We start from the raw sequence: 71,560 nt of genomic DNA, 5'->3' as shown, positions 1-71,560 counted from the left end.
TGCTATGGCTCAAGGCTATTAAATCTGGGGAGTTGTAGTTCGACATGGTCTTGACCTACAAAGCCCTAAACGGTTCTGGTCCAATTTACCTGTCCGAACGCATCTCCTCCTATGAGCCCACGAGAACCTTAAGATCATCCGGGGAGGCCCTGCTCTCGATCCCACCGGCCTCACAAGCACGGCTGGTGGGGACGAGAGACAGGGCCTTCTCGGTGGCGGCCCCTCGGCTGTGGAACTCCCTCCCCAGTGACATCCGGCAGGCTCCATCCCTTTTGGGGTTCAGGAAGAAGCTGAAGACCTGGCTATGCGCGCAAGCGTTTAATGAATGAACTCAGTTAGCATTGACATGGATCGGATTAAGGCTTTTGCACAAGGTCTGATGGATGATTGGTATATATATTTGGTGTTGCATTGTTTTAAATTTTTATATATTGTATTTTATTATGTTATTTAATTATTTTAACTGTTTTAATCTTATTTTATTGTATTATGATGTACTGGTAGTGATCCTACCAGTTGTGTAAGCCGCCCTGAGTCCCCTCGGGGAGAAGGGCGGGGTAGAAATATTGGAAATAAATAAATAAATAAATTGAGCCTTCTCTGCCAAAATTTGCTGGCATTTCATCAAACTTCAAATCCCATGATTCCATAGCACTCCCTAGGTGTCTTTAGACTGCAATTCCCATTATCCCTGGGCTGACAAATCCAACAGTGAGAAGTAGTTCAGCATGGAAAGAATACCTTATAAAACTACAACACCAGGAATTCATAGCACTGAGCCATGGCAACTCAAGCAGGGTCATGCAACATTAATACAATATAGGTGGTAGAGCCTATATCTCTGAAACCCTACATGGCCATTAAAAGTTCTGGGACTTGTAGTCCAAAAAGTAACTTTCCCAACTTTCCCAGGGGTCCCCAAATTAAGGCCCGTGGGCTGGATGCAGCCCTCCAAGGCCATTTTCTTGGCCCCTGTCCTAAACTTCAGACTTAGGGTTGACCTACGTCTACATGGTCTTTGGAGGTCTCTTTGCTTAGCTACGGCCTTATGAGACCATCTAGATGGCTTTTGGAGGTCACTTTCCTTACCTACGGTCCTATGAGATTGTCTAGATGGCCTTTGGGGGCCCCTTTCCTTACCTATGGTCTTATGAAACAATCTGGATGGTCTTTGAGGGTCCCTTTCCTTATCTATGGTCTTCTGATGGCCTGATGAGATCATCTAGATGGCCTTTGAGGGTCCCTTTTCTTACCGATGGTCTTATGAGACCATCTAGATGGTCTTTGGTCTCTTTGTTTACCTATGGTCTTATGAGATCGTCTAGATGTTCTTTGAAGGTCTCTTTGCTTAGCTACAGCCTTATGAGACCATCTAGATGGCCTTTGAGGGTCCCTTACCTATGGTTTTATGAGATTGTCTAGATGGCCTTTGAGGGCCCCTTTCCTTACCGATGGTCTTATGAGACCATCTAGATGGTCTTTGGAGGTCTCTTTGCTTACCTATAGTCTTATGAGATCGTCTAGAATCTAACCTATCCCACGGTTGGTAGGCTTCTCCTGGAAATGTGACATGCTTTATGAATGATCCCTCCCCTCCCTCCCCACAGGTGTCCCTTCCTCCCTCCGCTCGATCCCAGAACTCATCAAATTCCTGACCATGGCGATCTTCACGTGCTCTGCTTATCACGCTGCGGTCAACAGTGGCCAGGTAGGCCGGCTGGTTCTTTCCTTGCTGCAAGGGAAGAGGTGCGCCACGAATTGCATCACCTCTTACCCCCTGGGGATGGGGAGTGGGTCTCTTGGGGAATTATTGAACAGGGAAGTCTTTGTAAGCTGAGCATGCCATGCGAGTCAGTCCTTCCCTTGAAGCAGGAACTGATAAGGCTGTTGCGCAATGGGAACCAATCTGCCATGGGCACCGAACAATATCAGCACATCTGATGTGTCTCCAAAAATAGCAGCTAGGAAGTGTAGAAAGAATGCCTAACATGTAACAGGCATGCCCAAGACATATTAGAAGCATCCACAGTGTCCATCAGAAGTGCCCAGTGTGCATCAGACACATCCAATCTTCATTAGAGAAATCCAATGTGTGCATATCAATGCACATCAGAAGGGCCTGGTGTGCACCAGAAGCATCCAATGCACATTAGAAGTGTCCAATGTAGTACCCAATGTGCATTCATTATGCATCACAAATACCCAGGGCACACCAAAAGTGCCCAGTATGCATTGGAAGCATCCAATGTGTACATCACAAGTACCCAATGCAGCTACTGCCATCCTGCTGTATTGGGCAGCAGATACAGCAAGCTATGGAGGTTTCTCCTCCTGTCGATACTGATGTTTCCCCAGTTTCCTCCAGCAATCTCTGATGTGACAATTAGAAGAAGGATCCCTTTCAATTGATTGTCACCTTATGGTGTGGGGGCTTGCGTGTTCCAATGAACCTGCGGGCACAATGATCAGAGTCATGAACTCCCAGGATGAGCTGCAGGGGAGGTTCCAGACCAAACACAATCTGAAGAACTGAAGACCTCAACGGCGGATCAGGCAGAAGACAACATGGTACAAGATACAGTGGGAGAAGGCTGCAACAGACTGAGAAGCCACCGTTATGTTAACCATGCCCCTTGTTGGGACCTTCACTCTGTGAAGACTGTATGTTGATCGTCTGTGCACTGACCTCCACACATTAAAAAAAACCCACGCGCAGGCATCTTCCAAGAAAAATAAAATAAAACCCTCTCACAATTTCTCCTCACATTTGGAGATCCCAACAAAGGGCAGAAATGCCCAGTGTACATCAGAAGTCTCTAACGTGCTCAGCATTAATACCCAATGAACATCAACAGTGCACTCTGCACATCAGAAGTGTCTAATGTGCACCACATGTATCCAATGCACATCACAAATGCCTGGTGTGCAACAACGTGTGCATCACAATTACCCAGTGCACATCAGAAATGCCCAGTGTGCATCTCAATTATCCTATGTGTGCAACAGAAGTGCCAAATGCACATCAAAAGTGCCCAGTGCCCAATGTGTGCATTACAATTATCCAATGCACATCAGAAGTGCCCAGTTTGCATTAGAAGCATTCATTGTGTGCATCAGAAGTGTCCAGTGTGCATCAGATGTGCCCAGAGAGTGCATCAAAAGTACCCAACATCATAAATGCCTAGTGCACATCAGAAGTGTCAATGTGTACATCACATGTACCCAATGTACATCAGAAGTGCCTGACACTCATCAGAAGTATCTGATGTGCATTACAAGTGCCCAGTGCGTATTGCAGCACTCTTTCCAATGTGTTGTCGAAGGCTTTCATGGCCAGGATCACAGGGTTGTTGTATGTTTTCCGGGCTGTATGGCCATGTTGTAGAAGTATTCTCTCCTGACGTTTTACCATAGATGTGGGCGAAACGTTAGGAGAGAATACTTCTACAACATGGCCATACTGCCCAGAAAACATACAACAACTCTTTCCAATGTCTGGGTGCGCAACTTTGCAAGGCACTAATGTGGTTTCTGTCAGGGGGTTAAAGTGGCTTCGAACCACCCTGATTTATTGGTGAGTCAGGCCTTTCACCAATTCATCCTCCGTCAGACTGCTTAAGCATCCAGCTAAGCAGCACCAACAAACGACACCACAGTTGTAATTCAGCTGATCACAGCGGTTCCAAGGCTTTATTATATACAAATTATATACAACTACAAAATCCATTGCTCATAGGACACATGCCTCCCAAACAAGGTGAAGCATGTGCTCTCTTTTTGCTGATCATCAGCGAAGCTCTTCTGCCGGCAACTCCCACATTCCATAGCAGAATGACGAATGTCCCGTCTGCACTTCTGAGACCGGAAGGCTTGACCTATTGGCTAGGCAGGCTATCATTCAAGCTGGCCTGCCATTAACCTGTGTGCTGCTGGAAAGCATGCCGGAATACACAGTTGCAAAAACCCAATAGCAGAAACACATGATTCAACATTTCACCCTTACACCAAAATACACCAACAGTTTCATTACAGTTCTGCCCCATAGCTACAGATTCGCAAAGTGAGTGTGATGTAGAATATCGAGAACATGGAACAATGTCTAATATTAATGAAATTTCTCTCTCCTCCACATGGCAGTTTGAACTGGGGGCTTTCATGCCCAACCTGCCGTCATCCATGCGGAAGCCCCCGCCCCAAATGAAAGCCCCTGTGACCCTGAACGAGTTCTTGGACATCATCCCCGAGATGAACACCACCAGCCAGGTCCTCTCGGTCCTGTGGGTCTTGAGGAATGAGGACTTCGACATGGTGAGAAGAAGGGGGGTATTCCATCCCTGGAGGTGGGGGAATCGAACAAGGATCGAAATATGGAGTCCGGATGTCCTCTTGGCTCTCGACTTCTTAAGGTGCATCCACATTGCAGAATGAATGCAGTTTGGCACCACTTTAACCACCATGGCTCGGTGCTATGGAATCCAAGGGAACTGTATTTTGGTCAGGAACCAGCACTCTTTGGCAGAGAAAGCGAAAGACCTTGTCAAACTACAACTCCTCAGATTCCATAGCATTGAGTCCTGGGCAGTTCATTCTTCAATGTAGACATATCCTTAAAGTATCAAAGGGAAGTCAGGCTTTATGTGACCTCTCCTGTTTGGTCTTCTTGCCTGAATAATGAGCTTTGGAACTTGGAAAAGTTTCTTTTTTGAACTCTTATCACCCAGTATTCTGAGAACTAGAGTGTAAATAGGGATTTTAAAAATATGTTTTGCACCTTCCACACTTTAGTTCCATCATCCCAAGTTACTCATTGGTCTTTAGCCTTCTCTGCCATGGCAGGCTGGTGTCTCACCAAACTACAACTCCCAAGATTCCATAGCATTAAGCTGTGACAGTGACTGCATTCATTCTACATTGTAGATGCACCCCCATCGGGTGGGGGTAACATAACTCTGTACATGAGCAGAGGCATTCTCACCTTTTGGAGTGCTTCGCAGTCTCCAAAGTTGAACTCTGAGCAATCTGAATTAAACATTACAAAATGGGTTCCAGGCTGTCTGGCCATGTTCCAGAAGCATTCTCTCCTAACGTTTCACCCACATCTATGGCAGGGCATCCTCATAGATTGTGAGATCTGATGGAAACTAGGCAAGTGGGGTTTATAGACCTGTGGAATAATGTCCAGGGTGGGAGAAAGAACTCTTGTCTGTTGGAGGCAAGTGTGAATGTTGCCATTGGCCAGCCTGATTAGCATTGAATAGCCTTGCAGCTTCAAGGTCTGGCTGCTTCCTGCCTGGAGGAATCCTTTGTTGGGAGGTGTTTCAAGCTGGCCCTGATTGCTTTTTTGTAATTCTAATATGTTTTCTCTGTCTCCACTTTGCAGAAAATGCTAGGAGAATACGACGAGGAGCACTTTGTGGAAGAGGAGCCAAAGCAGCTCATCACAGCCTTCCAGCAGCGCTTGGCTCACATTTCTGAGGAAATTAAAAGGAGGAATGCCTCACTGAAATTGCCTTACACTTACCTCTATCCACCCAACATAGAGAACAGCACCACAATATAGGACTGGGTTACAGCTCCAAAAATATCCCCGCCGGACCCTCTTTGTGGAGCTCAGCAATCTTATCCCCAAGATACATGGCAAACGCTGTTAATTTCTGCTTTGTCTCCATTTTCCTGCATGCAAAAGGGAGAGACCCGTTGCTCCTATCGCACTTGGCTTTGGGCCATTCTGTTCCGGTAAGGGGTTGGACTAGATGACTTTGGGGTCCCCTTTCAATGCTCTGATCTTTGGCACTGTTTAGCAAAGGGAGGGAGTCCATTTCCATCCATGCCCAGATCCCACTATATAATGTCGCAAACAATGTCTGAAATAAAATATATCATTTTGTTGTTATTTTCTTTTTCCTGGCATGTTTTTATATCTTGTCGACCAGATGGAGGAAAACAGCCACTCCTATGACATCTCTAGGGATCAGTCTGTGGAAAGTAACTTAGAAAAGTAACTCAAAAACACGACTCATTACACAGTGGCAGCTGATGGGCTCGTCAGAATGGCAGTGATTTGATCTGGAATATAGTTTGAACTTAAAATATTTTATTATTTATTTATTTATTTCCAACATTTATATCCCGCCCTTCTCACCCGAAGGGACTCAGGGCGGCGTACAAAATTGGCAACAATTCGATGCCTACACATAATTAAAACAGCAATGAAAATCCAATAAAACAATTAAAACAATATAAAGATATAAAACATATGCATTATCTGAGTTCTAGAGTGCATCTACACTGTAGAATCAATGCAGTCTGGCATCACTTTAACTGCCATGGCTCAATGCTATGAAATCCTGTAGTTTTACAAGGTCTTTAGCCATTAGGTTGCTGTGAGTTTTCCAGGCTGTATGGCTATGTTCCAGAAGCATTCTCTCCTGACGTTTCGCCCACATCTATGGCAGGCATCCTCAGAGGTTGTGAGCCATCTCTTGCAAAAAGTGTTGCTGCCTTGCCTTACTACAATTCTTGGGATTCCACAGCACTGAGCACTCCAAAGTGGTGTCAAACTGAATTAATTCTACAGTGTGGATGCACCAATAAAGTCTGGATGCACCACCTTGCTGACATAAGAAGTACCTATCAGTCAATGCAGCAATATCTGGCTTTAGGTAACATTACCTTGCGAAATGCAAAATCGGGGATCTAGCCAGGCGGGTTCCTATGCAAATGCTTGGGCGCTGATTCAGAGCGAGAGCAGCTTTTGTTAGCCTGATCTGTGTTGCTCCACCACTGATCTTTGAAAACAGAAATAAGAAGTTGGAAAACAGAGAGAGCTTCCTGAAAGCCGGGCTACTTATTACACTTACCACTTCTTGGAAGACCTGTTTGCTGAGAAAACAAAAATAGCACTTCCTGGCAGAGAAAGCTGGAAGAGAACGATCCATAGACCAAAAACAGAAGTTGGATGTCTTGCTCCATTCCATGCTTATCTCCCTTTCTTGCTTTTCATGGTCACTCACATTGACTCATGTTCATCTTGTGGTCCATTACACTAAAGAATAGTTTGACATCCCTTTCAGATATGGCATTTAAAGAGGTGTCAAACTGCATCAGTTCTACAGTGTAGATGCCCGCTAAGAACTCTTTGATTTGGCTGGACAATAAGTTAACAAGGGATCATATCTAATAGTTCCCAGAGTTTACTGAAATCAGCTTTCTGACCATCTCAATTTTGAATCTGTGTTTGGCTTCCCTCCATGACAAAACTCCAGAAAAACATGGTCACTCCCACCTAAGGATCTTGCCACATCTATAGTCTTGTTATGAATGCAAATTTATTGGAACAGGGAACTGTCTGAATATTGGGATTGCTGTGTTTTCCGGGCTGTATGGTCATGTTCCAGAAGCATTCTCTCCTGATGTGTTGGGCACTTGCGATGCATACATTGAATGCTTCTACTGCAAACTGGGCACTTCCGATGTGCACTGAATAATTGTGAGGCACAGAATGGACACTGGGTGCTTTTTATGTGCATTGGGCACTTCTGTTGCACACCTAGGAGAATTGAGATATGCACTGGGCATTTTTGATGTGCACTGGGTAATTGTGATGCACACGTTGGAAGCTTTTGTTGCACACCAGACAGATAAACCCCACTTGCCTAGTTTCCAACAGACCTCACAACCTCTGAGGATGCCTGCCATAGATGTGGGTGAAACATCAGGAGAGAATGCTTCTGGAACATGGCCATACAGCCCGGAAACTCATAGCAACCCAATGATTCTGGCCATAAAAGCCTTCGACAACACATATCTGAATACTCTGAGTCTCATTTGAGAGAAGAAAGTGGGATCCAAACAAATATAAAAGTAATAGTAATAATATAACAATGAGATATATATATATATATATATATATATATATATATATATATATATAGTGTCAGGAGCAACCGGAGTTGCTTCTGGAGTGAGAGAATTGGCAGTCTGCAAGGACGTTGCCCAAGGGATGCCCAGATGTTTTGATGTTTTACCATCCTTGTGGGAGGATTCTCTCATGTCCCCGCATGGAGCTAGAGCTGATAGAGGGAGCTCATCCGCTCTCTCCCCGGGTGGGATTCGAACCTGGCAGCCTTCAGGTCAGCAACCCAACCTTCAAGTCACAAGGCTTTTATCCCCTAGGCCACTGGAGGCCTATTAATAATAATAATATTAATAATAATATATTATTATTATTATATTATATTATTATATAATAATATAATATATAATTATATATTATACTATATTAATAATATTATATTATTATTAATGATAACAATAATAATTCTTTTCTTCCGTCACATTCAACTCCATTATATGGTAACTGTAGGACCATATAATGCAGTTCAATGCAGTTTAAACTGCGTTATGTGGCCTGTGTAGAACTAGCCATGGATGCAACTTTATAATACACACATCTAAAAACTCTTCCACATAACCCAGTTATAGGACTCTGATACCATCCTAAGGTATCAAGGAAGAACTCTGAGGGTGCCTCTAAACTGTAGAATGAATGCGGGTTGACGCCACTTGAGCTGTCATGGCTCAATGCGATGGACTCCTGGGAGTTATAGTTTGGGGAGGCACCAGCACTCTTTGGAAGAGAAGGCTATTTATCATGTCAGAAGGAAATTGAGAATACAGCTACATTGTATAAAAAAACCACAAACAAAATAAAAACTTGGCATTATACTAAATTTCCTTTGACCAGAAGCTGGCCACTTGGAGTGCCTCTAGTGTTGCTGTGAGAAGGTCCTCCCTTGTGCATGTGGCAGGGCTTAGATTGCATTGTAGTCAGTGGTCTGTGGTTTGCTCTTCTACACACTCGCATGTCGTAGACTCCACTTTGTAGACCCATTTCCTAAGATAGGCATCTCATGGTGCCAAAGCACAGTCTGTTCAGCACCTTCCAAGCCGCCCAGTCTTCTGTGCTCAAGAGGAAGTCTCTCATCTGGTGTCAGCCATGGATTGAGGTTCCAGGTTTTAGCCTGCCACTTTTGGACTCTCGCTTGCTGTGGTGTTCCTGCGAGTATCTCTGTAGATCTTAGGAAGCTGTCTCTTGATCTAAGTCACTGGCATTGCTGGCTGATATCCAAAGGATGGGCTGGAAATGTCACTGCCTTGGTCCTTTCATTGCTGGCTGCTACATCCCGGAGGATATCAGGTGGTGCAATACTGGCTAAACAGTATAATTTCCCCAGAGAGAAGGCTAAAAGCATTGTAAAACTCCTATTACTCCATATCAGTTCAAGTGTTGTCAAAAGTGCATTAATTCCACCATGTAGATGCATCCCCTGCCTCATCCGATTTCTTTGAAAAGAGGATTTCCTGTGCCTGGAAGGGAACTTTTATTAACCTCTCTGACTTTCATGAGAAAATGAAGTAAAGGCCTTGCTCAGCATGTCGCTGATACCTCTTTGCCGCAAAGGAGAAGTGAAACTGGAAAACCGGATGGGTCATTGAAGATCTCAACTGTTATGCAGCCTCAGATTTGCCTAGTTCCTCAACTCTTTTGGGGGTTACAAAGTTTACGAACATTGGCCAAAGTCTCCAGGAACTGCTGCACTTGGCTACCAGTTGGCTGGCATCTCCGAGAAGCTTTAAGTTATTTAATTTACTCTTTCAGAAACCTCTTGGTGTCTGATAGAGGCATAACTTCCTTCCCTGGGTATTACCGTATATACTCGAGGATAAGCTGAGTTTTTCTGCCTTTTTTTAGGACTGAAAAAGCTCCCCTCAGTTTATACTCAGGTGAGGGTCCTGGTTGGCTTATATTCGGGTCGGCTTATACTCGAGTATATATGGTACATTTATTATTTTTCTCTATTATTATTGGTATTATTACATTTATTATTCTACTCTATGATTATCATTACATTTATTATTATATTTGGGTCGGCTTATACTCGGATATCTATGGTACATTCATTATTTTTCTCTACTATTATTGATATTATTACATTTATTATTCTACTCTATTACTATCATTACATTTATTATTTTACTCTATTATTATTGTTAGTATTACATTTATTTTATTCTATTTTTATTATTACTGATACATTTATTATTTCACTGATATTATTGTTATTATTACATTTATTATTTTACTGTATTTATTATTATTCTTACATTTATTATTTTACTCTATTATTATTAAAAGACTACATAAGCACATTTACATTGAAGAAGATGAGATTTACTGTATATACTAGAGTATAAGCCTAGTTTTTCAGCCCTTTTTTTAAGACTGAAAAAGCCCCCCTCAGCTTACACTCAGGTGGTTGGCTTATATTTGGGTCAGCTTATACTCAAGAATATATGGTACATTTATTATTTTTATTATTGTTGCTTCTATTACATTTATTTTACTCTATTTTTATTATTATTACTAATACATTTATTATTTCACTCTGATCTTATTATTATTATTGCATTTATCATTTTACTCTATTTATTATTACATGTATTGTTTTCCTGTATTTATTATTATTATTATTATTATTACATGTATTAGTTTACTCTATTGTTATTAAAAGGATACATAAGCACATTTACATTGGAGAAGATGAGAATAATGATTTGATCAGAGTTGGACAGTCTTACCTTAAATTTGAGCTTTATGTAAATATTCAAAAACATTTAACCTACTGATGCCTCAATTAATGTAATTTTTGGTATCTATTTTTATTTCTGAAATTTACCACCCTCAACTTATACTGGAGTCAATGTTTTCCCAGTTTTTTTGTGGTAAAATAAGATGCCTCAGCTTATATTCGGGTTGGCTTATATTCGGGTATATACGGTAATTTAATTTTATTGGTTTCTATTTTTATTTCTGAAATTTACCACCCTCGGCTTATATTTGAGTCAACGATTTCCCAGTTTTTTTTGTGGTAAAATTAGATGCCTCGGCTTATATTCAGGTCAGCTTATACTCGAGTATATACGGTAATTTAATTTTATTGGTTTCTATTTTTATTTCTGAAAATTCCCACCCTCTGCTTATATTTCAGTCAATGATTTCCCAGTTTTTTTGTGGTAAAATTAGATGCCTCGGCTTATATTTCGGTCGGCTTATATTTGAGTATATACGGTAATTTAATTTTATTGGTTTCTATTTTTATTTCTGAAATTTCCCACTCTCAGCTTATATTTGAGTCAAAATGCATTCATTCCACAGTGTAGAGATACGCCCTTAATGTCCACGCTATGGGCCTCCAAGCACTCTTTGGCTGGTTCAGTGAAAGAAACAACTGGCTGGATGGACCTTTGAGCAGATCGTTATGTCTGAAAGGGAACTGGATTTTTAAAAGCCAGGACTAGGGAACGTTGCTCAACTGGTGTGTCGCTTTTGCTTGTCGGAGCAGGTCAAATAAATAAAATAGAAAAACATTACTCACTGGAACCTCCTCCGTGTTTTTGTCTCGAGTGTGGGAAAAACAATTCAGCTGGGATTTGGATGCTCTAGATGTTTGCTTTCCCTTCCTTTTCCTTTTCTGAACTTTCGCTAAACCAGGCCTGGGCAAACTTTGTCCCTCCAGGTGTTTTGGACTTCAGGGCAAGGGGACTCAGGGCGGCTTAGAACAATCGGCAAAATTGAATGCCTAAAACACACTTATAAATCAAAACAGTACATACAATCAATACAATGCACATATGCATGGTATACATACATTTGCACTTTTCCTGGTTAATATGATATGAATTCAGGGCCTCTCCCATCCCAAATTGATCTCCAATGAATCTGCAGCACTTTATCTGTTATCTTGAGTTTACAACTTTTATAATGTGCACTTTACCTAGTCTATTATCATAACCTTGCTGTTTTAATTCCATGTTTTATTAAGGGTGTTTTTTTAGTTCTATAGGTTAATGTTTAAAATTTTATAATTTGTGTATGTTTTTGTTTATTGATGTATTGTATATTGTTATTGCTTTTATCTGGTATTATCTGTAAGCTGCTCCGAGTCCCCTTCAGGGGAGATGGAGGTGGGGTATAAATAAACAACTTCTTCTTCTTCTTCTTCTTCTTCTTCTTCTTCTTATTATTATTATTATTATTATTATTATTATTATTATTATTATATTGTATGACACAGCAAACAAGATAGATATGCTGGATTTTGTATCACAAAATCACAAGTTGAACCCTTCCCAAGTGTCTAGGATTGTGTGATGTATTTTCGGATGATGCGTACAGATCCCAGTAAGGTGGCCTTTTGCAGTTGGCAGATTGTAATTTTGTCAATGTCTGTTGTTTCCAAATGCTGGCTGAAATCTTTTGGCATGGCACCCAGTGTGCCCAGCACCACCGGGACCACCTGCACTGGTTTCTGCCAGAGTCTTTGAAGTTCAATCTTGAGGTCCTGATAGCGGCTGAGTTTTGGTGAAGCAACCTGGGCACAGAATATTATTAGGGAACACAGAAATGCTGGACCAATCTGACAACTATCATGTCAGACTACAAATAGAAGCTATTGAAATCCACAAGCATGTGGACAATTTTGACGAAAAGAAGGAAACCATGAAAATGAACAAAATTTAGCTACCAGTATTTGAAAAACTCTAAAATCAGGACAATAAATAAAGAACAACACTCAGAAAACAGGGGAATTAAAGACAGCAAACAATCGGGGGCAGCTAACACCTCTAGGCAGGAAGCAGCCAGGCTTTGAATCTGCAAGGCTAATTCAATGCTAATCAAGGTGATCAATTGCACCATTCATACAGTAGAGTCTCACTTATCCAACACTCGCTTATCCAACGTTCTGGATTATCCAACGCATTTTTGTAGTCAATGTGTTCAATATATTGTGAGATTTTGGTGCTAAATTCATAAATACAGTAATTACTACATAGCATTATTGCGTATTGAACTACTTTTTCTGCCAAATTTGTTGTCTAACATGATGTTTTGGTGCTTCATTTGTAAAATCATAACCTAATTTGATGTTTAATAGGCTTTTCCTTAATGCCTCCTTATTATCCAACATATTCGCTTATCCAACATTCTGCCGGCCCGTTTATGTTGGATAAGTGAGACTCTACTGTACTTGCCTCAAACAGACAAGAGTTCTTTCTCCCACCTTAGACATTCCACAGATATATAAACCGCACTTGCCTAGTTTCCAACACTCACAACCTCTGAGGATGCTTGCCATAGATGTGGGTGAAACGTCAGGAGAGAATGCTTCTGGAACATGGCCAGACAGCCTGGAAGACTCACAGCAACCCAGACCCAATTCACTTTCCATGCCATCCAAATCAACAACCATCACGACATCTTGTGGCAGTGATTTCCTCTGCTTATCTAGCCAGTGGGTGATGAAACCCCTTCTTTTGAGGAGAAGGACACTGGGTTCAATGCTCAGCAACATCACGGGTTTGGAAAACGTTTCAGCTTCCTCCTTTTCTTATCTCGATTATCAGCCAGTCAATCTTCACAATGCTGCCTTTTAACTTTAGAATGTTATCAGCATGAACTGCTAGATTTTGTCTCAACGGACATTTCGGAATTGCTTTCAGCCTTTGGAGCATGAATCTACGTAACACGGTTTTCCTACCTGGGTTATAAACTGCATTTTCTAATATCATAAAAACATACAACTGCAAAAACTCCAGGAGGGACATCCTGCAGCACATTTTGCTCTACTTTCTCAATTAATATCTCATAGAGTCTCAACCAATTCAACCAAGTTTGTGGCAGCCACAAAAACAAAGTGTCTGGAGTAGGACAACGACTTTAAAATAAGGACCACACAATTAAACAGGAAATTACACTTTCAAATCAGGAAGATAATGTTTTCAAATTTTGTGACGTAGTGTTACGGTTGGAGCCGTAATCACTGGGAGGGTGCATCTACACTACAGAATGACTGCAATTTGATGTCACTTGAACTGCCATGGCTTGGCTCAATGCTACGGTATGGAACCATGGGAACTGTAGTTTCACGAGGTCTTTATGCTTTTCTGCCCAAGTGAGGGTGCCTCACCTAACTATAACACCCATGTTTCAATAGTGATGTTGGATTACAGTCATTCTGCAATGTATGAGACACGTCCTATGAAGACCTTGCAAAACTACAACTCCCAGGACTCTAGGTCATTAAGGCTTTTACGGTGGATCTGCACTGGATAGTTAATGCAGCATGAAGACCGTGTAAAACTACAACTCCCAGGACTCTATGTCATCAAGCCTTTTACGATAGATCTGCACTGGATGATTAATGCGGCATGAAGACCTTGTCAAACTACAACTCCCAGGACTCTATATCATTAAGCCTTTTCAGAGCTTTATTATGGTCACTGACCAGCACATGAGGGATCTGCACTGGATAAGTAATGCAGCATGAAGACCTTGTAAAACTACAACTCCCAGGACTCTAGGTCATTAAGGCTTTTATGGTGGATGTGCACTGGATAGTTAATGCAGAATGACCTTGTAGAAATACAACTCCCAGGACTCTATGTCATTAAGCCTTTTACGGTGGATCTGCATTGAATTAATGCAGCATAAAGACCTTGTAAAACTACAACTCCCAGGACTCTATGTCATCAAGCCTTTTAGGATGGATCTGCACTGGATAATTAAGGAAGTATGAAGACCTTGTAAAACTACAACTCCCAGAACTCTAGGTTATTAAGCCTTTTGGATCTGCACTGGATGATTAATGCAGCTTGAGGGCTACTTGAACTGCCATGGCTCAATGTGATGGAATCCTGGGATTTGTAGTTTTACAAGCACTCTCTGCTTCGCCAAACTACAAATCCCAAGAGTCCATGGCATGGAGTCAACGGCAGTTCACGTGGTGCCCAGGTGCCCTGGTTCTACAATGTAAGTGCCAGTGCATGCAGCCCAAGCGGTGTCAAACTGCGTTACCTTTACCGTGTGTATCCACCCTTAGTTCCTCCAGAGGCAAAAGGAAGAGACTGAAGGAGCTCCTCCGGAAAACTCACAGCAGCCCAGAGTGAACTCTCTTTGGCAGCAGGGCAGCCACTCCCTCGCCTTGGGTGGGCTCCTCCCAAGAGGAAGGAAAGGGAAAGAGAAGCCGAGAGAAAGCCGAGCGGAGTGGAGCCAGGCTGGAAAGGAAGAAGAGCTCCTTGGGCGCGTTTCGGACCCGTCCGAGCCAGCCCGGCTTCTGCCTCGGGATTTCTCGTTTCTCGCGCCCGCCCGCCCGCCCGCCGCCTCTTTCGGGGGAAGAGAGGTAAGCAAGCCTAAGCCAACCACAGGTGAGCTGGCAAGCCATTCTGCGGGGAGGGAAGCCCAAGGAGCACAGCTAGAGCTCGGCTTGCCAACCTCGGTCCTTTAGGGATTTCGGATTTCATCTCTCAGAAGCTTCCTTGATCTTCTGAGTCATCCGTCGGGGATGCTGGGAGTTGTAGTCCAAAACACTGGGTGACCAAACTTGGGGAAATCCCTGTTCAAGGGGTGGATCTACACTGTAGAATGAATGCAGTTTAATACCACTCGAACTGTCATTGCTCAGTGCTGTGGAATTCTGGGAGTTGTAGTTTCACAAGATCCTTGGGTTGAATGCAGTTTGATGCCACAGGAACTGCCACTGATCAATGCTATGGAGTCCTGGGAGTTGTAGTTTCACAAGGCCTTTAGAATGAATACCACTTGAACCACCACTGCTCGATGCTATGGAGTCCTGGGAGTTGTAGTTTCACAAGGCCTTTAGACTGAATACCACTCAAACCGCCACTGCTCAATTCTATGGAGTCTTGGAAGTTGCAGTTTCACAAGGCCTTTAAATTGAATGCCACTCAAACTGCCACTGCTCAATGCTATGAAGTCCTGGGAGTTGCAGTTTCACAAGGCCCCTGGATTGAATGCATTTTGATGCCACTCGAACTGCCAGTGCTCAATGCTATGGAGTCCTTAGAGTTGTAGTCTCACAAGGTCTTTAGAATGAATACTGCTTGAAATGCCTCTACACAATGCGATGGAGTCCTGGGAGTTGTAGAGTTGTAGTTTCACAAGGCCTTTAGATTGAATACCACTTGAACCGCCACTGCTCAATGCTATGGAGTCTTGGGAGTTGCAGTTTCACAAGGCCCCTGGATTGAATGCATTTTGATGCCACTCGAACTGCCAGTGCTCAATGCTATGGAGTCCTGAGAGTTGTAGTTTCACAAGACCTTTAGAATGAATACTACTTGAACTGTCGCTGCTCGATGCTATGGAGTCCTGGAAGTTGTCATTTCCGAGGGTCTTTAGATTAATACCACTTGAACTGCCACTGCTCAATGCTATGGAGTCCCGGGAGGTGTAGTTTCACAAGGGCATGAGAATGAATGTGGTTTGATGCCACTTGAACCGCTAGGGCCAAATACTATGTAATCCTGGGAGTTGTTGTAGTTTGTTGAGGCCCTGGCACTCTTTGGCAGAGAAGGCTCAAGACCTTGTGAAACTACAACTTCCAGGATCCTGTAGCATTCAAACATATCAATTCAAGGGGCATTAAATGTCAAACAGCATCGATTCTACAGTATAGGTGCAATCTACACTCTAGAATTAATGCAGTTTGACACTGCTTTAAGTGCCATGCTAGGGACTCATGGGAGTTCTGGTGTGACAAGGTTGCTCACCTTCTCTGCCAAAGAGTGCTGGTCCCTTGGCAAATTAGAACTCCCAGCCTTCTCTAGCATTAAATCATGGCAGTTAACATTTGGTCAAAGTCCATTAATTTTACAGTGTAAATACACCATAAATTCTTAATTTTCTCCCTTGTTTTAAAGGGCCAACGAAATGAGGCTGAAGGCCTTCTGGCGGCTGCAGGAACGCTGGAAGATCTTGAACGGAGCCTCCAGAGATGTCAACAAGACTTTGAAAACAGGTGACGATCCCTAACCTTTTCCATTCAGAAAATAAGAAAAAGGGGGCAAATGTATGGGGAGGGTGCTACAAGTTGCAATATCTATCATTATAGGTTTTTTTTTTTTCGTGTCAGGAGCAACCGAAGTTGCTTCTGGAGTGAGAGAATTGGCCGTCTGCAAGGACGTTGCCCAGGGGACGCCCGGATGTTTTGATGTTTTTACCATCCTTGTGGGAGGCTTCTCTCATGTCCCCGCATGGAGCTGGAGCTGATAGAGGGAGCTCATCCGCACTCTCCCCAGGTGGGATTCGAACCTGGCAACTTTCAGGTCAGCAACCCAACCTTCAAGTCACTTAGTCCACTACGCCATCTGGGGGCTCCATTATATCATTATATATATTATATCATTATATATATTATATCATTATATCATTATATCATTATATCATTATAGGTAAAGGTAAAGTTTTTCCTTTGACATTAAGTCCAGTCGTGTCCAACTCTGGGGGTTGGTGCTCATCTCCATTTCTAAGCCAAAGAACCGGCGTTGTCCATAGACACCTCCAAGGTCATGTGGCCAGCATGACTGCATGGAACACCGTTACCTTCCCGCTGGAGCAGTACCTATTGATCTACTCACATTTGCATGTTTTTGAACTGCTAGGTTGGCAGGAGCTGGGGCTAACAGCGGGTGCTCATTCCGCTCCTGGGATTTGAACCTGGGACCTTTCAGTCCGCAAGTTCAGCAGCTCAGTGCTTTAACTCACTGTGCCATCGTGGACTCTAGATCTATCATTATACTGCTCAGATTTTTAAATACCAGTAATATATTTTTCTCTTGTCCTGGGGTGCATCTACACTGTAGAATGAATACAGTTTGACACCAGTTTAACTGCCATGGCTCAATGCTATAGAATCCTGTAGTTTGACAAGCTCCAGAGTCTCTGGGAAGGCAGTATTTTTTGCAAGAGAAAGTTAAAGAAGACCTTGTCAAACTGCAGTGTCAGAGGGCTGGATTGTATTAACTTTGGGTTCCCCTTTGGTTTCATGATTTCAGAAAATGGAACATCCATGGAAGTTGTAGTTTTACAAAGCCTTCTCTGCCAAAGAGTGCTAGCACCCCACCCAAGTACACATCACATTATTCCATAGCATTGGGCCATAGCAGTTAAAGTGGTGCCAAACTGCATTAATTTTACAGTGTAGACCCACCTCTAGTTCAAACCGTTGTGCAGTGCTGCGTCTCCCACTAGCTCAAAGGTTTGCAGTTTTAAAGCAAACCGAATTCCGATTGCTGAAATGTTGCAGGAAGAAGGGTGATTGTTCTTATGCTGGGTTTTCAGAGGTTTTCGAAAGTTCATTCGGCAGAATATTGGGGGAAAAACAGGAAACCGGGAGATGTCGGTCTTGAGTTGGTCCAGAATGTTTCATTTTTTGATATAAGAGCCGTCATTGTGTGAAAGAAAGGGAAATATTGATTTTGGATGGCCTCTTGGGTTCATTCCTAGACGGTAGAATGAATACAGTTTGACACCACTTTCATTGCCATGGCTCAATGCTATGGAATCCTGGGAGTTGTAGTTTTGCAAGGTCTTTAAGCTTCTCTTGCAAAAACTGCAGCTGCCTTACCGGACGACAACTCTTGGGATTCCACAGCATCGAGCACATAAAGTCGTAATTCTAGGAGTTGTAGTTTACTGGGAGTTATAGGTTACTGAGTCCCCAGCACTTACAGGCAGAGAAAGCTGAAGACCTTGAAAAACTACAACTCTCCAGATTCCATGACAGTTCAAGTGGTATCAAACTGCATTCATTCTGGGAGTTGTAGTTTACAGAGAGTTGTAGTTTACTGAGGCCCCAATACTTATTGTCAGAGAAAGCTGAAGACCTTGTAAAATTACAACTCTCCAGATTCTATAGCAGTTCAAGTGGTATCAAACTGCATTCATTCTACAGTGTAAACACTCCTTCTGCCAAGAGTAAAAAAAAGACAAACCCAACCAAGCTATCAAGTGACACAATACATATTTGATATACTAATTATATCAAGCAGTTCAACACAAAGCTGTTCCAATTTAATCCATAACCAAATAAGATAAGATAAAACAATAGTGAACTCTTTGTAATCCAGGACTAAGGACTGTTTACATCGCTATTGCCTGCAATTTCCTGCAGATAATGCTATCGTATAGCTCAGGCATGGGCAAACTTTGGCCCTCCTGGTGTTTTGGAGTGTGGTGGAGGCTTCTTTTTTGGAGGCTTTGAAGCAGAGGCTGGATGGCCATCTGTTGGGGGTGCTTTGAATGCTGTTTTCCTGCTTCTTGTCAGAATGGGGTTGGACTGGATGGCCCACGAGGTCTCCTCCAACTCTTGGATTCTATGATTCGATGCAAGATCTTCAATCCTGAATGCAACCAAAGCAACACTTTTGCTTTCTCAAAGAACTCTTAACTATCTTCCCCTAGAAAACCCAAAAGTCTATAAATTCTCTGCAAATGTGACATTTAAAGGTAGCATTGGCTGAGGTTTTTTGTTGCAATTCATTCTGACAAACATGTTTGCGTTTTAATAGCTACTGTATCTTTGCTCCCATCTGGGTCGCCTTCCAACCAAGCTTGAATCAATAAAACCAGTCTTTTCCTGAACCAGGAAATATTTGCCAAAAGAAGGTGCTTTTCTTTCATTTCTGAACAGCGTACAGTTTGGAGCATTGGAAAAAGGGAGCTTTATTCAGGAGTCGGTATCCCAACCAAGTCAACTCCATCGCAATCCAGAAATGCACCAAGACGACTGTCAGTTTCCCAGGAGAAGGAAGCCCATCTGTGCCTCTCCAGGATGACCTACAAGTAAGTTTCTACATTAAGAATGGGCAAACTTGGGCCATCCAGGTGTTTTGGACTCCAACTCCCACCATTCCTAACAGCTTCAGGCCCTTTCCTTTTGCCCCGCAGCCGCTTAAGCAAAAGGAAAGGGCCTGAGGCTGTTAGGAATGGTGGGAGTTGGAGTCCAAAACACCTGGATGGCCCAAGTTTGCCCATGCTTGATCTACACCCGAGTCCTGGGAGCTGTAGTTTTACAACATCTTTCATCTTCTCTGCCAGTGAGAGTAAGTGTCCCACCAAACTACAACTCCCAGGATTCCATAGAATCGAGACATGGCCATTAAAGCGTTGTCAAACTGCATTACTTGTACAGTGCAGATGCACCCAAAGTTTCCAAGGTCTTATAGAAAACAGATGGAATAAATCCAAAATAGAAAGAGATGAATGAGAGTGCATTTACACTGAGGAATTTGGATAGTCTTTTAACAGTCATGGCTCCATGCTTTGGAATCATGGGAGTTTTAGTTTGACGGGATCCTTAGAAATATAGTATTATTATTTTTATTGTTATTATATTATTGCTCAGGAATGATAGGAACATTGTATGTTATGGACTGGAGTAGAGTGCAAAATATGTCTCAATATGATGCCTCATGAACTTGAATTATATACAGTCTGTAGTTGTTTTTCTTAACCTGTTTATCCTATTATACTTATATTATTGATGTACTCTGATTGTTTTCTGTGTGATTTTAATGTGCTGTGAGCCGCTTTGAGTCCTGTGAGGGAGAAAAGTTGGATATAAATAAAGATTTTATTATTATTATTATTGATACAAAGACATAGTATGATGCAGCAAATGAGATATATATGCTGGAGATAAAGCTAAAGCAGCTAAAGATTATTATTCTTCTTCTTATTATTATTATTGATACAAAGACATAGCATGATGCAGCAAACGAGATATATATGCTGGAGATAAAGCTAAAGCAGCTAAAGATTTTTTTATTATTATTATTATTATTATTATTATTATTGATACAAAGACATAGCATGATGCAGCAAACGAGATATATATGCTGGAGATAAAGCTAAAGCAGCTAAAAACATTATAAAACTACAACTCTCCAGATATATACACTGGATTTTGTGAAAGCAGGATATAAATAAAGTTTTATTATTATTATTATTATTATTATTATTATTATTATTATTATTATTGATACAAAGATATAGCATGATGTAGCAAACGAGATATATCTGCTGGATTTTGTAAAAGTGGGATATAAATAAAGATTTATTATTATTATTATTATTATTATTATTATTGATACAAATACATAGTATAATGCAGCAAATGAGATATATATATGCTGGATTTCGTAAAAGCGGGATATAAATAAAAAATTATTATTATCATTATTATTATTGATACAAAAACATAGTATGACACAGCAAATGAAATATATCTTCTGGATTTTGTAAAAGCGGGATATAAATAAAGATATATTATTATTATTATTGTTATTATTATTATTATTTATTTTCTCTGCCATAGAATGCTAGTGCTTCATCAGACTATAAATCTCATGATTCCATAACATGGAGCCGTGGCAGTTCAAGCGGTATCAAAGTGCATTGACTTCACAGTGTAGATGCCCTCTTGGTGAGGTGTCCATTGGCCGTTGTTCAGCTCTTGCAAAGGTGCCCTTTTCTGCAAGTGGAAAGTATGCAAGAGAATCGTCTATCTTAAAAGAGAGGAGATAAGATTTCACGTTCTGACCCCAGGCACCCCGATGTCCCTGTGCAGTTGGGAACTGAACATAAACCAGTTTGACTTGCCTGTTCTTCTTTCCTGCATGATATTAATCACTGGGTCAGTGCTTCTAATAGTTGACCCCAAGGATGAACCTCCGGTACATCGATATTTGGGGATTGCTTTTTTGACGTGGACAAAACAACTGGTTAGGCAAGTTTCTTGTATTTCACTTGACATTTTTGTGCTCTGATCTTAGACCCTGAAGAACCCAGGAGGAGAACCCAGGAGGAGCCACCTGGCGAATACCAAACGTGGGCAAATCTTCAAAGGGGTCTACAAAGTCCACGTGGCCACTGGGGCCTTTTTGGGTTCGGGGACCTTCGACACCATCTCCATCTCTCTGGTGGGCTCCAAGGGGGAGAGCCCCAAGATGCTCTTGAACAACACGGGAAAAGACTTCATCCCTGGAGCGGTGAGACATGAGAGAGTTATAGAATCACAAACTTGGAAGAGGCCATCCAGTCCAACCCTTTCTACCATGCAGGAATACACAATCAAAACACTCCCGACAGATGGCTGTCAGAGTCCAGCCTCTGCTTGAAAACCTCCAAAGAAGGAGACTCCACTGGACTCCCAGGAAGAAAATTATATTGTCACAAAGTTCTTTCTAATCCTTAGGTGTAATCTCTTTTCCTGCAGTTTGAATCCTTTGCTCCATTGTGTCCTAGTCTCTGGAGTAGGTGAAAACATGATATCCTCTCAAATATCTAAACATGGCTCTTGTCATCATCCATTTATTACACTGGACACAGTCTTATTCCAGCTGAATAGAGTTGGACTATGGCTTCCCTTGATCTAGACACTAAACTATTGATGCAGCCTAGAACCAGCTTGGCCAACTTGATTAGCATTCAATAGCTTTGCAGGGGACAGGGAAGTCCAGACAAGAAACAATCAGGGCCAGCTAATACCTCCCAACAAAGGATGCCCCCAGGCAGACTTTGAAGCTGCAAGGCTATTCAATGCTCATCAAGCTGGCTAATTGCAGTATTCACACTGGCCTCAAACAGTTCTTTCTCCCATCCTGGACATTACACAAACAGTAGAGTCTCACTTATCCAACCTTCGCTCATCCAACGTTCTGTATTATGCAACGCAGTCTGCTTCCCACCTGGATCCACAGATGTTTCTCTAGGCTAACACACCCATCAACAACACAAGTGCAACCACGCTGCCAAACAAGTGGCAGACTTGTTGTAAAACATGATGTTTTGGTTCTTAATTTGTAAAATCATAATGTAATTTGATGTTTAATAGGCTTTTCCTTAATGCCTCCTTATTATCCAACATTTTTGCTTATCCAATGTTCTGCCGGCCCATTTATGTTGGATGAGCGAGACTCTACTGTATATATAAACCCCACTTGTTTAGTTTCTACCAGACCTCACAACCTCTGAGGATGCCTGCCATAAATGTGAGTGAAACGTCAGGAGAGAATGCTTCTGGAACATAGCCATACAGCCCGGGAAACTCACAGCAATAATTTGTTGACTCATGCTCTGTTTGTGGTCTACTGAAACTCCTAGATGCCATTCCCATGGACTGTTTTCTAGCCACGTGTGCCCCATCTATATCTGTGCATTTCATTTTTATTTCCTAAGTGCAGTACAGTACATTTCTCCCTGTTGATATTCATATTGTTCATTTTGGCCCAGGTGTCTTATCTGTTAAGTCCATTTTGGATTCTGATCCTGTCCTCCTCTTCTGAACCAATCTTGCCAAGTTGCCTTATGGTCACGGTAGGTCAGACATAACTGAAAGGCACACAATGACAACAACCAAGAGAGCCTTGCTCCTCCCAAATCAATATGCATGTATTCATTCATTAGAAGTATTCTCATGCTACTCACGCACTTCAGAGGGTTTTCCTAAGCAAGGGCTACACAGGGATAGATTAGCTAGCCCGTTCCTCTAGAATATAGCCAACAGCCCTAAGTATTTGTTGGCAGTTTTTTTAAACTTGGGAAGGTCTTTCTATTTTGGACTCCCATGACTAGAGGGGGGATTCTGGGAGTCAAAGTAAAAAAAACAACAACAACTTTCCCCTATGTTCTATAATTTCATGCCTGCAGCCCTTGGAGAAAAGGCATAAAGGTTAAATATTGTGTGCTTGTTTGTCTTTATGTTATCTTCACGTTGGCAACACCATGGATTTCAGAGTCTTAACGGGCAAGGAATGAGTAGTAGTTGGCCAGTTCTGTCCTGTGAAACAGAGCCAAAGGCACCTGGTATTGATTGATGGTCTCCATCCAAGTATTAACCAGGACTGGCCCTGCTTAGTTTCCAGGATCAGGTGAAATTTGATGCCGGGAGCGGAGTGAGCGCTTGCTGTTAGCTCCAGCTTCTAGCAGTTCGAAAACATGCCAATGTGAGTAGATCAATAGGTGCCGCTCTGGCGGGAAGGTAACGGCGCTCCATGCAGTCATGCCGGCCACATGCCCTTGGGGGTGTCTAACGACAACGCCAGCTCTTCGGCTTAGAAATGGAGATGAGCACCAACCCCCCGACACGACTGGACTTAATGTCAGGGGAAACCTTTACCTTTTGAGGCATTTAGACTGATTGGCTTCCCATTATCCCCAGTGTGTTGATTTTCCATTTGGATCCTTGTTCTATAACAGTTGTCTGACAGGCTGAAATCCATAGAATCATGGAGTTGAAAAGGACCCCCAGTGCCGGGCAGGGAGACACAATGAAAGCCCTCCTGATAGATGGCCATCCAGCCTTTGCTTCAAAGCCTCCAGAGAAGAAGGCTCCATTCAGCAGGTGCTGCTTTGTGCCAGGATGAACATATAGAGCAAATGGGCCCTTTCTTTTCTGTTTTGCAGGTGGATGAGTATGACATCTCCAATGAGGAAGACCTGGGCGACTTCTTGATGGTCCGCCTCCACAAAGACCCCTACCTCTTTTTCCCCGAAGACAGCTGGTATTGCAGTTTTGTCCAGATCACGACGCCCCAAGGAGAGACCTACCATTTCCCATGCTACCAATGGATGGAGGGGTACCGGACCCTGGAATTGAGGGAAGGGACAGGTGAGAAGCCAACAAACCCATCATTTTCCATTTTCCCAGCTTGTGTTGTGCAGAAACCGTTCCCCATGCGATGCAAGAAAACCTTTTTCCAATCAAAGCCTATACAGGTTGAGCATCCCTTATCTGAAATGCTTAGGAGAAGAAGTGGTTTGGATTTTGGAATGTGTTTATTTGCATTTTTAAATTTTCCTTTTCGTCCTGCCTTTCTCCTGATATTAGGACTCAAGGGGTGGTACTTGAGGCATAAGTTCCAATGAATCATTTGGGCCACATAGTTATGCCTCTGTTTGTAGTCTGTGTGATTTTGTTACAGCAGCTGAGGATATGATCCATGGTTTCGTCATCTTCCTTGCACAGTCTGCATTTTGGGTCATCAGCTGATTTTTCGATCTTGGCCTGAATGGCCTTTGTCCTGATGTCTTGCTCCTGGGCTGCAAGGATCAGGCCTTCTGTCTCCTTCTTCAGGGTCCCATTCGTGAGCCAGAGCCAGGTCTTCTCCTTATCAGCTTTTCCTTCAATTTTGTCAAGGAACTTTCCATGCAATGTTTTGTTGTGCCAGCTGTCAGCTCTGGTTTGTAGTGCGGTTTTCTTGTACTGGTTTTCTGTCTGCTGTGCTTTGAGGAGTTATTATTTATATTTATATTATTATTTATATTTCTTTCTTTTTTTGGAAACATTTCCACACACATTCTGTCTTGACACCAGCAGCATATTTGACTATTTCCATGCAAACTTGTAAAACCCCATATTTCCATTTTTTTTTGTTCCATGCAGCGAAACTGATCTGCGACGATGCCGGCTCTCCTCTGCTTCTCCAGCATCGGTCGGAGGAGCTGAAATCAAGGCAGGAGGCTTACAGGTGGGGAAGGGGACTCTGGACTCCAAGAGGCACACCTCCGCTCCTGGCGCTCCCTGCTCCTTTCCCCACATTCTTCCCGGACTCCTTCCTTCTTTCTCTCTCCAGTGATCGGCAAGGTTTTTCCTAAGTAAACATTCATAGGCAAACACAGCCTGGTGAAAGATGTTTGCTTTGCATTCCACTTTATATTTTTTCTTGTGTGTGTGTTTCGGTAGTTGTCACTCTGCATTCAGAACAAAACGAACTGTTCGGATGCAAGGGTTTTGTAAGAACCGCACCTTTCAGAACACGCCCAGTTTATTGGTTTTCATCTGGCGCTCTCCCAGTTGAGGTCCATTAAAAGACCCATAAAAGTTTTTAAATACCCAGTAGAAGAATAAAAGAGCACTAAAAGACCCTTCTTCCTTGAGGCAGGGGTCAGGATTTGGCCCCGAGTCTCCAGTTTTTATGCATCATTCCCAGGCATAAGATGTAAGTTCAAATTCCCCAGTTTTGGGGTGCTTTCTTTCAAGTCAGCTTGGAAGGCTTCATTGATCTGTTGCTAGAACTTGCAAAAACTCTTTGGGGGGAATTGTTTAGTAAGCTTCTTCTGTGCCATTCATTGCAGTGCAAGGACTCACCCTCCACTCTGCTCTGCACCCCCTTCTAGCTAGAACAGGCATGGGCAAACTTCAGCCCTCCGGGTGTTTTGGACTTACACAATTCCCAATAGCCAGTAATTTCCCCTGAAATTACTGTATATACTCGAGTATAAGCCTAGTTTTTCAGCCCTATTTTTAAGACTGAAAAAGCCCCCCCCCCCCTTGGCTTATACTCGGGTGAGGGTACTGGTTGGCTTATATTTGGGTCAGCTTATACTCGAGAATATATGGTACATTTATTATTTTTCTCTATTATTATTGGTATTATTACATTTATTATTTTTCTGTATTATTGTTGCTACTATTACATTTATTTTACTCTATTTTTATTATTATTAATACATTATTATTTCACTCTGATCTTATTATTATTATTGCATTTTTTATTTTACTCTATTTTTATTACTTGTATTCTTTTCCTGTATTATTTATTATTATTATTATTATTATTATTATTATTATTATTTTACTCTATTATTATTAAAAGGATACATAAGCACATTTACATTGAAGAAGATGAGAATAATGATTTGATCAGAGTTATCTTAAATTTGAGCTTTGTGTAAATATTCAAAAACATTTAACCTACTGATGCCTCAATTAATGTAATTTTATTGGTATCTATTTTTATTTTTGAAATTTACCACCCTCAGCTTATACTGGAGTCAATGTTTTCCCAGTTTTTTTGTGGGAAAATTAGGTGCCTCGGCTTATATTCGGGTCGGCTTATACTTGAGTATATACGGTATATATGCAAATCTTGGCAAAGTTTGTTCAGAGGAGGGTTTTATTTACCTTTCTCTGAGGCTGAGAGAGTGTGATTTGCTCAAGGTCACCTACTGAGGAACCCAGCATTCAGGTCGAACAATTGCTTAACATTTTTGCAACCCGTTTTCCTCTCCAACTCAGCTGCGTTTTTCATTAAATTTGCATATTGTGTCCTGCCTATTAAATAGATTCCACATATTGTCTATTTAAGTTAAGGGTTTAAAATCTTGACTATTTCAACATTTTCACAATTTCAAAAGGACGGGGGATACCTGAACTTTACAGCTGTTATTTTTTAGGGGAAACTCCCAAAACTGCAGCAGAGCATTCAAAATACAAACAGGATACTTATAGTTGAGCATTCAGCTCACAGCAAGCAGAGCGTGAAGTGTGGTGGTCAGAGAAGAATTTAGAGCCTAGGAGGCAAAGATGCAGAGTTCAATCTTTAAAGTTACAAAAGGTTTATGTATAAAAGCAATAACAAATTGATACATTTCAACTGTCATTCAGGAGTTAGGGGGAAAGAGTTCCCTCAGCCTATTCCTAAGCTAACTAATGTTCCTCATTGAGGACTGCAGACCTGGGCAGTGTGCAGTTGCATTCCAACATTATTAACCTGTTTCACAGGCCCTGGAGGGCTGCAATATCCTCACAATAAGTCTGCAAAGGCTTGATGAAACGTCATAGGCTTTTATAGTTTGAATGGAAGGAAGGAAGGAATGAAACATAAGAAGAAAGGCAAACAGAGAGATGGCCATACATTGATCTCAAAGGAAAGGAGCCTTTTGCTGTTGATGGAAATCATTTGTGTGAAATTTCATGAAAATATCTCACTGCTTTCCAGAATTCTATAATTGCATCAAGAGTCCTAAAGTTTAGGGTTTTAAATCTTGCATTCTATGGCCAATTTTTTTTTAAAATATTTATGAGTTCAATGGTGAGGTTTTATTTATTTGTTTATTTATTTACAGTATTTATATTCTGCCCTTCTCACCCCAAAGGGGATTCAGAGTGGATCACAGATCATACATATGTGGCAATATTCAATGCTGTTTATATACTGATAAGACAGACAATTGTACATAGATAGGTTTTCCCCATCTTCGGTATCTTGGAGGCTTGTGCTAGGTTCCAACCACTGGGGGGTGCTGTCGCTCCATCTCCCTGCCGAAGAGCTTTATTCATAAACTTCCTCCTTGATCGAATCGCTGGCATTTTTCTGGCATTTCCTTATAGGTGCCTTAAAGATCCTCCCTGCTTTTAAGCAGTACCTATTTATCTACTCACATTTTGCTTTCAATCCGCTAGGTAGGTGGAAGCTGGGCTAAAGGCCAGGAGCTCACCCTGACCTGGGCTTCGAACTGTCAACCTTTTGATTGACAAGATTTACTGCCACTGGTGGTTTGACCTGCTGTGCTAAAGCTCGGCCATTGATTCAACCAATAAACCCAGTAGCTTTTTCTAGTGGGAAGGCTGTTGCGAAAAGTTGTGGTTTGAGTATAAGTTACCTTCAAAGCTTACTCTTTATTTTAAAAAATAACAACAGGTGGGATGTATTTGCTCCTGGGATGCCTCGGTGCCTGGAGGTGGAAAGCCTGGAAGAGATGGACACCAACTCAAAGTTCAACTTCACCAAAATCAGCGGCTTCCTGCTGAAGTCCAAGCTCACGTGAGTCGGGTTGAGGAGGGCACCATTATGTTGTAAAATCATTGATTCAAAGCATCACAAAGTTGAAAAAGACCTCAAGGACCATACAGTCCATCCTTCCTGCCAGGCAGGAAAACACAAAGCATCCCCACTAGATGGCTATCCATTCTCTGCTTTAAAACCTCTCCAAATGACCTCTGTTACCAGCTGTTAGGATTTCAAGTCCAACGCCTTAACCACTTGGCTATCACAGCCAACTTTGAGGAGGACCTTTGCTGTGTTCCCAAAACTCTGCTCCTCCCAAAGATCCCTACCTTTGGCTCAAAAGGACTTGATCCATGTCACCGCATATTCCGTCACCCACAGCCAGAGAGCTTCCCAAAACAGACCATATTTCTGGAAGCGATTTGTTCCTTTGCCAATTTTTTGTAAATATGAATTGCGTATTTACCTCTTTGCATCCCATTCGCCTGTTGTATAATGTGTGATCCTTTTCTGTCCTTAGCACGCTGGAATTGAAATTAAAGGGATTCATGAACCGCACAGAGTCTTGGAAAAAGTTGTCAGACATGAGGAACATCTTCTGGTTCAACAAGACGCCCGTTTCAGGTATCGGAAGAAGCGGAAGAATTGTTTCAGAAGGCCTAAACACTTCGGGTTCATCTACATTGCCAAATAATCCAGATAATCAAAGCAGATAATCTACGTTATCTGCTTTGAGGTGGGTTATCCACACTGCCATATAATCCAGTTTGAAGCAGATAATCTGGATTTTACATGGCAGTGTAGAAAGGCGCACAGACACTACAGAATGAATGCTGTTTGACCCACTTTAACCACCACAGCTCAATGTCATGGAATATTGGAAGTTGCGGCAACTCCCAGGATTCTGTAGTTTTGAGACATAGGAGTTCAAGTGGTGTTAAATTGCATTAATTCCATAGTGTAGATGCACCACTGTCTTGAACAGCTTTGCTCAGGTTCTGCAACTCAAGGAGCATCTAAACGGAAGACTTAATGCAGTTTGACTCCACTTGAACTGGTATGGCCCTATGCTATGGGACCCTGGGAGCTGTAGTTTGGTGAGGCAGTGACACTCTTGGGCAGAGTTGGAAGACGTTGTGAGACTACAATTATCCAGATAAATGGTATGTCTTCCCTCTCTAGAATATGTTGCTGAACACTGGGAGGAAGATACTTTCTTTGGCTACCAGTATCTGAATGGTGTCAACCCCGTGGTCATTGAGAAATGCAAGGAGATCCCATCCAATTTTCCGGTCACCCAGGAGATGGTCGCTGGGTCCCTTGCAGAGTCTACAACGCTCCAGGAAGAAGTGCAGGTAACTTGTATTCCGTCTTTCCCTTTCCCTAGTGAACAGGTTTTTCGTTGTACCTCTATGGGTGCATCTACACTGCAGAATGAATGCAGTTGAACTGCCATGGCTTAATGTTATGGAGTCCTGGGAGCTGTAGTTTTATTAGGTCCTTAGCCTTCTCTGCCAAATAACGCTGGTGCCTCATCAAATTACAGTTCCCAGGATGGGAGTGTTGATCCAGGGCAGTCTAAGTAGTGCCAAATTGCATTCATTCTACAATGCAGATGAACCATATGAGATTGTTTTTTTGAGGATGGATCCATTTCAGGTTTTAGTCTGAACTTTAGAGGATATAACGTTATAATGGATGGCTTTGGCATGTAGTTTAATACCTTGGGTAGATTCCTTAGTATTTAGAGTGCATCTGCAGTGTAGAAGTCATACAGTTAAACACCACTTTAACTGCCATGGGCTTGATGCTGTGTAATCCTGGGATCTGTAGTTTGGTGAGACACCAGAGAAGGCTAAAGACCTTGTAAAGCTACCACTCCCAGAATTCCATAGCATTGAGCCATGGCAGTTTAAGTGGCCTCAAAACAGCATTCATTCTACAGTGTAGCTGCACTCAAGGATGTTTCTTTAATGTTCAAACTAAAACCTGGAGTGGATTCATGATCCTACTGATGTAGCCGCTTAATGGCCACTCTTCCTAACCAAACAGCACACTGATCCAAGCCAAAGTTTGGGCAAATTATTACATTTTGGATAACAACTCCCAGAATCTAGCCATTCCCACTCTTCATATTGTGATATCTAAGCAGCTACCAAAAAAAACCAAAAACCCATTCACAGCTGATCATGCTACTAGTCCTCATTGTTTTCTTCTTTCCGACTCTTATAGAAGGGGAACATCTTCATTGTGGATTATGAGATCCTGCAAGGCATCCCAACCAACACGATTGAAGGCGAGCGGCAGTATTTGGCGGTTCCTCTCTGCCTCTTCTACCAGACGCCAACCAGGGACCTCATCCCCATTGCCATCCAGGTAAATAAAGGGATAGAAACACTCCATTCTTCTCTCCATTCTTGCATGTTAGGAATTGTGGGAGTTGAAGTCCAAAACACCTGGAGGGGTGAGGTTTGCCCATGCCTGGTGTAGATGAACCTTCAGAGCACAGCAGTTCTTTGCATTTTGCAAAAAAGGGGGACTGGCTTCACAAAATGTGAAACATTATCTCTGGAAAAGCTGCAAGTGCAAGGACCTTCTTGACTTTTCCAGAGCATGGAACTATACGTTTAGTAATGCATTAATTATTTTATTTACAGTATTTATATTCCGCCCTTCTCACCCCGAAGGGGATTCAGGGCAAATCACATTATATACATATAGGGCAAACATTCAATGCCCAAATACACATAGAACCGAGACAGAGACAGACACAGAGGCAATTTAACCTTCTCCTGAGGGGATGTTCGATTCTGGCCACGGGGGGGAGCAGCTGCTTCATCATCCACTGTGACGGCACTTCCTCATTCCAACATCGTAAATTAGTTAAATTTGCCTCCCCACTTTATAAGTGGTACCTTATTTCCTACTTGATAGATGCAACTATCTTTCGGGTTGCTAGGTCAGCAACGAGCAGGGACTATTTTTTAATTTTTAATTGACGGGTGCTCACCCTGCCGCAGCCTGGCCTCGAACTCATGACCTCATGGTCAGAATGATTTATTGCAGCTGGCTGCTCACCAGCCTGCGCCACAGCCCGGCCTTTGGAAATTGGAAATAACTACTGTAATTACTACTGCTTGTCACCTTGCTTAGGGAACATTTATTGGTGTTGCAATCAAAATTTGGGAAGATTAATGTTTATGGACTACAGCTCACAGAATCCCCAAACAGCATGGCCATTGGGAGTTGTAGTACGGGAAAGATGATTTTGGCTTGGGTTTGATGGCTGTCTGACTGGTTTTAAGTGTGCTTCTGCTCTGTATTCCAATTCCCTTGGTCCCATTCCTCAGCTCAGCCAAACCCCGGGTCCTGAGAGCCCCATTTTCCTCCCCAGCGACTCCAAATGGGACTGGATCTTGGCAAAGATGTGGGTGCGGAACGCGGACTTCCACGTCCACCAGAACATCTCTCACCTCCTGCGGACACACCTGATGGCTGAGATCTTTTCGATGGCTGCCCTCCGGCAACTGCCCATGTGCCACCCGCTCTTCAAGGTATGGCAACTGGAAGGCATTACAACTTCCAGAATTCCTGGCAAAGACTCTGGGAATTAAGGTAAAGGTAAAGGTTTTCCCTTGACATTAAGTCTAGTCATGTCCGACTCTGGGTGTTGGTGCTCATCTCCATTTCTACACCAAAGAGCCGGCGTTGTCCATAGACACCTCCAAGGTCATGTGGCAGGCATTACCTTCCTGCCGGAGCAGTACCTATTGATCTACTCACATTTGTGTGTTTTCAAACTGTTAAGTTGGCAGAAGCTGGGGCTAACAGTGGGAGCTCATCCCGCTCCCCAGAGTTGAACCACCGACCTTTCTGTCAGCAAGTTCAGCAGCTCAGTGGTTTAACTTGTGCGCCAATGAGAGCTCCCTCTGGGAATTACATGATGTATTTTTTGGATTCTAGGAATTGTCATCTTTTGAGCTGACTGAAAAGGTCCTTGCATCCATTTAGGGTGTGTTCACATTGTAGAATGAATGGAGTTTGACACCACTGTCAAGTCCACGGCTCAAGGCTATGGGATCATGGGAGTTGTAGTTTGCAGAGGCACTTGCACTCTTTGGCACAGAGGGCTAAAGACCTTGCAATCATGGAAATTGTGGGAGTTGTAGTTCTTTAAGTCTGTTAGCCTTCCCCTGACAGAGAAATGCTGATGTGTCTCACATAATTCCAGCACGGAGCTGTAGCAGTTAAATGTGGTTTCAAACTGCATTAATTCTATAATGTAGATCAGGCATGGACCACCTTCAGCCCTCCAGGTGTTTTGAACTTCAACTCCCATAATACCAGTTGTTAGGAGTTGGAGTCCAAAACACCTGGAGGGCCGAAGTTGGCCCATGCCTAGTGTAGACGCACCCTTAGAATAAAAACGTCCCAACTGCACATGTTTAGGAAATGATATTAAGATCATACATTACAAGATTAGGATGCATGCTGTCCTCTGTTGTTGGACTGCAGCTCCCAGTAGCCATAGGGCTGTGGCACAGGCTGGTTAGCAGCCACCTGCAATAAATCACTCTGACCAAGAGGTCATGAGTTCAAGGCCAGCCTGTGTTGGGGTGAGCACCCGACAATGAAAATAAAATATAGCCCCTGCTCGTTGCTGACCTAAGCAACCCGAAAGATAGTTGCATCTATCAAGTAGGAAATTCAGGTACCACTTATATGTGGAGAGGCTAATTTACGACACCATAAAAATCATCCAGCCGCCGTTGGAATGAGGAAGTTGCTGTCACAGTGGATGATGAAGCAGCTGCTCCCCCTGTGGCCGGAATCAAGCATACCCTCAGGAAGCTGGAAGCCAGAGAAGGTTTAAATTGCCTCTGCGTCTGTCTCTGTTCTACGTTGTATGGCATTGAATGTTTGCCTTATATGTGTACAATGTGATCCGCCCTGAGTCCCCTTCGGGGTGAGAAAGAAGGGCGGAATATAAATACTGCAAATACATAATAAATAAATAAAATAGCGCAACCATTGAACAAGAATGCTGGGATTTGTAGTCCCACCACATTCAGAGAGCCTTAGGATTGTGTAGTACTTAAATTGAAGTGTTATCTATAGGGACGTGAAAGCCAATGCGATGTAATGGTTTGACTAGGAGACTAGGGTTTGTATCCCTAATTTCCTAAAGTCTCTTCCAATCCAAACGTATGAGGATTTAATGCCGTTTCTCTCTTTCTCGCAGCTGCTAATTCCTCACTTGCGATATACTCTCCAGATCAACACTTTGGCCAGAGTCAGGCTGATCAAGGAAGGAGGCATGATGGATAGGGTAAGGTTGGGTATTATTTCCCCCCTATTTATTGTGTCTATTCAGCTGGATTCTCAGCCCAAGCCAACAATATATCCAATAGTAAGATTTTACTATTGGAAATAATTTGGACTCCAACTCCCACCATTCCTAACAGCCTCAGGCCCCTTCCTTTTGCCCCGCAGCCGCTTAAGCGGCTGCAGGGCAAAAGGAAAGGGCCTGAGGCTGTTAGGAATGGTGGGAGATGGAGTCCAAATCACCTGGAGGGCCTAAGTTGGCCAATGCCTGCTGTAGATGCACCTCAAGTCGCAGCATTCTCACTCCACTTGAAATGCATAAGCATTGCTGATTTGCATCACGTGGCATTCGTTTTTGCAGGCCACGTCGGCCGGCTTCGAAGGGATCGTGCCTTTGGTGGCCAAGGGGGCTTCCAGGCTGACCTACTCTTCTCTCTGCCTCCCGGAAGACATCGAAGCCCGCGGAGTCTCCGCAGTGGCCAACTATTACTACCGGGACGACGCCACGAAGATTTGGGCCGCCATTGAAATGTGAGTGTGGGTCCAGAAGGCATGGAGGGGGGTGAAGACGGAGGGAGGGACCCGACCTTTGAAAAGATGGCCTCTAGAAACTGCATCTCCCAGAATCCATGGATCTACCTTTGCATCTAAAGACCCCCAAAGTGGGTACGGTCCTTTTAGGAGCAGTGAGCAATGGGATGGAGGTGTCTCTTGATCCATCCAGGGCTGCCTTCTCCCAAGTGGAAGTATAATTAAGGTTTCAAGTGAGTTGTTTTGGTAACTAGTTACTTTTAGCAACAAAGAGTTTGAATGTATCAATGATACATGGCTATAATTCCTAACTTTTCAGCAGAACAGAAACTAGTTGTTTGCTGTTACTTGTTACCATGTGAGCTGTGAGAGGAGGAAGAGGAAGGACCCCATAGGTTGTTGTATGTTTTCCGGGCTGTATGGCCATGTTCTAGAAGTATTCTCTCCTGATGTTTCACCCACATCTATGGCAGGCATCCTCAGAGGTTGCGAGGTATGGAGAAACTAAGCAAGGAAGGTTTCTCCATAGTTTCTCCATACCTCACAACCTCTGAGGATGCCTGCCATAGATGTGGGCGAAACGTCAAGAGAAAATACTTCTAGAACGTGGCCATACAGCCTGGAAAACATACAACAACCCTGTAATCCCATGATTCGACAACACATCAGTCCCATAGGTTGCTTCAGCCAAGAATCGTTGTTTTGTAAAGTTGGAGCCATGTCTCTCGTAATTTCCAACTTGCAATATCTAAACTGAACACTTGGTGGCACCAAAGAACAATTTCGATTGCTTCCCAATGGCACAGTCACACCAACATTGGGTACATCTTACACTATTTATTTACAGTATTTATTTACAGTATTTACACTAGGCGGCCACTGTGGCTCAGTGGGTTAACCTGGGGGTTGGGACCCCTGGAAGGTGGAGGCAAGGGAGGTGTCAGAGGGGTCACCAAAGACCAGTATTTTCTGTTGGTTATGGGAGTTCCCTGTGAGAATTTTGGCCCAATTTTATCGTTGGTGGGGTTCAAGGGTCTCTTTGATGCTAGGTAAACTATAAATCCCATCAACTACAACTTCCAAATGTCAAGGTCTATTTTCCCAAAACTCCTCCAGTCCACAGTACTCTCTGGATGTAGGTGAACAACAACTCCAAAATTCAATCAAGGTCAATGCCCACCAAAGCCTTCCAGTATTTTCTGTTGGTCATGGGAGTTCTGTGGTGCCAAGTTTGGTTCAGTTCCATCGTTGTTAGAGTTCAGAATTCTCTTTGAGTGTAGGTGAACTATAAATCCCGGCAACTACAACTCCCAAATGACAAAATCACCTCCCATTGCAACCCCACCAATGTTCAAATTTGGGCGTATTGGGTATTCATATCAAATTTGGTCTAGGGAATGAAAATACATCCTGCATATCAGATATATACATTATGATTCATAACAGTAGTAAAATGACAGTTATGAAGTAGCAATGAAAATAATTTTATGGTTGGGGATCACAACAACACAGGGAAACTGTATTAAGGGGACACAGCATTAGGAAGGTTGAGAACCACTGGGTTAAACTTTTGTGACCTGAACTGCTGACCTGAAGGTTAGTGGTTCGAATCTGTGAGATGGGGTGAGCTTCCCATGCGGGGACATGAAAGAAGTCTCCCAGCAGGATGGTAACATATCCAGGCGTCCCCTGGGCAACATCTTTGTAGACGGCTGATTCTCCCACACCAGAAGCAACTTGCAGCAACTTGCAGTTTCTCAATTCGCTTCCGTCTTTTTAGACGGCTGATTTTCTCACACCAGAAGCAACTTGCAGTTTCTCAATTCGCTTCCGTCTTTGTAGATGGCTGATTCTCTCACACCAGAAGCGACATGCAGTTTCTCAAGTTGCTTCCGTCTTTGTAGACGGCTGATTCTCTCACACCAGAAACGACTTGCAGTTTCTCAATTCGCTTCTGTCTTTATAGACTGCTGATTCCCTCACACCAGAAGTGACTTGCAGTTTCTCAATTCGGTTCCGTCTTTGTAGATGGCCGATTCTCTCACACCAGAAGTGACTTGCAATTTCTCTATTCGTTTCTGACACAATAAAAAAATCGTACACTTTAGAATTAATGCTATGGAATCATAGATTTATAGTTTTACGAGGTGCCTCACCAAACTACATCTCCCAGGATTCCATAGCCTTGAGCCATGATAGTTAAAGTTGGGATCAAACTGCATCAAGATGCACCCTTAGTGGGAACTAACTTTCTGAACTGCCATAGCAAGTAATGTTGGATGTCAAGGGTTGCATATAATTATTTCCTTTGTAAAAGTCACATCCCACAATTTGGATCACGGGCTGCTTAATCTCTCTTGTGCTCCAGCTTTGTGAGGGACATGGTCAGGTACTACTACTGGAGTGATGACCGCGTCCAGAACGACCCAGAGCTCCAAGCCTGGATCCAGGAGGTCTTCAGGGAAGGCTTCCAAAGCAGGGAGAACTCAGGCGCCCCTTCTTCTCTGCAGACGATGGAAGAGCTCTCCAAATTCCTGACGATGGTGATTTTCACCTGCTCAGCTCAACATGCCGCAGTCAACAGCGGTCAGGTAAGACCCCCACACACAATGCATTGATATCCAGAATGTAGGAAATAACTACCTTTGCAATCCTATAACTCTCAGAATCCCAGTAATCTCTCCAGACCTTCTGCTTCTTAGCTACACTTTCCCCATGTCTTCATCACAAGCATTGCTCAGATGTCTTGTCTACAATCCAGTATTCGTCCATATGTGTTGGACTACACCTACCATTGGCTGAGGTTTGTGGGAGTTGTAGTCCACCACATCAAGAAAGGACTCTATGAGGCTGCATTGGGTGTTGTTGTTCTTTGTACCTTTGGCAGTTTATCCAGGTGGTATTCCTCTCCCATCCTCTCCCATCCATTATCATTGGAAGGGATCTGAACTTAATCCTATTTAAAGTAAACCTGTTGAAATGAATAAGGCTCCAATGCTAATCAAGCTGCAACATTCACACTTGCCTCAAGCAGACAAGAATTGTCTCTCTCACCCTGGACATTATTCCACAGATCTATCAACCCCACTTGCCTAGTTTCCAACAAACCCCACAACCTCTGAGGTGGCCTGCCAGAGATCTGGGTGAAATGTCAGGAGAGAATGTTTCCGGAACATGGCCACACAACCTGGAAAACTCACAGCAACCCAGTGATTCCAACCATGAAAGCCTACGACAACGTAATAGGGCTTTATTTAGTCCCATTATCTGAAATCCTGTTGAATTATGGTAAATCCCATACTTGTATTTCCAAAAAAAGAGAAGAAGATAGGCACAACCTGGTGGTGCAGCAGGTTAAACCACTGAACTGCTGAACTTGCTGACCGAAAGGTCAGCAGTTCGAATCCGGGGGGCTGGGTAAGCTCCCGTTATTAGCCCCAGCTTCTGCCAACCTAGCGGTTCAAAAACATGGAAATTTGAGTAGATCAATAGGTATCGCTCTGGCAGAAAGGTAACGCTGTTCCATGCAGCCATGCCAGCCACATGACATTGGAGGTGTCTACGGACAATGCTGGCTCTTAAGCTTAGAAATGGAGATAAGCACCAACCCCCAAAATCGGACACAACTGGACTTAATATCAGGGGGAAAACTTCACTTTTATCTTAGTACAACATGTTTCCATTTATCTCGTTATGTCCAACATGCAATATCTGTATTGGCCACTTGGTGGCACCAGAGATCACTTTCTGTTAGTTGCCAACAGCACAGCAGCACTAGTATTGCAACAAATTAAATCTTGTTGGGTAGCAAAAGTTAGTCATGTGGATTGGGAGCTAACCTCCCACCTCAACTCCTATGAATTGACTTCTGCGCTTCAGGATTTGACTTAACCCAATGCTCCTTTTGCCCACAGTTTGACTTTGGCTCCTGGATCCCCAACGTCCCGCCCACCATGCGGAAACCCCCGCCCACCAAGAAGGGGACCGCAACTTTGGAGAACATTCTTAATATCCTTCCTCCGGTCAACATCACCTGCCTTGCCTTGACTTCTCTGTGGCTTCTAAGCAACGAGGTGGGAGACCGGGTAAGTATCTATGAAGCAGAGGGAAGATTACATTCAGGAATCCAACCTGTAAAGATCCCACGTTTCTTCTCAAAACTCCTCCCATGTTTAAGACAAACCAGACCTTCTCAAATCCATCCCCAAATTGGAGACTTTGCCATGCTTTAAACCATATTTCTCTTACATGGGAATGCAAGAAAGGTCCAACTTGGATGCATCTACAGCAGGCATGGGGCAACTTGGGCTCTCCAGGTGTTTTGGACTTCAACTCCCATCATTCCTAAGGCCTCCAGCCCCTTCCTGATGATCCAGAGTAGAATGAAATTGGTCCGGAGTGAATCTGTTGAGTCGTGGATATGGGGGTCTGATGGGTTTCCGTATCCGCGGTTGAAAAAAAGGAAAGGCTCTAAGGCTGTTAGGAATGGTGGGAGTTGAAGTCCAAAAGACCTGGGGGGCCTAAGTTGGCCTATGCCTGCCCTAGAATCACCTAGAGATGTCTACAAAAACGGGATGTGTATATTTTTGGGGATCGTTGATAAGTGAAACTGTGGATAATGAATCCGTAGATAAAGGGGTCATATTGTCATTGAACGCATATGGTGAACGGGACTTTTCCAAACATCCATTGTTAATGATCTCTCCCTAATCCCTTCCAGAGACTATTGGGAAACTTTCCAGATGAACATTTCTCCGAGTCCGAGCCAAAGCGCCTCATAAGAGTCTTTCAAAGCCGCCTGGCCGAAATTTCTCACGGAATTGACGAGAGGAACAAGTCACTGGCGCTCCCGTATGAATACATCAACCCCCCTCGGGTCGAGAACAGCATCCAGATCTAAAACCTCAGAGGATGATGTCTGGATTTTGTCATTGCTCGGGCATCATCCATCTCCATGAAACTCGGTTATATGACATGCAGATCCGCCGCATTTCTCAAAAACTCTTCTCCTGGGAAGTGGTGAGATTTTGCACAACTAGGCTTGGCTTTCTGGAGAGCAGGAACAGAGATGTCGGCGCAAATGCGGAACCCAAAGAACATTGGTGGCCCTCGGGTTTGTCTTGTGGGCCCTCAGTCTAGTTTCAAAGGTCTCTGGCAAGCAGACATTCAAATCTCTTTGTAGAGTCATCTATCTGTTCTCCAACAGCCTGGAGTTTAAAGGGTTTCAGAGACAGAAAAGTTAGGTTTACTGGTTTTGGGTTCTGTTTCCCAAATATGAGCCAGTCTCCCCATCCCCTAAAAGTAGTTGCCATTAATTGGTTTAACCTAGGCATGGGCAAACCTTGGCCCTCCAGGTGTTTGGACTTCAACTCCCACAATTCCTAACAACCTACCGGCTGTTAGGAATGGTGGGAGTTGCAGTCCAAAACACCCAGAGGGCCCAAGTTTCCCCATGCCTGGTTTAACCCTTTACTTCCCCCAAGATGCTGCTAGGTTGCTGTGAAAGTATGTTCATAGCAACCTTCCATGCCGATAACACTGTTTCGGCATAGATGATTTCACCTTCTACGCTGACGACATAGTCTTATGTTTGCTTTTTTCTATGGGTGCAATTCTGGCTCATTCTGTCAATTCAGGGGGCAGTCTTCATTTCACTTTGGACCTCATCATTCTTCCTCATTAATGTTTTGCACGATTACCGGCAGTTTCAAATATCTATGGCAAACAGCTTTTCAAGTCTTTCACAAGAGTCTTCTGTCCTTTCTTCAACAGTCTAAACTAGGCATGGGCAAACTTCAGCCCTCCGGTTGTTTTGGACTTTAACGCCCACAATTCCTAACAGCCTACCTGGAGGGCTGAAGTTTGCCCAAGCCTGGTCTAAACTTTAAAGGGTTTCAGAGACAGAGACAATGTAGGTTTACGGGCTTTGGGTTGTGGTCTCCTTCCAACTTCAAATATTATTTGTGAATCCTTTCCCCTAAAAGTGACTGCCTGCTACTGGTTTAACCCTTCGCTTTCCCTGAACTGCTTCTAGATTGCAGTGAAAGTGTGTTAAAAGTGAGTCTAGTCACCTTCTACGCCGATGACATGGTCTTATGTTTGCACTTTGCTGTGGACAGAATTGTAGCTGATTCCGAGAATGCAGTGGTCGGAAAGTCTTCATTTCATGGCTGGAATCACTGGGATCTTGTGGGTTTTCCAGGCTGTATGGCCATGCTCCAGAAGCATTCTCTCCTGATGTTTCACCCACATCTATGGCAGGCATCCTCAGAGGTTGAGGAGTCTATGAAAACACTCTGAAAACCTCACAGCCTCTGAGGATGCCTGCCATAGATGTGGGCGAAATGTCAGGAGATAATGCTTCTGGAACATGGCCATACATCCCGGAAAACTCACAACCCAGTCTTCATTCGTTTATGGATCTTTTCTAATCATTCTTACTCATCAACGTTACATAGAATTGCTTTGTCTCTTCATCCTCTCCATCTCTCTAAGCATTTCACCATTTTTTACTGATATCTATTTCATATAAGTGTATCGTTCCTCTCAGAAAAAAAGAAAATTTCACCCTGAGAAAGTTAGATTGGCTTTCCAAATGTGCCATTGGGGATACTGGGAAATATAGTCCTCCAAAGGACCGTGTGCTTCAGTGCATGTTTGCACTTCTATCTGCACATTTGTACCAACATTATGTGTTAAGACCTTAGAAAACTTGGGAATTATCTAAAATGACCTCTTAGGCAAGGAGCTGATGGGAATCCAAGTCAATGTTTCCAGAAAATGACTTTTAAGCTAATTCAGAACTAAGCTGAGAGGTAATCTGTGAGTTTACTGTCAGGAAGGAGTCCATCGATGTAAAATAACTTTGAAAATGCCTGCACTTTCACAAAGTCTCCTTTCTTTCTTCATACAATCAATTGGGCTGAATCTAGAGCTACTTTCTGGGAGACTAGAACTTCCAGAATTCCCTAGTCAGCTGGTCAGATTTCCTTCTTCTTCTTTTAACCTGAAATCAAATCGTGTAATATATTGCAACTTTGAATGATGTGATGTACTTTTGCACAATGTTTTAAAATGGAGTAAATGAACCTGTGAATCATAAAAAATGTGAGGATGAGGGATACTTTGAAACAATATGTGAAGCTTGAATAAGCGGTAGGGACGAACTGATTTCTTATCGCCGACAGTACATTTTTAGGTGTGGGCTGGTGGCCTGATCTTATGGTTTTCGTGATGTTTTGTGATGTTATTTTAAGACACCTTAAAATTATGTATGTTTTTATGTATGTTTTTTAAAAGAAAAGAATAAACTTGCCAAATCCAAGTAGCATATTCCCTTTTTTTTGTTTTAGAAATTACACTGAATGGAGTCTTCTCTGCCAAAGAGTTCTGGTGCTGCCGGGTCCAAACTACAAATCCTAGGATTCCATAGCATTGAGGCATGACAGTGAAAGTGGTGTCAAACTACATTAATTTTACAGTGTAGATGCAGCTGAAAAGACTATCCACACTGCAGATTTTATAGCAGTTTGACACCAACACGACTCCATCCTATAAGTCCTGGGACTTGTAGTTTGCCATGTCACCAGAGCGTTCTATGAGAGAAGGGTAAATACCTCACACAACTACAAATCCCAGAGGGGGTGACATTTGAATGACTGTCTAAAAAACCTTTGTGCAGTGGCTTGCTGTGAGTTTTCAGGGTTGTATGTCCATGTTGCAGAAGCATTCTCTCCTGATGTTTCGCCCACATCTATGGCAGGCATCCTCAGAGGTTGTGAGGTCTGTTGGAAACCAGGCAAGTGAGGTTTATGCATCTGTGGAAGTTCCAGGGTGGGAGAAAGAACTCTTGTATGTTGGAGGAAAGTGTGAATGTTGTAATTGGCCAGCTTGCTTAGCATTGAATAGCCTTGCAGCTTCAAAGCCTGGCTGCTTCTTGCCTGGAGGAATCCTTTTTGGGAGGACCCTGATTGTTTCCAGTCTGGAATTCCCCTTTTTCTGAGTGTTGTTCTTTATTTACTGTCCTGATTTTAGAACAGCCATTGAAATCCACAAGCATGTGGACAATTCCAACAGAAAGGAGGAAACCATGAAAATGAACACAATCTAGCTCTAAAATCTGGACAGTAAATAAAGTAAAACACTCCAAACACAGGGGAATTCCAGACAGAAAACAATCAGGGCCAGCTAATAATAATAATAATAATAATAATAATAATAATAATAATAATAATAATAATAATAATAAACTTTATTTATACCCCGCCACCATCTCCCCAACGGGGACTCGGGGCGGCTTACATGGGGTCATGCACAGAACAATACAATATAACAAAATATAATAGAACAACAAATCATAGCACATTAAACAACACAATAAAAGAAAATATACATTACATTAAACAAGATCAAAAGAACAATAAAACCAAAGGCTATGAACACTAGCTAACACCTCCCAACAAAGGATTCCCCCAGGCAGGGGGCAGCCAGGTTTTGAAGCTGAAAGGCCATTCAATGCTAATCAAGCTGGCCAATTACAGCATTCACACTTGCCTCCAATAGACAAGAGTTCTTTCTCCCACACTGGACTCTCCACGGATACATAAACCCCACTTGCCTAGTTTCCAACAAACCTCACAACCTCTGAGGATGCCTGCCATAGTTGTGGGCGAAACGTCAGGAGAGAATGCTTCTGGAACACGGCCAGACAGCCCAGAAAACACACAACAACCCAATTACAAAAAGGTTCTTTACAAACCCTGCTGATATGTACCATATTCATAGTCTACAACTCTTATTTCGTTTTGAATTTTCTAATGCACTTGCGCTCCAGTTAGAGCTGTCATTATGTGACCTTTCAAATCACACCATTCCCGTCTGCATGATGCTGGTTGTTTTTGCTGATTTGGAGCAATATTTTGCTATTTTGTCGACAATATCGAGGTATGGTGTGTAGTACGTAAGGATTTGTGTGGGGGTGACAACACAGGTTTACTCGCCAGATGACACCAACGCTTGTGACACTCCTGTAAAGCGGATGTGGCACCGTTGAGTGTTCCGTCCCTGTTCAATTCTTGTCTCATATTTAATTCTATGGTTCTGATCAGCATGGGTAAACTTGGTCCCTCCAGGTGTTTTGGACTGCAACTCCCAGCATTCCCGACAGCCTCAGGCCCCTTCCTTTTGCCCCGCAGCCGCTTAAGCGGCTGCGGGGCAAAAGGAAAGGGCCTGAGGCTGTCAGGAATGCTGGGAGTTGCAGTCCAAAACACCTGGAGGGACCAAGTTTACCCATGCTGATCAACACTGTAGAATTAATGCAGTTTGATACCACTTAAACTGCTATGTCTTCATGTGATGGGATCCTGGGAACTGTAGTTTCTCAGCCTTCACTAGCCTTCTCAGCCAAAGGGTGCTATCGCCTCAACAAACTGCAATTCCCACAATCCCATAACGTTGAGCCATGCCAATTAAACTAGAGTCAAACTGTATTCATTCTATAGTGTAGATGCACCTCAAGATCCTCCGCAATTTCTCAAGCCCATACGTAAACCGTATTACACTATGCAACAACATTTGGAAAAAAAATTCTGTTCCTGGTTTGAAAGTATTATTTCCTGTTTAATTGTGCGGTCTTTACTTTGGAAGTACAGTAGAGTCTCACTTATCCAAGCCTCACTTATCCAAGGTTCTGGATTATCCAAGCCATTTTCGTAGTCAATGTTTTCAATATATCATGATATTTTGTTGCTAAATTCATAAATACAGTAATTACAACATAACATTTCTGCGTATTGAACTACTTTTTCTGTCCAATTTGTTGTATAACATGATGTTTTGGTGCTTAATTTGTAAAATCATAACCTAATTTGATGTTTAATAGGCTTTTCCTTAATCCCTCCTTATTATCCAAGATATTCGCTTATCCAAGCTTCTGCCGGTGTTATGATTGAGCCTCGTGGCTCTGTTACTGACAGGCGTGGGCGTAAGACTCCTCGAGAGTCAGATACTCTCGAGGAGCGAGAGAGAAAAAGACTGCGAGACATATTTGCAGCACCATCTGATGAAGAGTCTTTCGAGGGGTTTACGGAGAGAATGGAGGAGGGGCAGGTTAGCTCGGAGGAGGATGAGATGGATTGGACTCGGGTAAGGGAGGAATTGGGTGCCACTGGCCATGATGGGGCAGAAGATGAATGGGGACCTTCAGGATCAGATCCATGGCTTAGCTGGAGGGATGGGACGGGATCCACAGCTGGAGATGCTGCTGGGCGTAGTCAGAGGTGTTCCAGCTCTGACGAGGAAAGTGATGAGGAAACGCCTGGGTTAAGGAGGACAGCTGACAGTGATGAAGATTTGTAACTGGCATAAAATGGGGCTTGAGAGCAATTGCAAATTGCGTTGGGCAAGGTAATCTGGGCAAACGCTTGGGATCCGTGTGTGTGTGGGACGCTTCCCTGAAGACTTGTGTGCTTTCCTGTGCTGAGACGTAAGTTGATTGGAATCCAGGGTCAGACGGCGGGAGGGATTGTGTGGGCATTTGTTTGTGCAAACCTGTGCTTACTCTTATTAGCTTGACCTTCCGTCGTCTTCTTGACGGACGCCATCTCCTGCTTTGAATACCCGGACTGAACTGACCACGGCTTGGCTTCATCCCCTTCTTGGACTTGGGAAAACTACAAACGTCTGCTTCTGGCTTTGAACTACGGAACGGAACTGGTCTACTCTACTGTTGCATTCCCTGGCTGATTTGTTCGTGCTGGAAATCCTGTCTGCTGTGTGTGTGTGGGAGCGACGCAAGTTACTGTAAACACTGTGTTGGCAGCAGAGAGGAATCTGCTGCCAATTAGCTGCATTCTTTGTATCTTTTGTTCTTGGCTCTCGTTTGTTTATATTCAGGCTGAAGCAAGCAGTTTGTTTTTTACCCGGATTAAACTCCGGTTTAATCCGGTTTATCTTTTGAACATTTATTTTGCCCCTTTTTGCTCCTAAAGGCAAATACTGCCTGGCCCTTGTGTTTTATGGGCTTGTTTTGAGTTCTGTAACCTAATAAACTCTGTTACTTTGATCTCGTGGCGTTCTGTCCTTGACAGCCGGCCTGTTTAGCTTGGATAAGTGAGACTCTACTGTAGTTGTTCTACAGAAATTTTGTTTTTTGTGGCTGCCACAAACTACTGTATATACTTGAGTATAAGCCGACCCGAATATAAGCCGAGGCACCTAATTTTACCACAAAAAACTGGGAAAACATTGACTCCAGTATAAGCTGAGATACCAATAAAATTACATTAATTGAGGCATCAGCAGTTTAAATGTTTTTGAATCTTTACATCAAACTGTAATTTAAGATATGACTGTTCAACTCTGATTAAATCATTATTTTCATCTTCTTCAATATAAATGTGCTTACGTATCCTTTTAATAATAATAGAGTGAAATAATAAATGTAATAATAATAATAATAATAATAAATGCAGTAAAATAATAATAAAAATAGAGTAAAATAAATGTAAAAGTAACAACAATAATAAAATAATAAATGTAATAATAATAATAATAATTAGAGTAAAATAATAAATGTAACAATATGAATAATTTTTTTTCGTGTCAGGAGCAACCGGAGTTGCTTCTGGAGTGAGAGAATTGGCCGTCTGCAAGGACGTTGCCCAGGGGACGCTTGGATGTTTTGACGTTTTACCATCCTTGTGGGAGGCTTCTCTCATGTCCCCGCATGGAGCTGGAGCTAATAAAGGGAGCTCATCCGCGCTCTCCACGGGTGGGATTCGAACCTGGCAGTTTTCAGGTCAGCAACCCAACCTTCATGTTGCAAGGCTTTTATCCCCTAGGCCACCGAAGGCTCCTAATATGAAAAATAATAGAGAAAAATAATAAATATACCATATATACTTGAGTATAAGCCAACCTGAATATAAGCCCACCAGGGACCCTCACCCGAGTATAAGCCGAGGAGGTTTTTTTTCAGTCCTAAAAAAGGGATGAAAAACTAGGATTATACTTGAGTATATACAGTACGTTGAATTGGTTGAGACTCGAGATATTCACTGTGTTGCAGGATGTCCCTCAAAAACAAAGTTTTTGCAGTTTAATAAACATTTTCCATGTTTTTTTAATGATAGAACCAATCAGGAAATGACATTTATAATCCAGGAACAAATATTGTGTTACATAGTGTTATCTGCCCTATTTTGTTTTCCATCGCCGACTGCTATTCATGATGTGGTTTGTCATCAACACTGGTTTGGGCTCCTTTAAACCTTCTCACCCTTCTTTGCACAAATTACACATTAATGGTCACCTCACTTTTCACATTTCTGTACTTTCTGTGGATGTTGGTAATATTTTACTCTTCTTTGGTCAATACAACCAGGGTTTGTTCCTGTTTTAAACGATTGCTGTGTTTGGTGGCATCATCGCATCACGTTTGGATTCATATTTGAACGTAAAATATATGCAGACATTACTTCATTATGACCCACATACAGTAGAATCTCACTTATCCAACACTCGCTTATCCAACATTCTGGATTATCCAACGCATTTTTGTAGTCAATGTTTTCAATATATTGTGATATTTTGGTGCTAAATTCATTAATACAGTAATTACTACATAGCATTACTGCATATTGAACTACTTTTTCTGCCAAATTTGTTGTCTAACATGATGTTTTGGTGCTTAATTTGTAAAATCATAACCTAATTTGGTGTTTAATACGCTTTTCCTTAATGCCTCCTTATTATCCAACATATTCGCTTATCCAACATTCTGCCGGCCCGTTTATGTTGAATAAGTGAGACTCTACTGTATATGCATTTCCTAATGGCTTGCTTTTGAGTTTTTTGTGAGTCATGTCCCATGTCTGCCTTCCTTCTTTCCTTCCTCCTGTTCTCCGAGAGGCTTTTAGGAGATGAAATTCTTTGTAGGGCAAAAAAAAGGGCAATTAAGGGATTGGAGAAGAATTCAAGGCTGCAAGAAAAAGAGCCTTTTGAGAGCTCCTTATGTATTTATCATAGGACAATGATCTCATTACTTTTATTTTGTTTTATTACTAACTAGCTTGGGTACCTGGTGTTGCCCAGATTATTTGAAAAAAAAAATCAATTTTTTAATTGTACAAAATGCATACGGTTGTGAGTGAACTATAACTCACACAATGCCAGATGAACCTCAAGAAACTCCATCAGAACTTCAAGTTTGTTATGTTGGGCAAGTTTGCTCTGGATGCATCATCGGTGGAGTTCAGTGTGCTTTGTGGCTGTAGGGTAAACGACAACTCCCGCTATGGGGAATCAGTCCCCCCCCCCTCAAACCCCTCCAGTAGATTTGAGTGAGTCATGGGGGTTCTGTGTGCCAAGTTTGGTCCAGGTCCATCATGGGTGGAGGTCACCATTTCTCTCATTGTTGGTGAACTACAACTCCCAGAAAGGAAGGTCAGTTCCCCCCAAACCCCTCCAGTAATCAAATTTCGGCATATCAGGTATGTGTCTCAAGTTTGGTCCAGATCCATCGGTGGTTCGGTTCACAGTGCTCTCAGGATGTAGGTGAACTACAACTCCCCCAAATGTAGGTGAATTTTCCCCAAACACTTCCAATATTTTTTGCTGGTCATGTGAGCTCTGTGTGCCAAATTTGGTCCAATTCTATCTTTGGTGGCATTCAGAGTGCTCATTGATTGCAGGTGAACTATACATCCCAGTATCTACAACTCCAAAATGTCCAGGCCAATTCCCCTCAAAACCCCCCAGTATTCAAGTTTGGGTATACAGTATTGGGTATGCATGCCAAGTTTAGTCCAGATCCATCATTGTTTGGGTTCATAGTGCACTCTGGATGTAGGTGAACTACAACTCCTATAAATTCTTCCAAAGACCAACAGTATTTTTGTTGGTCATGGGGGTTCTATGTGCCAAGTTAGTTCCAGGTCCATCATTGGTGGAGTTCAGAGTGCTCTTAGATTGCAGGTAAACTATACATCCCAATCCCTGCAACTCTTATAAATCATGGTGAATTCTCTCTGAACATCTCTAGTATGTTCATTTGCTGACCAATTCCTCTGTTTGCTGTGTGTCATCGAAAAGAATAGGAAAGGGTTATGGGAGAGGCAGTGGGCAGCGTCATGCAAATTCCACACCAATGAAGAGAGTAAGGAACACTGGGATGTCTGTGGTGGAGGAAAAACAGAAAATCCAGGAGGAAATTGTGCCTGTATGAAAGCCTTCACTTGGATGGTGGTCAGGATGGTGTTTGTGGAGGACACTGGCAGGGCACTTGGACATGTTCATGATGCTCGCCATAACCTGCTATGTCATTGGAGGGAGGGACATTGGTGTCTCCTGCGCAGTGGGAGCTATTTGTGGAAGTGGGAGCCTGTCTGTGTAAGTGGACACCCCAGCAACACACAGAGGAGGGTTGTTCAGAGGAGGGTTTTATTTACCTTTCTCTGAGGCTGAGAGAGTGTGATTTGCTCAAGGTCACCTACTGAGGAACCCAGCATTCAGGTCGAACAATTGCTTAACATTTTTGCAACCCGTTTTCCTCTCCGACTCAGCTGCGTTTTTCATTAAATTTGCATATTGTGTCCTGCCTATTAAATAGATTCCACATATTGTCTATTTAAGTTAAGGGTTTAAAATCTTGACTATTTCAACATTTTCACAATTTCAAAAGGACGGGGGATACCTGAACTTTACAGCTGTTATTTTTTAGGGGAAACTCCCAAAACTGCAGCAGAGCATTCAAAATACAAACAGGATACTTATAGTTGAGCATTCAGCTCACAGCAAGCAGAGCGTGAAGTGTGGTGGTCAGAGAAGAATTTAGAGCCTAGGAGGCAAAGATGCAGAGTTCAATCTTTAAAGTTACAAAAGGTTTATGTATAAAAGCAATAACAAATTGATACATTTCAACTGTCATTCAGGAGTTAGGGGAAAAGAGTTCCCTCAGCCTATTCCTAAGCTAACTAATGTTCCTCATTGAGGACTGCAGACCTGGGCAGTGTGCAGTTGCATTCCAACATTATTAACCTGTTTCACAAGCCCTGGAGGGCTGCAATATCCTCACAATAAGTCTGCAAAGGCTTGATGAAACGTCATAGGCTTTTATAGTTTGAATGGAAGGAAGGAAGGAATGAAACATAAGAAGAAAGGCAAACAGAGAGATGGCCATACATTGATCTCAAAGGAAAGGAGCCTTTTGCTGTTGATGGAAATCATTTGTGTGAAATTTCATGAAAATATCTCACTGCTTTCCAGAATTCTATAATTGCATCAAGAGTCCTAAAGTTTAGGGTTTTAAATCTTGCATTCTATGGCCAAAATTTTTTTAAAATATTTATGAGTTCAATGGTGAGGTTTTATTTATTTGTTTATTTATTTACAGTATTTATATTCTGCCCTTCTCACCCCAAAGGGGATTCAGAGTGGATCACAGATCATACATATGTGGCAATATTCAATGCTGTTTATATACTGATAAGACAGACAATTGTACATAGATAGAGGTGTGCGTGTGTGTGTATATATATACATACATATATATACACATACATAGGTTTTCCCCATCTTCGGTATCTTGGAGGCTTGTGCTAGGTTCCGACCACTGGGGGGTGCTGTCGCTCCATCTCCCTGCCGAAGAGCTTTATTCATAAACTTCCTCCTAGATCGAATCGCTGGCATTTTTCTGGCATTTCCTTATAGGTGCCTTAAAGATCCTCCCTGCTTTTAAGCAGTACCTATTTATCTACTCACATTTTGCTTTCAATCCGCTAGGTAGGTGGAAGCTGGGCTAAAGGCCAGGAGCTCACCCTGACCTGGGCTTCGAACTGTCAACATTTTGATTGACAAGATTTACTGCCACTGGTGGTTTGACCTGCTGTGCTAAAGCTCGGCCATTGATTCAACCAATAAACCCAGTAGCTTTTTCTAGTGGGAAGGCTGTTGCGAAAAGTTGTGGTTTGAGTATAAGTTACCTTCAAAGCTTACTCTTTATTTTAAAAAATAACAACAGGTGGGATGTATTTGCTCCTGGGATGCCTCGGTGCCTGGAGGTGGAAAGCCTGGAAGAGATGGACACCAACTCAAAGTTCAACTTCACCAAAATCAGCGGCTTCCTGCTGAAGTCCAAGCTCACGTGAGTCGGGTTGAGAAGGGCACCATTATGTTGTAAAATCATTGATTCAAAGCATCACAAAGTTGAAAAAGACCTCAAGGACCATACAGTCCATCCTTCCTGCCAGGCAGGAAAACACAAAGCATCCCCACTAGATGGCTATCCATTCTCTGCTTTAAAACCTCTCCAAATGACCTCTGTTACCAGCTGTTAGGATTTCAAGTCCAACGCCTTAACCACTTGGCTATCACAGCCAACTTTGAGGAGGACCTTTGCTGTGTTCCCAAAACTCTGCTCCTCCCAAAGATCCCTACCTTTGGCTCAAAAGGACTTGATCCATGTCACCGCATATTCTGTCACCCACAGCCAGAGAGCTTCCCAAAACAGACCATATTTCTGGAAGCGATTTGTTCCTTTGCCAATTTTTTGTAAATATGAATTGCGTATTTACCTCTTTGCATCCCATTCGCCTGTTGTATAATGTGTGATCCTTTTCTGTCCTTAGCACGCTGGAATTGAAACTAAAGGGATTCATGAACCGCACAGAGTCTTGGAAAAAGTTGTCAGACATGAGGAACATCTTCTGGTTCAACAAGACGCCCGTTTCAGGTATCGGAAGAAGCGGAAGAATTGTTTCAGAAGGCCTAAACACTTCGGGTTCATCTACATTGCCAAATAATCCAGATAATCAAAGCAGATAATCTACGTTATCTGCTTTGAGGTGGGTTATCCACACTGCCATATAATCCAGTTTGAAGCAGATAATCTGGATTTTACATGGCAGTGTAGAAAGGCGCACAGACACTACAGAATGAATGCTGTTTGACCCACTTTAACCACCACAGCTCAATGTCATGGAATATTGGAAGTTGCGGCAACTCCCAGGATTCTGTAGTTTTGAGACATAGGAGTTCAAGTGGTGTTAAATTGCATTAATTCCATAGTGTAGATGCACCACTGTCTTGAACAGCTTTGCTCAGGTTCTGCAACTCAAGGAGCATCTAAACGGAAGACTTAATGCAGTTTGACTCCACTTGAACTGGTATGGCCCTATGCTATGGGACCCTGGGAGCTGTAGTTTGGTGAGGCAGTGACACTCTTGGGCAGAGTTGGAAGACGTTGTGAGACTACAATTATCCAGATAAATGGTATGTCTTCCCTCTCTAGAATATGTTGCTGAACACTGGGAGGAAGATACTTTCTTTGGCTACCAGTATCTGAATGGTGTCAACCCCGTGGTCATTGAGAAATGCAAGGAGATCCCATCCAATTTTCCGGTCACCCAGGAGATGGTCGCTGGGTCCCTTGCAGAGTCTACAACGCTCCAGGAAGAAGTGCAGGTAACTTGTATTCCGTCTTTCCCTTTCCCTAGTGAACAGGTTTTTCGTTGTACCTCTATGGGTGCATCTACACTGCAGAATGAATGCAGTTGAACTGCCATGGCTTAATGTTATGGAGTCCTGGGAGCTGTAGTTTTATTAGGTCCTTAGCCTTCTCTGCCAAATAACGCTGGTGCCTCATCAAATTACAGTTCCCAGGATGGGAGTGTTGATCCAGGGCAGTCTAAGTAGTGCCAAATTGCATTCATTCTACAATGCAGATGAACCATATGAGATTGTTTTTTTGAGGATGGATCCGTTTCAGGTCTTAGTCTGAACTTTAGAGGATATAACGTTATAATGGATGGCTTTGGCATGTAGTTTAATACCTTGGGTAGATTCCTTAGTATTTAGAATGCATCTGCAGTGTAGAAGTCATACAGTTAAACACCACTTTAACTGCCATGGGCTTGATGCTGTGTAATCCTGGGATCTGTAGTTTGGTGAGACACCAGAGAAGGCTAAAGACCTTGTAAAGCTACCACTCCCAGAATTCCATAGCATTGAGCCATGGCAGTTTAAGTGGCCTCAAAACAGCATTCATTCTACAGTGTAGCTGCACTCAAGGATGTTTCTTTAATGTTCAAACTAAAACCTGGAGTGGATTCATGATCCTACTGATGTAGCCGCTTAATGGCCACTCTTCCTAACCAAACAGCACACTGATCCAAGCCAAAGTTTGGGCAAATTATTACATTTTGGATAACAACTCCCAGAATCTAGCCATTCCCACTCTTCATATTGTGATATCTAAGCAGCTACCAAAAAACCCCAAAAACCCATTCACAGCTGATCATGCTACTAGTCCTCATTGTTTTCTTCTTTCCGACTCTTATAGAAGGGGAACATCTTCATTGTGGATTATGAGTGTTATCGACCGCGTTTGGGGGATCGGGCCCCTTAAGGAGGGAGCCGACCCGGTCCTGAGGGAACGGACCTTGGCGAAGCCAAAAGAAGAATATAAGCCGCAATACAACCTGAAGCCTGAAATGAAGAAGGTCCGCCAAGTTGAAGGAAAATCCGCCAAGGAGTTTTTATTTAGCAATTTCAGCTGAAAAGGACGCTAATAGCGATCATTCAATCTACTAGCGTAACATATGTTTCAAATAAAGTCATATTTATACAATGTTTCGGTCTGACAGCCCTTTGAATTTCCCGCCCCGCTTCCCTGCCCATCTGATCGCGGATAGGCTGAGAGGTTGAACGAGGCGGGCTTTCGTTTCCCGCCTTGCCCTGCTGGCCCAATGGGGAGCCGTTTTTTGTCCCCCCTCGGGCCAATCAGAGAGGAGGAGGCGGGAGCTATAGAAACAATGCGGTGACCGGACAGGAAACATCGGATTAATTCTGGCCCAGCCAATTTCTAAAGGAATTAATGACACCCATCAAGGATGTCCGGGGTCCTGTCACGTTCGCAGATTTTAGATATGTCTTTGGGGTGTCAGACAGGAAGTGGTGATGGGTGGTGATGAGCCATCATTGACGGCCCCACAGGGTGCCTTCCTGCGGCGTCCTGGCCTGAGATGTGACAATGTTTGCCTTGGGGGCGAGTCACCTTTAGGAGTTTGGTGACTCGCCCTATATTGTCCATGCGATCGGAATGAGATGGGATTAAACTGTGGCAGATTATCCTTTTGTTTTTGGGAAGGGAGGTCTGAGTCATGGGGCTAGAGTTCAGGTTGGGGTCATAATATTTCCCATTTGATTTCATGATCTGCCAATTATATGGGATAAAATGAAAATTAAAAATAAAGTTGGAATATAAACCCAGCTGGGAAAAACACATATTTTCCGGGGATCCCAAAGAGTATAAATACATATAGGCAGATAGGCAGCTTTCAAGAAAAGGAGAATCCATAAAGGTGGGTGACATTGCATAAAGGGGAATCATGAATGATATAAACAATCGATATAAGTAATAGGAAACATTTGATCAGAACGAAGTTCACAACATCTGGGGAATTCAACATAGAAGTGGGGTTCAAGCAACATGATTTCACAATCCATGAAGTTGTTATCTCTTGCCTCAGAGTGCAGGGATAATCCACAGTAAACTCCAGTAAAAAGTCCCAATCACCTTCTACTATAAATATATGGAATATAGAACATAAAGTCTTGATTTTTGAACTATCTTTTACAAAGTCCTGGAGGGGAGGTCACCTCGATCACATTTTCCCCCCTTCGGGGCTTGGAAATGGCTATGAACATTTCCCAAAGCCCCGACATTTCACTGCATGCAGGGCCTCTGCCTTGGTAGATCAGATTGTGCCTTTTTGTTGGAGGGCAGGAGCTTGAAGAGGTGAAAGCTGAGGTTCAGTCAGTGGTGGGTGATCCCATGGTGTTGAAACAGATGTCCCTTGGTCTGGAGTCATGGGAAATGGAGCATGAAGGTGGAGGTGGTGAGGGCTGGGGATGATGGAGGCTGTGATGCAGTACTCCCATTTGGCTGCCTTTTCTTGGCTGCAGCTTGGGCCCCCCTTTGTAGTTGGCAGCTGGGGGCAACTGGGCACAGCTTCTGCGCCTCACAGCACGGCGCCTCCTGGTGACTGCAGGCAGGTCCAGCACTCCAACAGAGGAGACGGAAAGGAGAGAGTGCCTAGGGAAACTAAGGACAGATTATAAGCCCCCCTCCCTCCCGTGGTGGGGTTAGTCAGGGAAGTCACTCATACCTTGTGAGGGCTCCAGCAGTCCTGGGGTCCTTCTTTGGCACAGCTCTGGTGAAAGTGGAACATCCTTCCCTCATGGTGGTCACTGGTAGAATCCTGTTCATTTCTTCTGGGACATCTTCTGCCATGGCGGCCAATTCTGTCCCCTGGTGATGTCATGAGGGCCTCCTTGGCAGCGTCAAAGGCAGACCTGCACTCAGTAGCCCTTTGCCAGGGCAGAACCAGGCCAGCTGGAGGGCACCATACAGTGGTCTGGCCATAAAAGCCTGCCATGTGCAAGAATCCTTTCAGCAGTGTCTTAGTCTCTAGCCCCTGAGCCAGGCAGATGGGGCTGCTTCCCCCGTGGGGGTCTCAGATCAGCCACAGGTGGGGCTGTCTCTTCTGGGTGACTGGGGGTCCGGGCTTACCCTCACAGGACCATCTCCAATGGCCTCTGAGTTCTAGCTGCTGCATGAAATCCACAGCGCACTCCGAGAGCCCCTACCCAGGTCTTAGAACTGTTCATGGTGGCAGGTATGGATTATGGGTCTTGCAGTCTGGTCTGATGTCCTCAGTCAGGTGGTTGGGTCCGGTCCTCTGGATCTCTTCAGCTGTGCCTGGAAGGTCCCCTGGACTCTGTACTGCCCCCCCTCATAATTAAAGGCAGTTAGAGGGATTTTTTAAAACATTCACACGCATGCACTCAGGGAAAGGGAGGGAGAAGGACCCGAAAGGAAGAAAGGAGATTGTTGGGGAACAGTGGAGAGTGAAAGAGTGCCTTCACTATAAAAGTAAACCAGGATTTTGACTGAATGTTTATAAGGAGAAATGGGGATGCTGGGAAGGAAGGGGGGGGGAACTTTGAAAAAGGAGAATGTTGAAGTGCATTTCGGCCTAGGAAAACATGAAGTGGAAGAGAGAGAGAGAGAGAGAAAAAAAACTCACATATAGAAAAATACATCAATTCTTCCATCCCCCCCCCTTTTCTCTCTAAGATAAGGGAGGCTTGAGGAGAGAGAGACAAGAAAAAGTTAAAACCACAGAAGCAGCAGGTTTTCTCTGGGGGGGGGGGTCTCACAAAATATTAGGGCTTGAACCTTTGAAAATAGGGAGGTGAGATGGCACAGAAGAAAAGGGAGAGAGAGAGAGCATAGCACTAAGCTAGTCCATTCCAGCCCTCCTTCCCAGAAAACTATATATCACTGGTGGCTTTTAAGGCAAAGGGATGAGTAGAGAAGAGTTTACAGCCCACACATTACATAAACACACAAAATTTAATCAACACTTTTCTGGGAGTCCCCTTCCCCCACCCAAATCCTTTGCCATGCTTCCCAGATGGGAAAGAAAGAAAAAGGGGAAATTAAGAAACAGAAGCGGCTAAAGGAATGGCCCCCCTCCCCCCTTTTGTAAGGACCAAAGGAAATATAAGACAACACTGAGGTAAAATCTTAGGGATAGTGTCTAGAAAATGGGAACAAAGGGAAATAAGGGATTTTAAAAGGTGAGAAGAGAGGAAGGAGAGGAGAAATGGATTTGAGATTTGAGGGAGAGAGAGAGATTTTCACTCAGGCCGGGGAAGAGAAAGAGAGAGAAAAGAAAAAAAGGGTACAATTTGAGGGTAGGCAAGGCAGAATATCAAGTTGGAGAAGATTTGATTTGAAAGAAGGAAGCAATCCTTGGAGAACTATAGATCTTGGTGGCAGGCTTCAGGACTGAATCTTCTCCCCCCTTTGCCCCTCCAAAAACAGGAAGAGGAAAAAAGTGTCCTCTTTGCACAATCTCCCCGCGGCCCCTCCTTCTCCTGTCTCTCCAAGAGAGGAATGAGCGCAGAGAGAGAGAGAGAGAGAGAGAGAGAGAGAGAGAGAGCCTGGTGGGGGCAAGAGAAGGAGGGGGATGGTGGGGCGATTCTTCCCATCTGAGGAAAACTCAGAATGTGGCAGGAGTTGAGTGGCAGGGGCAGATACAATTTGGGGGGGGGGCATCAGGCTTCAAAGGAACGGCTGGGATGGGGGCTGAGAGAGTGTGAACAGTGTTTTGGATCAGGTGTGTTTCGGGGTGAGAGGGGAGGGGGCTGGGAGCCCTCCTTCACGTTAGACTGGGCTGAACTCTCTGGAGGGGAATTTCTTGGGGGGGGGGATCCCTGAAGTAAGGGTTCCCTTGGAAGGCCAATTTGGGAGTCCTGGATCAGTGTAGGACTCAGGGTGAGGAGAAAAGGTGGGGATGGGGATTGGAGGAGGGGGCTGATGGGGTGGGGAGAAGGCAAGCAAATGTGTCCAGAAAATCCTCTGGAGGAGGGGGTAAGGGGAAAAGGGTCTAGGGGGGAATCTTTGGGGGGCTGTTTTTGGAGCCCAAATCTCTGCATGGGAAGACGTGGGCCCCCCTCCCCCCCTCCGATTCTCTCCCTGGCTTAGGGCCATGAACATTGCAGCATAAGCAAGTTGGGACCACTTGCCCTCCCCCTGGCGAGTCACCTTAGGTCAACACTCCGAATTCGGCGACTCGAGCAAAAGGGGGGGGGCAAGCTGTTCCCCCTTCAAGGGCCACAAGGGGCCACTTATGTGCTCTGAGTTAGCCCAACCTGGCCTGCACCATGTTTTTCGATGCAAAGCCCACCCCAATTGGCCAGGATCTTTCCCAATGGAGAATCCCTGGGGATGTCTGCTGGGGTGGGACACCCTAGACGTGCTTGAACAAACACCCATCCTTGGCTCAGCCCCTGCCCAGTACCTGACAGTTAATGGAGTAACGACTCACCCACCGGCTGGATGCAACTCGTCCTTTCAAGAGTTCTCCCTACACCAAGGCTGAATGGCTGGCGTTCGTGGGATCCGCAGGTGCCCCGGGAACACAATCGTTCCCCTACCCCACGATCCTAGAACCTGTAATCTTACAAGCCAGACTGTTCTCACACACCACCGGGCGCCAGATGTTCCCGCGTTTCACCAGGAATTTGTTACCGAGCCCTGATCCGAAGTGCAATACCTCCAGAACTCCGCCCACCTGGGTCTTAACAACGGGGCCGGTTCCCTTTTATTTTTTTACAGGGCGTCCCCTGTTTCACGTTGGCGCCTTTCCTTCGAGGAGCTAAAAATCTGCTTCCTCCTATCTGGCTCCTTTGTTCAGTACCCTGAATCAGATCTAGAGAGAGAAAGGGACTGCCAGAGAAATTTGGGTGTGAAATGAGGTCAAATTGTTGGTCGGAGGGCCCTCCTTGCAGCCGTTTCTCTCCCCAACCTGTTCCAGAATATCTGGACCAAGGTCGCCGCTTGGAATTTTAGCCTAGAAATTGATCTTTGGAACTTCCAAGCAAGTCCCTTCGTGGTAAAGCCAAATTATGTTATCGACCGCGTTTGGGGGATCGGGCCCCTTAAGGAGGGAGCCGACCCGGTCCTGAGGGAACGGACCTTGGCGAAGCCAAAAGAAGAATATAAGCCGCAATACAACCTGAAGCCTGAAATGAAGAAGGTCCGCCAAGTTGAAGGAAAATCCGCCAAGGAGTTTTTATTTAGCAATTTCAGCTGAAAAGGACGCTAATAGCGATCATTCAATCTACTAGCGTAACATATGTTTCAAATAAAGTCATATTTATACAATGTTTCGGTCTGACAGCCCTTTGAATTTCCCGCCCCGCTTCCCTGCCCATCTGATCGCGGATAGGCTGAGAGGTTGAACGAGGCGGGCTTTCGTTTCCCGCCTTGCCCTGCTGGCCCAATGGGGAGCCGTTTTTTGTCCCCCCTCGGGCCAATCAGAGAGGAGGAGGCGGGAGCTATAGAAACAATGCGGTGACCGGACAGGAAACATCGGATTAATTCTGGCCCAGCCAATTTCTAAAGGAATTAATGACACCCATCAAGGATGTCCGGGGTCCTGTCACGTTCGCAGATTTTAGATATGTCTTTGGGGTGTCAGACAGGAAGTGGTGATGGGTGGTGATGAGCCATCATTGACGGCCCCACAGGGTGCCTTCCTGCGGCGTCCTGGCCTGAGATGTGACAATGTTTGCCTTGGGGGCGAGTCACCTTTAGGAGTTTGGTGACTCGCCCTATATTGTCCATGCGATCGGAATGAGATGGGATTAAACTGTGGCAGATTATCCTTTTGTTTTTGGGAAGGGAGGTCTGAGTCATGGGGCTAGAGTTCAGGTTGGGGTCATAATATTTCCCATTTGATTTCATGATCTGCCAATTATATGGGATAAAATGAAAATTAAAAATAAAGTTGGAATATAAACCCAGCTGGGAAAAACACATATTTTCCGGGGATCCCAAAGAGTATAAATACATATAGGCAGATAGGCAGCTTTCAAGAAAAGGAGAATCCATAAAGGTGGGTGACATTGCATAAAGGGGAATCATGAATGATATAAACAATCGATATAAGTAATAGGAAACATTTGATCAGAACGAAGTTCACAACATCTGGGGAATTCAACATAGAAGTGGGGTTCAAGCAACATGATTTCACAATCCATGAAGTTGTTATCTCTTGCCTCAGAGTGCAGGGATAATCCACAGTAAACTCCAGTAAAAAGTCCCAATCACCTTCTACTATAAATATATGGAATATAGAACATAAAGTCTTGATTTTTGAACTATCTTTTACAAAGTCCTGGAGGGGAGGTCACCTCGATCACATGAGATCCTGCAAGGCATCCCAACCAACACGATTGAAGGCGAGCGGCAGTATTTGGCGGTTCCTCTCTGTCTCTTCTACCAGACGCCAACCAGGGACCTCATCCCCATTGCCATCCAGGTAAATAAAGGGATAGAAACACTCCATTCTTCTCTCCATTCTTGCATGTTAGGAATTGTGGGAGTTGAAGTCCAAAACACCTGGAGGGGTGAGGTTTGCCCATGCCTGGTGTAGATGAACCTTCAGAGCACAGCAGTTCTTTGCATTTTGCAAAAAAGGGGGACTGGCTTCACAAAATGTGAAACATTATCTCTGGAAAAGCTGCAAGTGCAAGGACCTTCTTGACTTTTCCAGAGCATGGAACTATACGTTTAGTAATGCATTAATTATTTTATTTACAGTATTTATATTCCGCCCTTCTCACCCCGAAGGGGATTCAGGGCAAATCACATTATATACATATAGGGCAAACATTCAATGCCCAAATACACATAGAACCGAGACAGAGACAGACACAGAGGCAATTTAACCTTCTCCTGAGGGGATGTTCGATTCTGGCCATTTTTAATTGACGGGTGCTCACCCTGCCGCAGCCTGGCCTCGAACTCATGACCTCATGGTCAGAATGATTTATTGCAGCTGGCTGCTCACCAGCCTGCGCCACAGCCCGGCCTTTGGAAATTGGAAATAACTACTGTAATTACTACTGCTTGTCACCTTGCTTAGGGAACATTTATTGGTGTTGCAATCAAAATTTGGGAAGATTAATGTTTATGGACTACAGCTCACAGAATCCCCAAACAGCATGGCCATTGGGAGTTGTAGTACGGGAAAGATGATTTTGGCTTGGGTTTGATGGCTGTCTGACTGGTTTTAAGTGTGCTTCTGCTCTGTATTCCAATTCCCTTGGTCCCATTCCTCAGCTCAGCCAAACCCCGGGTCCTGAGAGCCCCATTTTCCTCCCCAGCGACTCCAAATGGGACTGGATCTTGGCAAAGATGTGGGTGCGGAACGCGGACTTCCACGTCCACCAGAACATCTCTCACCTCCTGCGGACACACCTGATGGCTGAGATCTTTTCGATGGCTGCCCTCCGGCAACTGCCCATGTGCCACCCGCTCTTCAAGGTATGGCAACTGGAAGGCATTACAACTTCCAGAATTCCTGGCAAAGACTCTGGGAATTAAGGTAAAGGTAAAGGTTTTCCCTTGACATTAAGTCTAGTCATGTCCGACTCTGGGTGTTGGTGCTCATCTCCATTTCTACACCAAAGAGCCGGCGTTGTCCATAGACACCTCCAAGGTCATGTGGCAGGCATTACCTTCCCGCCGGAGCGGTACCTATTGATCTACTCACATTTGTGTGTTTTCAAACTGTTAAGTTGGCAGAAGCTGGGGCTAACAGTGGGAGCTCATCCGGCTCCCCAGAGTTGAACCACCGACCTTTCTGTCAGCAAGTTCAGCAGCTCAGCGGTTTAACTTGTGCGCCAATGAGAGCTCCCTCTGGGAATTACATGATGTATTTTTTGGATTCTAGGAATTGTCATCTTTTGAGCTGACTGAAAAGGTCCTTGCATCCATTTAGGGTGTGTTCACATTGTAGAATGAATGCAGTTTGACACCACTGTCAAGTCCATGGCTCAAGGCTATGGGATCATGGGAGTTGTAGTTTGCAGAGGCACTTGCACTCTTTGGCACAGAGGGCTAAAGACCTTGCAATCATGGAAATTGTGGGAGTTGTAGTTCTTTAAGTCTGTTAGCCTTCCCCTGACAGAGAAATGCTGATGTGTCTCCCATAATTCCAGCATGGAGCTGTAGCAGTTAAAAGTGGTGTCAAACTGCATTCATTCTATAGTGCAGATCAGGCATGGGCCACCTTCAGCCCTCCAGGTGTTTTGGACTTCAACTCCCATAATACCAGTTGTTAGGAATTGTGGGAGTTGGAGTCCAAAACACCTGGAGGGCTGAAGTTGGCCCATGCCTGGTGTAGATGCACCCTTAGAATAAAAACTTCCCAACTGCACATGTTCAGGAAACGATATTAAGATCATACATTACAAGATTAGGACGTATGCCATCCTCTGTTGTTGGACTACAGCTCCCAGTAGCCATAGGGCTGTGGCGCAGGCTGGTTAGCAGCCACCTGCAATAAATCACTCTGACCAAGAGGTCATGAGTTCAAGGCCAGCCCGTGTTGGGGTGAGCACCCGACAATTAAAAATAAAATATAGCCCCTGCTCGTTGCTGACCTAAGCAACACAAAAGATAGTTGTATCTATCACGTAGGAAATTCAGGTACCACTTATATGTGGAGAGGCTAATTTACGACACCATAAAAATCATCCAGCCGCCGTTGGAATGAGGAAGTTGCCGTCACAGTGGATGATGAAGCAGCTGCTCCCCCTGTGGCCGGAATCAAGCATACCCTCAGGAAGCTGGAAGCCAGAGAAGGTTTAAATTGCCTCTGCATCTGTCTCTGTTCTACGTTGTATGGCATTGAATGTTTGCCTTATATGTGTACAATGTGATCCGCCCTGAGTCCCCTTCGGGGTGAGAAAGAAGGGCGGAATATAAATACTGCAAATACATAATAAATAAATAAAATAGCGCAACCATTGAACAAGAATGCTGGGATTTGTAGTCCCACCACATTCAGAGAGCCTTAGGATTGTGTAGTACTTAAATTGAAGTGTTTTCTATAGGGACGTGAAAGCCAATGCGATGTAATGGTTTGACTAGGAGACTAGGGTTTGGATCTCTAATTTCCCAAAGTCTCTTCCAATCCAAACATATGAGGATTTAATGCTGTTTTTCTCTTTCTTGCAGCTGCTAATTCCTCACTTGCGATATACTCTCCAGATCAACACTTTGGCCAGAGTCAGGCTGATCAAGGAAGGAGGCATGATGGATAGGGTAAGGTTGGGTATTATTTCCCCCCTATTTATTGTGTCTATTCAGCTGGATTCTCAGCCCAAGCCAACAATATATCCAATAGTAAGATTTTACTATTGGAAATAATTTGGACTCCAACTCCCACCATTCCTAACAGCCTCAGGCCCCTTCCTTTTGCCCCGCAGCCGCTTAAGCGGCTGCGGGGCAAAAGGAAAGGGCCTGAGGCTGTTAGGAATGGTGGGAGTTGGAGTCCAAAACACCTGGAGGGCCTAAGTTGGCCAATGCCTGCTGTAGATGCACCTCAAGTCGCAGCATTCTCACTCCACTTGAAATGCATAAGCATTGCTGATTTGCATCACGTGGCATTCGTTTTTGCAGGCCACGTCGGCCGGCTTCGAAGGGATCGTGCCTTTGGTGGCCAAAGGGGCTTCCAGGCTGACCTACTCTTCTCTCTGCCTCCCGGAAGACATCGAAGCCCGCGGAGTCTCCGCAGTGGCCAACTATTACTACCGGGACGACGCCACGAAGATTTGGGCCTCCATTGAAATGTGAGTGTGGGTCCAGAAGGCATGGAGGGGGGTGAAGACGGAGGGAGGGACCCGACCTTTGAAAAGATGGCCTCTAGAAACTGCATCTCCCAGAATCCATGGATCTACCTTTGCATCTAAAGACCCCCAAAGTGGGTACGGTCCTTTTAGGAGCAGTGAACAATGGGATGGAGGTGTCTCTTGATCCATCCAGGGCTGCCTTCTCCCAAGTGGAAGTATAATTAAGGTTTCAAGTGAGTTGTTTTGGTAACTAGTTACTTTTAGCAACAAAGAGTTTGAATGTATCAATGATACATGGCTATAATCCCTAACTTTTCAGCAGAACAGAAACTAGTTGTTTGCTGTTACTTGTTACCATGTGAGCTGTGAGAGGAGGAAGAGGAAGGACCCCATAGGTTGTTGTATGTTTTCCGGGCTGTATGGCCATGTTCTAGAAGTATTCTCTCCTGATGTTTCACCCACATCTATGGCAGGCATCCTCAGAGGTTGCGACGTATGGAGAAACTAAGCAAGGAAGGTTTCTCCATAGTTTCTCCATACCTCACAACCTCTGAGGATGCCTGCCATAGATGTGGGCGAAACGTCAAGAGAAAATACTTCTAGAACATGGCCATACAGCCTGGAAAACATACAACAACCCTGTAATCCCGTGATTCGACAACACATCAGTCCCATAGGTTGCTTCAGCCAAGAATCGTTGTTTTGTAAAGTTGGAGCCATGTCTCTCGTAATTTCCAACTTGCAATATCTAAACTGAACACTTGGTGGCACCAAAGAACAATTTCGATTGCTTCCCAATGGCACAGTCACACCAACATTGGGTACATCTTACACTATTTATTTACAGTATTTATTTACAGTATTTACACTAGGCGGCCACTGTGGCTCAGTGGGTTAACCTGGGGGTTGGGACCCCTGGAAGGTGGAGGCAAGGGAGGTGTCAGAGGGGTCACCAAAGACCAGTATTTTCTGTTGGTTATGGGAGTTCCCTGTGAGAATTTTGGCCCAATTTTATCATTGGTGGGGTTCAAGGGTCTCTTTGATGCTAGGTAAACTATAAATCCCATCAACTACAACTTCCAAATATTTTCCCAAAACTCCTCCAGTCCACAGTACTCTCTGGATGTAGGTGAACAACAACTCCAAAATTCAATCAAGGTCAATGCCCACCAAAGCCTTCCAGTATTTTCTGTTGGTCATGGGAGTTCTGTGGTGCCAAGTTTGGTTCAGTTCCATCGTTGTTAGAGTTCAGAATTCTCTTTGAGTGTAGGTGAACTATAAATCCCGGCAACTACAACTCCCAAATGACAAAATCACCTCCCATTGCAACCCCACCAATGTTCAAATTTGGGCGTATTGGGTATTCATATCAAATTTGGTCTAGGGAATGAAAATACATCCTGCATATCATATATATACATTATGATTCATAACAGTAGTAAAATGACAGTTATGAAGTAGCAATGAAAATAATTTTATGGTTGGGGATCACAACAACACAGGGAAACTGTATTAAGGGGACACAGCATTAGGAAGGTTGAGAACTACTGGATTAAACTTTTGTGACCTGAACTGCTGACCTGAAGGTTAGTGGTTCGAATCTGTGAGATGGGGTGAGCTTCCCATGCGGGGACATGAAAGAAGTCTCCCAGCAGGATGGTAACATATCCTGGCGTCCCCTGGGCAACATCTTTGTAGACGGCTGATTCTCCCACACCAGAAGCAACTTGCAGCAACTTGCAGTTTCTCAATTCGCTTCCGTCTTTTTAGACGGCTGATTTTCTCACACCAGAAGCAACTTGCAGTTTCTCAATTCGCTTCCGTCTTTGTAGATGGCTGATTCTCTCACACCAGAAGCGACATGCAGTTTCTCAAGTTGCTTCCGTCTTTGTAGACGGCTGATTCTCTCACACCAGAAACGACTTGCAGTTTCTCAATTCGCTTCTGTCTTTATAGACTGCTGATTCCCTCACACCAGAAGTGACTTGCAGTTTCTCAATTCGGTTCCGTCTTTGTAGACGGCCGATTCTCTCACACCAGAAGTGACTTGCAATTTCTCTATTCGTTTCTGACACAATAAAAAAATCGTACAATTTAGAATTAATGCTATGGAATCATAGATTTATAGTTTTACGAGGTGCCTCACCAAACTACATCTCCCAGGATTCCATAGCCTTGAGCCATGATAGTTAAAGTTGGGATCAAACTGCATCAAGATGCACCCTTAGTGGGAACTAACTTTCTGAACTGCCATAGCAAGTAATGTTGGATGTCAAGGGTTGCATATAATTATTTCCTTGGTAAAAGTCACATCCCACAATTTGGATCACGGGCTGCTTAATCTCTCTTGTGCTCCAGCTTTGTGAGGGACATGGTCAGGTACTACTACTGGAGTGATGACCGCGTCCAGAACGACCCAGAGCTCCAAGCCTGGATCCAGGAGGTCTTCAGGGAAGGCTTCCAAAGCAGGGAGAACTCAGGCGCCCCTTCTTCTCTGCAGACGATGGAAGAGCTCTCCAAATTCCTGACGATGGTGATTTTCACCTGCTCAGCTCAACATGCCGCAGTCAACAGCGGTCAGGTAAGACCCCCACACACAATGCATTGATATCCAGAATGTAGGAAATAACTACCTTTGCAATCCTATAACTCTCAGAATCCCAGTAATCTCTCCAGACCTTCTGCTTCTTAGCTACACTTTCCCCATGTCTTCATCACAAGCATTGCTCAGATGTCTTGTCTACAATCCAGTATTCGTCCATATGTGTTGGACTACACCTACCATTGGCTGAGGTTTGTGGGAGTTGTAGTCCACCACATCAAGAAAGGACTCTATGAGGCTGCATTGGGTGTTGTTGTTCTTTGTACCTTTGGCAGTTTATCCAGGTGGTATTCCTCTCCCATCCTCTCCCATCCATTATCATTGGAAGGGATCCGAACTTAATCCTATTTAAAGTAAACCTGTTGAAATGAATAAGGCTCCAATGCTAATCAAGCTGCAACATTCACACTTGCCTCAAGCAGACAAGAATTGTCTCTCTCACCCTGGACATTATTCCACAGATCTATCAACCCCACTTGCCTAGTTTGCAACAAACCCCACAACCTCTGAGGTGACCTGCCAGAGATCTGGGTGAAATGTCAGGAGAGAATGTTTCCGGAACATGGCCACACAACCTGGAAAACTCACAGCAACCCAGTGATTCCAACCATGAAAGCCTTCGACAACGTAATAGGGCTTTATTTAGTCCCATTATCTGAAATCCTGTTGAATTATGGTAAATCCCATACTTGTATTTCCAAAAAAAGAGAAGAAGATAGGCACAACCTGGTGGTGCAGCAGGTTAAACCACTGAACTGCTGAACTTGCTGACCGAAAGGTCAGCAGTTCGAATCCGGGGGGCTGGGTAAGCTCCCGTTATTAGCCCCAGCTTCTGCCAACCTAGCGGTTCAAAAACATGGAAATTTGAGTAGATCAATAGGTACCGCTCTGGCAGAAAGGTAACGCTGTTCCATGCAGCCATGCCAGCCACATGACCTTGGAGGTGTCTACGGACAATGCTGGCTCTTAAGCTTAGAAATGGAGATAAGCACCAACCCCCAAAATCGGACACAACTGGACTTAATATCAGGGGGAAAACTTCACCTTTATCTTAGTACAACATGTTTCCATTTATCTCGTTATGTCCAACATGCAATATCTGTATTGGCCACTTGGTGGCACCAGAGATCACTTTCTGTTAGTTGCCAACAGCACAGCAGCACTAGTATTGCAACAAATTAAATCTTGTTGGGTAGCAAAAGTTAGTCATGTGGATTGGGAGCTAACCTCCCACCTCAACTCCTATGAATTGACTTCTGCGCTTCAGGATTTGACTTAACCCAATGCTCCTTTTGCCCTCAGTTTGACTTTGGCTCCTGGATCCCCAACGTCCCGCCCACCATGCGGAAACCCCCGCCCACCAAGAAGGGGACCGCAACTTTGGAGAACATTCTTAATATCCTTCCTCCGGTCAACATCACCTGCCTTGCCTTGACTTCTCTGTGGCTTCTAAGCAACGAGGTGGGAGACCGGGTAAGTATCTTTGAAGCAGAGGGAAGATTACATTCAGGAATCCAACCTGTAAAGATCCCACGTTTCTTCTCAAAACTCCTCCCATGTTTAAGACAAACCAGACCTTCTCAAATCCATCCCCAAATTGGAGACTTTGCCATGCTTTAAACCATATTTCTCTTACATGGGAATGCAAGAAAGGTCCAACTTGGATGCATCTACAGCAGGCATGGGGCAACTTGGGCTCTCCAGGTGTTTTGGACTTCAACTCCCACCATTCCTAAGGCCTCCAGCCCCTTCCTGATGATCCGGAGTAGAATGAAATTGGTCCGGAGTGAATATGGGGGTCTGATGGGTTTCCGTATCCGCGGTTGAAAAAAAGGAAAGGCTCTAAGGCTGTTAGGAATGGTGGGAGTTGAAGTCCAAAAGACCTGGAGGGCCTAAGTTGGCCTATGCCTGCCCTAGAATCACCTAGAGATGTCTACAAAAACGGGATGTGTATATTTTTGGGGATTGTTGATAAGTGAAACTGTGGATAATGAATCCGTGGATAAGGGGGTCATATTGTCATTGGACGCATATGGCAAACGGGACTTTTCCAAACATCCGTTGTTAATTATCTCTCCCTAATCCCTTCCAGAGACTATTGGGAAACTTTCCAGATGAACATTTCTCCGAGTCCGAGCCAAAGCGCCTCATAAGAGTCTTTCAAAGCCGCCTGGCCGAAATTTCTCACGGAATTGACGAGAGGAACAAGTCACTGGCGCTCCCGTATGAATACATCAACCCCCCTCGGGTCGAGAACAGCATCCAGATCTAAAACCTCAGAGGATGATGTCTGGATTTTGTCATTGCTCGGGCATCATCCATCTCCATGAAACTCGGTTATGTGACATGCAGATCCGCCGCATTTCTCAAAAACTCTTCTCCTGGGAAGTGGTGAGATTTTGCACAACTAGGCTTGGCTTTCTGGAGAGCAGGAACAGAGATGTCGGCGCAAATGCGGAACCCAAAGAACATTGGTGGCCCTCGGGTTTGTCTTGTGGGCCCTCAGTCTAGTTTCAAAGGTCTCTGGCAAGCAGACATTCAAATCAGGGTTGTTGTATGTCTTTCGGGCTGTGTGGCCATGTTCCAGAAGCATTCTCTCCTGACGTTTCGCCCACATCTATGGCAGGCATCCTCAGAGGTTGTGAGGTATGGGTTCATAGCAACCTTCCATGCCGATAACACTGTTTTCTCCATACCTCACAACCTCTGAGGATGCCTGCCATAGATGTGGGCGAAACGTCAGGAGAGAATGCTTCTGGAACATGGCCACACAGCCCGAAAGACATACAACAACCCTGTGATCCCGGCCATGAAAGCCTTCGACAACAGACATTCAAATCTCTTTGTAGAGTCATCTATCCTTTCTCCAACAGCCTGGAGTTTAAAGGGTTTCAGAGACAGAAAAGTTAGGTTTACTGGTTTTGGGTTCTGTTTCCCAAATATGAGCCAGTCTCCCCATCCCCTAAAAGTAGTTGCCATTAATTGGTTTAACCTAGGCATGGGCAAACCTTGGCCCTCCAGGTGTTTGGACTTCAACTCCCACAATTCCTAACAACCTACCGGCTGTTAGGAATGGTGGGAGTTGCAGTCCAAAACACCCAGAGGGCCCAAGTTTCCCCATGCCTGGTTTAACCCTTTACTTCCCCCAAAATGCTGCTAGGTTGCTGTGAAAGTATGTTCATAGCAACCTTCCATGCCGATAACACTGTTTCGGCATAGATGATTTCACCTTCTACGCTGACGACATAGTCTTATGTTTGCTCTTTTCTATGGGTGCAATTCTGGCTCATTCTGTCAATTCAGGGGGCAGTCTTCATTTCACTTTGGACCTCATCATTCTTCCTCATTAATGTTTTGCACGATTACCGGCAGTTTCAAATATCTATGGCAAACAGCTTTTCAAGTCTTTCACAAGAGTCTTCTGTCCTTTCTTCAACAGTCTAAACTAGGCATGGGCAAACTTCAGCCCTCCGGGTGTTCTGGACTTCCGGCTGTTAGGAATTGTGGGAGTTGAAATCCAAAACACCCGGAGGGCTGAAGTTTGCCCAAGCCTGGTCTAAACTTTAAAGGGTTTCAGAGACAGAGATAATGTAGGTTTACGGGCTTTGGGTTGTGGTCTCCTTCCAACTTCAAATATTATTTGTGAATCCTTTCCCCTAAAAGTGACTGCCTGCTACTGGTTTAACCCTTCGCTTTCCCTGAACTGCTTCTAGATTGCAGTGAAAGTGTGTTAAAAGTGAGTCTAGTCACCTTCTACGCCGATGACATGGTCTTATGTTTGCACTTTGCTGTGGACAGAATTGTAGCTGATTCCGAGAATGCAGTGGTCGGAAAGTCTTCATTTCATGGCTGGAATCACTGGGATCTTGTGGGTTTTCCAGGCTGTATGGCCATACTCCAGAAGCATTCTCTCCTGATGTTTCACCCACATCTATGGCAGGCATCCTCAGAGGTTGAGGAGTCTATGAAAACACTCTGAAAACCTCACAGCCTCTGAGGATGCCTGCCATAGATGTGGGCGAAATGTCAGGAGATAATGCTTCTGGAACATGGCCATACATCCCGGAAAACTCACAACCCAGTCTTCATTCGTTTATGGATCTTTTCTAATCATTCTTACTCATTAACGTTACATAGAATTGCTTTGTCTCTTCATCCTCTCCATCTCTCTAAGCATTTCACCATTTTTTACTGATATCTATTTCATATAAGTGTATCGTTCCTCTCAGAAAAAAAGAAAATTTCACCCTGAGAAAGTTAGATTGGCTTTCCAAATGTGCCATTGGGGATACTGGGAAATATAGTCCTCCAAAGGACCGTGTGCTTCAGTGCATGTTTGCACTTCTATCTGCACATTTGTACCAACATTATGTGTTAAGACCTTAGAAAACTTGGGAATTATCTAAAATGACCTCTTAGGCAAGGAGCTGATGGGAATCCAAGTCAATGTTTCCAGAAAATGACTTTTAAGCTAATTCAGAACTAAGCTGAGAGGTAATCTGTGAGTTTACTGTCAGGAAGGAGTCCATCGATGTAAAATAACTTTGAAAATGCCTGCACTTTCACAAAGTCTCCTTTCTTTCTTCATACAATCAATTGGGCTGAATCTAGAGCTACTTTCTGGGAGACTAGAACTTCCAGAATTCCCTAGTCAGCTGGTCAGATTTCCTTCTTCTTCTTTTAACCTGAAATCAAATCGTGTAATATATTGCAACTTTGAATGATGTGATGTACTTTTGCACAATGTTTTAAAATGGAGTAAATGAACCTGTGAATCATAAAAAATGTGAGGATGAGGGATACTTTGAAACAATATGTGAAGCTTGAATAAGCGGTAGGGACGAACTGATTTCTTATCGCCGACAGTACATTTTTAGGTGTGGGCTGGTGGCCTGATCTTATGGTTTTCGTGATGTTTTGTGATGTTATTTTAAGACACCTTAAAATTATGTATGTTTTTATGTATGTTTTTTAAAAGAAAAGAATAAACTTGCCAAATCCAAGTAGCATATTCCCTTTTTTTGTTTTAGAAATTACACTGAATGGAGTCTTCTCTGCCAAAGAGTTCTGGTGCTGCCGGGTCCAAACTACAAATCCTAGGATTCCACAGCATTGAGGCATGACAGTGAAAGTGGTGTCAAACATTAATTTTACAGTGTAGATGCAGCTGAAAAGACTATCCACACTGCAGATTTTATAGCAGTTTGACACCAACACGACTCCATCCTATAAGTCCTGGGACTTGTAGTTTGCCATGTCACCAGAGCGTTCTATGAGAGAAGGGTAAATACCTCACACAACTACAAATCCCAGAGGGGGTGACATTTGAATGACTGTCTAAAAAACCTTTGTGCAGTGGCTTGCTGTGAGTTTTCAGGGTTGTATGTCCATGTTGCAGAAGCATTCTCTCCTGATGTTTCGCCCACATCTATGGCAGGCATCCTCAGAGGTTGTGAGGTCTGTTGGAAACCAGGCAAGTGAGGTTTATGCATCTGTGGAAGTTCCAGGGTGGGAGAAAGAACTCTTGTATGTTGGAAGAAAGTGTGAATGTTGTAATTGGCCAGCTTGCTTAGCATTGAATAGCCTTGCAGCTTCAAAGCCTGAAAACATACAACCCTGAAAATTCACAGCAAGCCACTGCACAAAGGTTTTTTAGACAGTCATTCAAATGTCACCCCCTCTGGGATTTGTAGTTGTGTGAGGTATTTACCCTTCTCTCATAAAACTGTCAGGAATGCTGGGAGTTGCAGTCCAAAACACCTGGAGGGACCAAGTTTACCCATGCTGATCAACACTGTAGAATTAATGCAGTTTGATACCACTTAAACTGCTATGTCTTCATGTGATGGGATCCTGGGAACTGTAGTTTCTCAGCCTTCACTAGCCTTCTCAGCCAAAGGGTGCTATCGCCTCAACAAACTGCAATTCCCACAATCCCATAACGTTGAGCCATGCCAATTAAACTAGAGTCAAACTGTATTCATTCTATAGTGTAGATGCACCTCAAGATCCTCCGCAATTTCTCAAGCCCATACGTAAACCGTATTACACTATGCAACAACATTTGGGAAAAAAATTCTGTTCCTGGTTTGAAAGTATTATTTCCTGTTTAATTGTGCGGTCTTTACTTTGGAAGTACAGTAGAGTCTCACTTATCCAAGCCTCGCTTATCCAAGGTTCTGGATTATCCAAGCCATTTTCGTAGTCAATGTTTTCAATATATCATGATATTTTGGTGCTAAATTCATTAATACAGTAATTACAACATAACATTTCTGCGTATTGAATTACTTTTTCTGTCCAATTTGTTGTATAACATGTTTTGGTGCTTAATTTGTAAAATCATAACCTAATTTGATGTTTAATAGGCTTTTCCTTAATCCCTCCTTATTATCCAAGATATTCGCTTATCCAAGCTTCTGCCGGCCTGTTTAGCTTGGATAAGTGAGACTCTAC

The 71,560-nt window shown here is 43.7% G+C and overlaps 3 protein-coding genes across 4 annotated transcripts in view; all 3 read left to right on the top strand.

Moving 5' to 3' along the window:
* Positions 1–5,893, top strand: part of LOC100557249 (hydroperoxide isomerase ALOXE3) — a 24,931-nt gene extending 19,038 nt beyond the window's left edge. Inside the window, exons 11-13 of the mRNA XM_062957064.1 lie at positions 1,608–1,708; positions 4,138–4,308; positions 5,381–5,893. Coding sequence (XP_062813134.1) covers positions 1,608–1,708; positions 4,138–4,308; positions 5,381–5,560 — 452 coding nt within the window. The 3' untranslated portion in view covers positions 5,561–5,893. The remainder of the gene's footprint in view (positions 1–1,607; positions 1,709–4,137; positions 4,309–5,380) is intronic.
* Positions 5,894–14,777: 8,884 nt separating this feature from the next.
* Positions 14,778–40,090, top strand: LOC100557446 (polyunsaturated fatty acid lipoxygenase ALOX15B). Of its 2 annotated transcripts, XM_062957072.1 has the most exons (17): positions 14,778–15,242; positions 16,783–16,880; positions 19,554–19,705; positions 21,697–21,912; positions 23,156–23,239; positions 24,329–24,533; positions 25,308–25,392; positions 28,348–28,470; positions 28,955–29,058; positions 29,617–29,789; positions 30,667–30,810; positions 31,785–31,988; positions 33,677–33,763; positions 34,121–34,290; positions 36,659–36,881; positions 38,205–38,375; positions 39,011–40,090. In XM_062957072.1, the coding sequence occupies exons 2-17, from the start codon at positions 16,793–16,795 to the stop codon at positions 39,188–39,190; spliced, it is 2,409 nt and encodes an 802-aa protein (XP_062813142.1). In that variant the 5' UTR covers positions 14,778–15,242; positions 16,783–16,792; the 3' UTR covers positions 39,191–40,090. The 2 variants fall into 2 exon arrangements, with proteins under 2 accessions (XP_062813142.1, XP_062813143.1); XM_062957073.1 differs by lacking the exon at positions 23,156–23,239 and having other exon boundaries at positions 14,781–15,242.
* LOC134292369 (polyunsaturated fatty acid lipoxygenase ALOX15B-like) lies at positions 39,359–67,643 on the top strand. Its single transcript, XM_062957050.1, has 13 exons — positions 39,359–39,403; positions 43,124–43,233; positions 50,147–50,431; positions 50,916–51,019; positions 51,578–51,750; positions 52,628–52,652; positions 59,065–59,183; positions 59,987–60,190; positions 61,889–61,975; positions 62,333–62,502; positions 64,861–65,083; positions 66,407–66,577; positions 67,197–67,643. Exons 1-13 carry the CDS (start codon positions 39,359–39,361, stop codon positions 67,374–67,376), a joined length of 1,896 nt encoding a protein of 631 aa, XP_062813120.1. The 3' UTR covers positions 67,377–67,643.
* The last annotated feature ends 3,917 nt before the right edge of the window (positions 67,644–71,560 follow it).

The sequence above is a fragment of the Anolis carolinensis genome, chromosome 6 (genome assembly GCF_035594765.1).
Source record: "Anolis carolinensis isolate JA03-04 chromosome 6, rAnoCar3.1.pri, whole genome shotgun sequence".
Taxonomy (NCBI): domain Eukaryota; kingdom Metazoa; phylum Chordata; class Lepidosauria; order Squamata; family Dactyloidae; genus Anolis; species Anolis carolinensis.
This window is presented reverse-complemented; position numbering and strand designations above follow the sequence as displayed.

What these genes read in the sequence shown, in the direction of transcription:
- LOC100557446 (XM_062957072.1), top strand. Translation starts at nt 16,793, where the DNA reads ATGAGGCTGAAGGCCTTCTGGCGGCTGCAGGAACGCTGGAAGATCTTG. An exon ending in AAGACTTCATCCCTGGAGCG is followed by an intron (nt 21,913 to 23,155) that starts GTGAGACATGAG and finishes ATTTTGGCCCAG; the next exon opens with GTGTCTTATCTGTTAAGTCC. An exon ending in CAAGTTGCCTTATGGTCACG is followed by an intron (nt 23,240 to 24,328) that starts GTAGGTCAGACA and finishes TCTGTTTTGCAG; the next exon opens with GTGGATGAGTATGACATCTC.
- LOC134292369 (XM_062957050.1), top strand. Translation starts at nt 39,359, where the DNA reads ATGTCGGCGCAAATGCGGAACCCAAAGAACATTGGTGGCCCTCGG. An exon ending in CGCTCCAGGAAGAAGTGCAG is followed by an intron (nt 51,751 to 52,627) that starts GTAACTTGTATT and finishes CGACTCTTATAG; the next exon opens with AAGGGGAACATCTTCATTGT. An exon ending in ATTTGGGCCTCCATTGAAAT is followed by an intron (nt 62,503 to 64,860) that starts GTGAGTGTGGGT and finishes CTTGTGCTCCAG; the next exon opens with CTTTGTGAGGGACATGGTCA.